Genomic DNA, 70858 nt, shown 5'->3' on the forward strand with positions numbered 1-70858 from the left:
GGAAGGGGAGGGGGGGAGTGGAAGGATTTTAATATTATCTTGTTTGGATTTATAAAAAAAGAGGGGAGGGGAGGGAAAAACATTTTAATATGGATAATTTTACTCTTATTTTATTTAAGGTGTGGGCATAATGGTCACAACATGACAAAATATAGACATAATAGTTACAACATGACAAAATATTGGCATAATGGTCATAATATGACAAAATATTGCCCTTTCCCTCCAAATCCTCCCAATTTTGGAGGGGAGGTTAGGGAGGGGAGGGGAGGGGAAATTTTAAAAAATTTTCCCTCCCCTCCTAAAATTTGTGTGTTGCCAAACAAGGGAAAATGATTAAAACCCCTCCCCTCCCCTCCCCTCCCCTCCCTCCCAAATCCCTCATACCAAACACACCCTAAGTAAAACCTTAATCGGTTGCGTTCTAATTAATCACTCAAGTTACAAGAACCTTAATTTTAGTTTCGCCTAATTTCCCTGCATTTTCTTTTATTTTGCAAATTTTAATTTCTAATAAAAAGATCTCCAAAAATTTTAAATCCTAATCTCAATCCTAACATCTAAATCTTTTTTTCTTTTTGTTACGATATTCAAATTTTGATTCGTCACATTATAAAAGACTAGTCCCTTCAATCCTAACATTTAACTCTTTATTTTGCAAGGGCCAATTTTCAACAACATACAAGAAAATACAACAATAGTTTGATTACAACAATAACAAAGCATAACAACATTAAGAATGTTCATCTTTACGATTTCTCAATAACTAAAATTAATAGTCATTAATACTAAAATCATCTAAAGTTCATTTAAATCTATAGTGATTGTGATATTAAGAATTGAATGAGAAAAAATAGAATTAAAGACAACATACTTATTCATCACTAGTTCACACTAGTTCACCCTCCTATTTGTCTTGTCTATTCTGATTGAAACCAGTCCTCGGTTTAAGCTATGAGCCAAAGGGGATTTCAAACCGAATCATTGGTTTCCGGTCCAATTTTTTGCTTCCTAATAATTTTATTATCAAAAGACTATAAAGCCATTGTCAATTTTTTTATAAAGCCTTTGTCAATGTTTTCCCCCTTTAAAAAGGGTCCTGCAAGCTTGATCCATCACATCTATCCAAAGACACAAGCGGATGGTTCTCCTCTGACTTGACTTCCAGTCCTTCCACTTTGAGATCAGAAATTCAGCTAGGCTCTACTAAAAGTCGTGCAGCAATATAAAAATTCATAATCATAAGGAAACCAGTTCACATGAAACTACTTTTTCTGTTATCAAATTCAATCCAGTGCATTTGCTTCTCCATTGCAGCATGCAACAGGGCAGTTCTGGTAAAACAAGCGAGATAATACCCTTCCCATTGCAAGAATTAAATAGAAAGAAACTTCACTGAACTCGATGAATTCAATTGTATATGAATATGATTCTATATGAGGTTCGCATCTCCTTTGTACAACTGTTCTCTTTTTTATTGTTTTGGGCTTATATATCTTGTCAACTACAAATACACGGAGTGCGGAAAATGTGTCACTCCAGAGGATCTGAGCTTAAGAATTGGAAGTACAGTTTTAGGACGATGCCAACAGGCACACACATTATATGCTGGCAAATTCAATAGTTTTCTTCCCATCATGAGGCTTACTAAAGAAATACTTGAAGTAGTCTGAGTACACAACTCGCTTATACTTTGGCTCTTCTCCCTCCTCCAGAGCTTCTGGTAAAGGACCAATAACGGCATCAGGTGCCGGGTTCACAAAAATTGGGATTGAGATCCTGGTTTTGGCTCTGTTTGCAACAGCTTGGTGCTCAATGCTTTTGTACCTGTCATTGCTCATTATTTGCAGCACATCTCCAATGTTGATTACCAATGCACCATCAACAGGAGGTACAAATATCCAGTTATCACCATCACTGGCTCTTACATAAAGCCCACCTGTCTCATCTTGCAGTAGGACGGTGATCGATGATATATCAGAATGCCGACCTACACCAACTACAGCTTCAGCATCAGGGCAAGGAGGATAGTAATTGAAGTCAAGTATCATAGCCCCCATTAAGGCATGTTCTCTTTCATTGTCCATCTCCTTCACGTTGAGTCCTTTCAAGAGCACGCTTAACAGCCTTCTAATAAGAACTTCAGAGTGTTTCATATATTCCAGGGATTGTTCTCTGCAAGAATGATAATCAATTATGGTTGATTTAGACACCCAGCTATAACTTCTTGGTAAGGAAACCTATGCAATTATAACATTGTCCATTAGCTGTTAAGCCATCTATAAACACAGCAAGCTACATTTGGAATGCTTGTGGATAAATGACCTCAGGAAAGAAAATATATTCAATGCACTGTGTGTTTCCACCATTGTAACACAGACAGTTTAACAGTTTGTGTTCAGTACGCAATATGACGCTTTAAGTTACATGTGTACATTTCATACTTTGTCATGTCGCAATATCCGGGATGTTTATTGCCACTATTGATGCTTCCTAAGTTTCTACTTTTATACCCACTTTTGCAGAAGAACAGTTGGTTCATATGTGAATTCATGTACAAGACTGACTTCCAGCGTGGTGAATATTGTGTTTATTTTTTGTGTTCAAATGATTATCAGCAATAAGTTCTTCCACTAATATTTTCTCACAGTCAGCTTGGTCCAAGAAGACTAAGATGCATCAAATGATTCCTTTTGATGAAACGAAATATTAAATCTTCATTATTTACGTTATTTCTTGTTATAGCAAACACATTATCCTGCACAAAAACAAAACATTAAAGTTCATTCCTCTGTGGCCCCGTTGGACTCCTAGAAATACCATTCCATCCTTACACAGCAAGTGAATCTTATAACAAAGCGCAAAACAGAAAATTCTTAACAAAATAATTTGAGCACTCGTTGAACTCAAAATACCTTGCAAAGTCAAGCCACGTCCCAGATAAATCAGGGAATAAGAAGCATGAAAACCTCAGACCATGCAGCAATGTAATCACCAGTAATTTAAAGAGCCACATTATATTTAACACAATGTTCAACCAAATTAAATTCCCACACGTCACGTTCACTCAAATTATGATGAAGACAAATTCAAAGTTCAAGAAAAACGCACTTTTTGTCTTATTTCTCTCATAGCTCTAAGAATGTCTAACTTTCTCACAATGTATTGCAAGCATTCAGGGTTCGACTTGTATCTGAGCTTCGAAGAGCAGATATCATAATAACTGTCTCTTACTTACTTGCATATGGCAGGCCAGTATGCCTGAATTTTCTCCTCGGAAGCATACACAAGTTGCAGATAATCTTTCCATTCCAAGACTGACTCAGCCTGAGGACTAAAACTGGTAGCTAATCGCACAACTTCACTGGGAGAGTTCTCTTTGATATGCTTCTTCTCTTCCGCCGGCAATTCAAAGAACCTATGAACCGAAGCCTTCAGGTCCTCAATAACCTTCATCGGTATTCCATGATTAACGATTTGAAAGAACCCCCACTTGATAGCAGCATTGGAAATTGATTCTGCGACATCTGGGGCATCCCAGTTCGTGACATCGATGACGGGTATGGATTCCTGAGAGACCACTTTGCGATTGTCGAACCTCTGCTCGAGGGGTTGGATATATCGATCGGGAACAGCTTGTACGCCCAAATCAGAAAGACCCTTTACTCCATGGCCTCGGTTCACAACGAAATCGATTAGATCGGAGGGGATGGACATGGTCGGAAGTTTGATTCAGGAATTTGAAGAAATAACAATAGCTGGTTCAAGAAGAACAGAAGCATAAATAAAAGATCAGGTAAAAGGGAAAACCATTATCGCAGATGGATGAAACAAAGATGCACTGAGGTTTTGCTGCTTCATGCTTCCTGCTTCCAGCTGCGACTTAGGGTGTGTTTGGATTGGCGGTGGAGAAGTAACTTTTTTTTTAATCTGACTTTTCCAAAAGTCAGATTGAGTAAAAGTCAGATTGGGTAATGTGATTTATGTTTGGATTGGGTTTTAGAAAAAAGTCAGTTTGAGAAGCTGAAACTTGTTTGGATGATAAATGTAAAAGTAAGTTTGAATGTAAAATGACTTAAAAGCACATGAATTCTATTAAATAACACATATCTAATATTAGATATTTAATTATTAAAAGTGAAGAAGTAAGGAAAATAAAAATTATTAAAAGTAAAAAAATTTAATTTAGTATTATAAAGAAATTATATATATAATGTGACTATTTGTCATAAATAAAGTAATGAAAATAAAATTATTAAAAATAAGGAAATTTAATTTATTGTTATAAAGAAATTATATATATAATGTGACTATTTTAAAAGAAGTATTGAAAAAAAATTTATTAAAAATAAAAAAAAATTAAGTTATTACTAGAAGGAAATTGAAAAATAATAAAAAACTTAATTAAATATATGTAATGGATAAATATGTAAATTAGAGGTCATACATACGTAGCATTTTTAAACTAAATACATCAAATAACTAGTTGGATGCCATGCTCAATACAATTTGGTCTCTGATTGTGTCACGTACATGATTCATTTGTCTTGATCTAGGTAAATTTGAAGAGGATGTCTCACCAGCTTCATTATGATTGTCTTCGTCAATTGTACCTTCAGATTGAGCTTCTATGAAATCTCTATCAGTTTCAGAATTTCTTCGGAGGAAATTATGTATAGCCATTGTAGCACAAACTACTTGGACTTGAGTTTTATACTTGTAACTTGGCATCTTATCTAAGATGCAAAACTTATTCTTCCACACCCCGAAAGTCCTTTCTATAGTGCACCTCAAACTTGAATGGTAGTAATTGAAGACTTCGTTATAATTTTCAAATCCCGGTTGTCGCCTGAAGTCTGGAAGGTGATAGCGCTCACATCTGTACGGACCAAGATATCCTGGTGGAGTTGGATAGCCAGCATCGACCAAATAATACTTCCCTAATAAATCATGAAATTATGTTGACATTGTGAAATTAATGAAAATATCAAATGAATTTGACATAATTAAAACTGAAGCTACTGAAAATATACCTGGAGGTGGATGAGGGAAATCCAAGGCTGGAGTTGAGACAGCAGTGTTAAACACACGAGCATCATGTGCAGTACCTTCCCATCCCGCTAACACAAAAGTGAAGCACATGTCCCAATCACATACAGCCATGACATTCTGTGTCGGATATCCCTTTCTCCCGATATATTTGTCTTGCTTCGAAAGACTCACCACACATCGTACATGAGTGCCATCAATTGCTCCAATTGCATCATTGAAATATGGCGAATATCGTTTATCGTTTTTTATTTTTGGGTGAGTTACAGAAAACGTAGGATCGAGTGGTTTGATGTATTCCCTGGAAAGACTAAGGCAAGCCTGTAATACTCTATGAAAATGCCTGCTTACAGTTTCTCCTGAATGTTGAAACCTTTCTTGAATCATCCTATTACATTGTCCATGACCAACCATGTTCAAAAACATACCAACAATTTCTTCCACTCCCAGATACTTAGAATTTTTTAAACCATGTTCGACCAGTTTAGAGCATAATCGCATGAACATTTCTTTTTCCATTCGAAACATGTCATAACACCGAATTTCATGATCTCGCAAAATTTCTTGCACCCATAAATTACCTGTTTGCTGACTAGTTCTTCGTGGCTCTTTGCACACATAAGGCATCACATATTGACTCACCAATACAGCTACCTCTTCATATTGTGTTATCTCTTCATCTAGAAGGGAAATCAATTGAGACTGTTCATCTTCCTCCGACTCCTCTTCAGACTGTTCATCTTCCTCCATCCACTCAAACGTAAATTGATTGTTCCAATTTGCCATAGATAATGTCACCTGTGAGTGTGGTTAAATTCAACTGTAAGAATTTTTTTAAACGACAAATAAATATTTTTAGGTATGTGCAAATAAATATTTCTTTCTGTTAAACATGCAAAGACATAAAAATTAGTCTAAAAACATTCATAAGCTGCAATTACCATTATAAATAACACATGTAACTTAAAAACATTCATAGTCAGTTAACAAGTTACATAATTTCATAGTTCCACAAACATTAACTTAAAAACATATAATAACAACTCTGGTCCGAGTTAGACAAAATAAAATCATAACATGCGTCCTAAAATATAGTTCAAGCAGGCGGGGGTTTCAGCCATGATGGTGGATTGTATGCCATATCCTGTAGCCATGCAACCAAGTATTCCGGTTGTCCTTTTAGTGAAACAACCATTTCCCGAACACTCTTGTGCAACAGAAGTCTTAAGCACCGGTTCCGGAAATCAGAGTCACTTGTAATTTCCTCAAGGCAGAGCACTTCGGCCGTAACCTCAGAAATTGATACCTCTTTTATTTTCTTAAGAGTTGCAGCTCTATCCTTAGATGCAGTAGCTATTTCACTAACTGAATCCGCTATTTGTCTTGAGGCCGGAAGTTTTTGCTTTGTTTGCCTGCTAGACCCTTCACCTCTCTTCCTCTTCCCATGGCTTCCTGAACCACTAGGTGTAGTATTTGCTGTTAAGTTTACGCCTGCCATCTCATTCGTAACTCCTACACTAGCACCTCCAAGATCTTCTTTGCTATCCCCCGATCCTTCAAGGAGTTCTGTATCAACTCTATACACATTCTCTTCATCATCCTCTTGTGTCTGAGGTTGGGTTAAAGACGGTGCCAACATATCCTCTCCAGATGCTATCACACCCTTGAATATCGTGTTTAATTCATAAGCAAACTTTAACCCCTGGTACCTAAACTTTTCATATTGGGGATTCTCCTGCAAGAATACAATCAACAAAAATAAAAAGCCTATAACAAGTAATAACACAGTTTATAACTCAAGATCAACAATTATATACCAGTTTTTTCTTCTCCCACCACTCATTTGTTGCCACCACTGTATTGTTTACAGGGTCCCAACCTACACCAGTCTCTTTGTTTAAATCAACCCATGTCCTCCAATCCTTCCTCAAGCTATCGAGCCTATTTTTCAATTGCTTCTTCTCATAAGATTTTCCTGTTTTTGCATTGAATGCAGAGTGAATGTTGTTCCACCCAGTCTTTGAAAATGATGTTCCTTGACGATTTTTCCGGTAGATTTGCTCCATGCATTCTTTAAGTAACACCTCTGTAGTGCTTGTATCCCATGTTGCCTTACTTTTTTCTTTGTTCATAGTTCTATTAAAAAATGTCAATCAAGAATGCAAAAGGGAGTTACAGTGAACCAGAACACTTTTCTTCCAACAATGCAGAAATATTATGTTTATTTTGTAAATAAATATGACAGGAAATATCTAATATATATAATATGTATAAATTATAATATCACAATCATATATATTTAGGTTTGTAAAACATACTTATCAACAATAACCATTATTGATGAATATATACGCCACTTTTTACAAACACCGAGCTTCAGATTTTCAAACTAAAAAACGTATACTTTTCGGAGCTTGTGGCAAATAATTAACAGCAAAGGGGTAGTCAGTTTGCCAAAACCACAAATCATAAAATAGAAACATAGAACTACAAATAAATAGAAACACAGATCTTCAAATTTTCAAACTAAAATGCGCCTACGAGTCTGACATTGTCAAAAATAATTAACAGGAAACACAGATAAAACACAGCCAAAAAACCACATTAATCGATACGTTCAAGTCAGTTCTTCCTACTACACTACTACCAAGTTCGACAGCTAGGCCACACTGATCGAAAGAACATCAGATTAATAGCAACAATATCATATTAACACTCCTATAACAGCCATGCATCCGCCGGCAGCCAAGAACAATCGAAGAGCCAAGAACAATCGAAGACAACCAGATCTGGGACCAAAATTACGTATCTCTTACCAGGCGTACAAAGGAGACTCTGAGCAGTGTGGATCTGGAGCAGATGCGATCCGGCGGCACCTCAAACGGACGGCGACGCTTGCAACCGAACAGGGGAAGAAGATCAACGGCGACGGTATTTGACGGATCTGAACGAACGACCAAGGTCTAGCCACTCCCACACAACAACCGCAACTGATGAGACGGCGGGACACGGCGGAGACACGGCGGGACACGGCGACGCTTGCAACCGAACAGAGGAAGAAGATGAACGGCGACGGTATTTAAAGGATCTGAACGAACGACCAAGGTCTAGCCACTCCCACACAACAACCGCAACTGACGAGACGGCGGGACACGGCGGAGACACGGCGGGAGACGACGACGCTGGAACAACTCAACAAACAGAGGAAAGAACTGATGAGACGCTGGAAGAACTGAACGACCGACCACACTTGAACCCGAACTGTTGAGACGGTGGGAGACGGCGGACGCACGGCGGGAGACGGCGGGCGCACGGCGAGTATATGGCAGCAGACGTCGGGAGGAGTTTTTTTTAAGCTTCAGAGCGTGTTGTGGCTGAGTGCGTGTGTGCGTCTTTTTTTGTCTTTGAGCTGAGTGAGGTCAGAGAAAATACATGCAGAGAGGGTCAGTTAGGTAAAACAATTAAACACACTCCAACGGTTTCCTCACCCCAGCTGCACGTCCGAAAAAAAAGCTCAAAATATGAGCTTCTCTCAGAAGCCCATTTAAACCTCAAAAGTCAGATTGGGCAATCGGGGATCCAAACACTCAAAAATGTCAGCCACCCCACAAGTCCGTTTGGGACGCACGTTTGGGCCCCCAAACGTGATCCCAAACGGGCCCTTAGTGCATTCGACTCTTACCGTTGTAGTTTTTTTATTGAGACAATTAACCTTTTTTTTTTGGGGGGGGGGAATTAAATCTTAGTCCCCACCTTTCTTGATTTGTAATTAAGTCGCTAAAATTTGTTTTGAAAATACATATACACGTCCGCAAAGTTTGATAGTGGTTCATCCCAAATTGGCGAATCTGTCAGCAATCTGAAGCGAATAATGACTTCTAAAGATGCAAGTGAGCAAAATGACTGTTGTTGAAATGCAAAGTGTCTATTTGGGATAGCGATAGAAATCTTCTATAAGTAAGTTTCATATAAATTGAGACAAAACTTTTCTTACATGTTTGCCTCATACTCTATAAATTACTATTAAAAAACTACTTATAAACTATTTCAAATGGATACAAATAATTTTGCTCCGTAGAGCCTTTTCCAAAAAAAAAATCCTTCATTCTTAACACTTTCGAATTTGGAACCTTTATTTTTTAACGTTTAAAACTATACTTGGGGAAAAAAAACATACACTATTCTTTATTCAAAGAGTTTCTTTAATCATGAGAAATGACTTATAGGTCTATTTGATACGAGGGAAATTGATAGAGAGAAGGGAAAGAAAAATTTTAATGAATTTAATTTAAAAATTTGAAGAAGTAGGATTTAAAAGCTGTTCATTAATTTTTCTTACCTTTTTTTCTTACAATTTTTTCATTAACATTTTATAACCTCACTTTTAAAATAAGATAAGAATTTGCAAAAATAGAAATTAACCACAAAGCTCTATTTGAAGAAAAGAAAAAATATTATAATCCAAAATTGCTCCCAAAATATCATCAATTGCGTATCTTAAATTAGACTGTCCAAAAATCAACTTTGTGAAAGGTTAATAATTGATTTTAAATAAATAGAAAATATTAATACCGAGTCAAGAAATAGGAACCGCAAAATATTCATTTTCTTACTTTGAAATCCAAATTTTTATGAAGATTCTTGAGATTAAGGCCTCGTTTGGTAGAGTGGTAGAAATTTCTCATAAACTCGTTTCACGTAAGTCGAGATAAAATTTTTTTTATATATTTACCTCGTATTTCGTAAATTGCTATTAAAAGAAATATCCATGTTTAGTGTTATAAACATCATTATTTTAATAGAAGGATATTTATGCCCAGTAGAAACAAAAGCTTTAATGAGAGGTTGGTTTCTTTTTTTTTTGTGCTGAGAGTTATATGGAAAATACAAAATATTTTTGCTTAAAAAAGAGCCTTTGTTTTCAACAGTTTCAAATTCAGGACTTTTTAATTTCTGAATATTAAAGCATTTTAATTTAGTTTTTTAATTCCAACGTTTTAGAAATGGACTCATTCAACTACCATTAATCACATTCGCTTGATCTCAAGAATCTTTATTTACCTACCTTAGCCAATGTCCTTAGCATGTTGAGTAAGCTGCGCGCTCTGAGATTTCGAACTTTTCTCTTTCTATTGACATACCATACTCTGTTTTTTTTTTTTTTACTAGAAAAGATTCGTTTAATCTTAAAAGTTATTCCTCTAGCCCTTCATGTATTACTTAATTGTTAAATTGATTTGGGTCACAAATATAAGACTTATTTATAGTATTTATCAGTTTTTTTTAAAATTATCTTTATTGATACTCTTTTAGTCATGATCAAGTAAAAAAAAAAGAGAAGATATTAAGAAAGATGATTATGATATTTTAAGAAAAAACATATTATATTTCTTATAATTAAATTAATTAAATAGATCTCACACTAAAGATCAAAGGAGTATTACATAGTATCATGTTGTTCAATGAAACCGGATCTTTCACAACTTCGGCCCACAGTTGTTCAATGGAAGGGGCAAAAGGAAGAAAATAACTCGGAGATAGCGTGACTAACAAGAGTTGGACCAAGTGGTAAGCAGTTTGGTATCACTTAAGCGAGATCTAGAGTTCGAGCCTCAGTGTATGTAAAAGTTCCTTTTGGGAGACTCACCCACCACAGCCAGGTATGCGACGTGGGTCGGATCCAGATGTAGTAGGAGCAAAGCTCCAATGAACTGGGTAAGCAACAAAAAAAAAACTGGGAGCTAGCGTGTATAAATTCTTTGACCTCTCATCTAACTTGACCCAATGTATTTCACACACCTTCATTGGATCCGTGGCCTTTAACTCCAAAAACAGGAAAACTCAGAAAAACAAACAATTAGAATTGCAAGAGTATTTTCAAAACAAGATCATTAATAAATCATTGCTAATTTCTCCAAAACAACATAAATTAAAAAGCATGAAATCACTCCCAAAATTTGTCCTATAAATTGAAACAAAGGGAGAGGACTATTTCAGATTTCACTAGAGTTCAGGCTCAATTTTAGCTCAAAAATTTCACGTAAAAATTATAGATATTCATAAGCTTTTTTTATAAATCAATATCTCCACAAAAGTGTGTAAAAAAAAAAAAAGGCTGCAATGTCGCCCTTAAACATAAAAAAAATTGACAGTCACTGTTAGTTTTTTTTAATAGTTAATGTGCGAATTTTTGCTCCTTTTTTAATACTTCTGAGATGGTATTGATTCTAAAAAATTTTAATACTCACAGCTCCTATATTTCAATATTGTTTTGTTTGCCCAAAAGAAATTCAATATTGCTGATCTCCTACCAAAAATTTGTTTTGGACTTTAGATGTTGAAATACTTTATAGCTTAGTGTTTTTCACCTCCATTCCATAAGTGTTAAAGCGAAATTTTATTTAAAGAGAAATTTTCTGTTTTTATACATAATGAACTTTTTACAAAATTTTAGATCATATATGGAATATGGATGTGATTCTTGAAAAAAAACAAAAAAAAAAACAATTCCACTAGTGGTGACATGGATGAGGCCCTTATTTGGTTTGAGTGGAGGGAAAATATATGGATTTACACTTACACATACATATGCTCCCTTCACTTTGTTTGGTTAGAAATTTTAAATTTATAACAAAAGAGTATATAATTTTAGAAGTGTCCATTATTTAGTACTACTCACACTTAACAAATGAAGGATATTTTGAGAATAATGTCACTAATTAATCAGTATTTCTTTACAACATTTTATATTGGGAAACTTGAAACCACTAAAAAAAAATCCTGTAACAAATATCTTGTAAATGGAAATTTATGTATTATTATCTAATATGTAAATATTGTTTTATCTGGCCAGAAGACTTCAATATTATTGGGCTTAAAAAAAAAAGGTTGGACTTTAGATATATAATTACCACTCTGTTTCTTATTATAAGTCACTTGTATCCCAAAAGTTTGTTAAAATATAAGTCACTTGTAGTATAATTAATGATCTTTTTCTAATTTTAACCCTATTAATTTAATAAAAAATTAATTAATCCCCTCTCTATCTCTCTCAACTTTTCGTTCCCTATACAATCTATCCCCCCTCTCTCAACTTTTAATAAGGGTAAATATGAAAAAAAATTAGTTAATTTAATGTATTTCTTGGTTTGCGGGTTTGGGATACAAGTGACTTGTAATAAGAAACAGAGTGGTACTATGTAGAGTAGTGTTTTTTTTTTTTTTTGTCATTCATTAAGAATGAACATGAAATTTATATTGGAAGAGACGCTCATATTTACTACTTGATAATGACTTGAACAAAATTGCGTCTAATAAGATAATACATGTTTTTGAAAAAGAAAACACAATTTTATGCAAGAGATATTAATTTTTTTTCACGCAATCCAAATATCATCCTTGGCTTGAAATGAGCCTGGGATTTTGAAATCACCTTTGTATTTATCTCATATTGTCCTATCCACCATTTTATTAAAAAAAATTGCAAATAGCCCCCTCTTTTTTTCCTAATCTTCAACTGATTATCCTCGTGCCCAGTAATCATAGAGCACGTGCCAACAAAAAGACAAGCGAATCCATCGCAGAATCATCACCTCATTCTCCACATTCTTCGTATCCGCAGATTTTAAATTTTTCCACCGCGTGATGCAGCGACTAGAATATATGATTAGATTTTGAATTCTAGTTAATTTTTACTTTTTATAGGAGCATGATTTTTGTATTCATTCAAATGAGATTTGAATTAGATATGTGAAATTTAGAAAAAACATATGAAAATTTAAATTTATTTATTTAAACCCCCAATTGACATACAATTTAATTATGATACTTTCTATTTAATTCAATATATTCAAATATTAATTAGGATATTATTCAAATTCAAAATTAATTATTATTTTTTTATTTGAGCCTCCAATTGAAATTTTATTTAATAATGATATTCTTTGTTTAATTCAATATACCCAAATTTTAATCAAAGTATTATTCAAATCTCATTAATTAAATATATTCAGATATCATAATATCATAAGTCATAACCAACCTGCTTTTAAACGAACTGGATATTACAAGTTTTTAAGAATATAATTAATGATTGATGATTGATTGATTGATTTTAAGTTTATAAAAAAAAGTATAAAACTTTAGAAGTGCCCATTATTTAGTACTAATCACACTTAACTAGATACCCAAAAAAGGGTACCAATCACACTTAACTAATGAAGGATATTGAGAATAATATCACTAATTAATCATTATGTTCTTTATAACATCTTATATCGGGAAACATGAAACAACTACAAAAAAACATATCCTATAATGAATACTCCTCCGATCCTTAATATAAGACCCTTTTGACTATTTTGATTAAATTAATGATGTTAGTTAAGTTAGGTAATAAATATAGATATCCCAAAATACCCTCGGTTTACACTTCTAAAAAGAAACTGACGTCTGAAAAAAATTCAAGTCTGGTTAACTCGCCTCCTCTGGTACCAACGTCGTCCAAGTTCTCCTAGCTCACGCACCGTTCGAGTTGTCGGTCTCACTCATCAACTGCTTGGTTTGTCCATATCGTTTCTCTTGATTTCGTATTTTCCGTCGATTTCAGTTTTGCTTGCGGTCAATGTTGTCTCTGGATTTTGGATTTCGGTCAGATTTCGGTTTTGCTTGCTTCGTTCGTCTCTGGATTTTGAATTTCTGTCAGATTTCGGTTTTGCTTGCTTCCTTTGTCTCTGGATTTTGGATTTCCGTCAGATTTCGGTTTTGCTTGCTTCGTTCGTCAATGTTGTTTCTCTGGATTTTAGATTTTTATCGATTTCAGTTTTGCTTGCTTAATCGTTGATGTTGTTTTTCTGGATTTTAGATGTTTATCGATTTCAGTTTTGCTTGCTTAATCGTTGATGTTGTTTCTTTGGATTAGTGTCCACATTTCTGATTAGTGTGAAACGAAACTTGGTATTAACTTGGTATGAAATCGATTTTAGTTTTGCTTGCTTAGTTCATCAGTGTTGCTTCTCTGGATTTTAGATTTTGCTTGCTGTAAGTGGCCACTGTTGAGAATCAATCTGACTCAATGCCGTTGAACTTGGACTTGAACAGTGATGAAATTGGCGCAGATGATGGTATTAATATGCTTTCAGGACTTCAGAGCTTATTGTTATCCTAATGAAAGATTAAGAACATTCTAGGAATCTGATAAATTACTAATTTGATTTCTAATCGTTTGGTTATTACTCTTGGACCTGAATAATTTTTTTCCTTATCACATTCAGGTGAGTTTCTCTTGGACCTGAATAAACTGCCTAGTGACTTTCAGGGAGTGGACGAAGTTTATTTGGGAGAAATTTTGGACAATGAATATGATGTTGAACAACAAATAGAAGAGGAACACATTTATGCATCTGAAACTAATGGTACCTGAGTATACCTTTATGTTGACATTACATTGGCATACTTGGAGCATTTTTTTTCTTGTATTTCCTGCGTATACAATTATTTCCTGGACATATACTTTTCTCTGATATAGTGATATGGTTCAACCAAAAGTTTGAATTCTGAGTATATAATTCTGAGGCAGGGACTCCTTGTGCTAATCAAAAGTTTTAGTTCCATATATAATTCTGAGTATATGTATCTAGAGGTTGCTATAATTCTGAGTATATGTATCTAGAAGCAAATCAATAGGCACACAATACTCTGTATGTATTGCCCCTTTGATTTAGATACTAAGTTACATTGAAACACAGGCTCTGTTCTGCCTTTAAGTGGTAATCATGAGGTTAGTTGTAAAAACTTGGTTGAGCCCACTTTAATGATCATAATCTTTACTTAGAACTTCAAAAATTTGGCGCTATTATATTAGTACCGGTACTACCAGTCTTGAACCTAATGATGCTTATTTTGTGACCCGAATCATTCTAATTTGAAGAAACCCACGCCACCGTAATATTGTGTGCCTGGATTGATATATACAGAGTATTGTGTGCCTATTGATTTGCTTCCAGAATTTTATGACCTATGACTACTCTGGATTTGAAACCTCTTTAAATAACTAAAGTAGAAGTGAGCTTTATATTTTTCTCCTTTTCATTTTGCTTCATATCAGACTTGGTTCGTTTGACTTCAACTGTGATTTTTTTTTATTCAATTTAGGTGACCAACGTAAGTTTTTGAGTAATGAAGACCGTAAAGCCATCTCCCATCTCCTATTACAGCATAGTAAAGGTGGGAGACTAATTAAAGGGGCTAGGAAAAAGATTGCGTCAATGTATTCTGTATCCAATAGTGTCATTAAACGCATTTGGTGAAAGACAAAGGTTGGGGATGAAGTGTGTCATAATAGAACACAAAATTGTGGTCACAAGAAGGTTGAACTTGACCTTGATCAGTTTCTTCGAGTTCCTTTGGCTAGGAGGACTACCTTGCGAGATTTATCATTTGCCTTGAATATAAACAAGACCTCACTAATTAGGCTTAAAAAGGAGGGAGCTATTGAGCATCATGCTAATGCCATTAAGCCATTTTTGAAGGGAGAGAATATGATTACTCGATTATGGTTTTGCTTAAGCATGATAGAAAGTGGTTCAATGCTAGGAGATCTAACTTTTAAAAGCATGCACAATATGGTTCATGTTGATGAGAAATGGTTTTATATGACTAAAAACACTGTAAACTATTACATGCTACCGGGAGAAGAAGAGCCATTGCGTACTGTGAAGAACAAACAATTTATTGGAAAGATCATGTTCTTGGTTGCTGTTGCTTGTCCTAGGTCTGATTCTGAAGGTAATGAAATTTTCTCTGGGAAAATTGGAGTCTTTCCTTTAGTGAGACAAGAGCCGACAAAGAGGAACAGTGTTAATAGACGTGCAGGTTCCCTTGTAACAAAACCCATAGCTTCAATTACCAAAGAAGTTAGTAGACGGTTTCTTATTAAGCATGTTATTCCTGCTATAAAAGAAAAGTGGCCAAGAGATTCGATAGGGGAACCGATATATATGCAGTAGGACAACGCAAGATGTCACATCGATCCAGATGACAGTGAATTCTGTCGAGTTGCCACAGAAGATGGGTTTACTATCTGCTTGATAAACTAACCTCCAAATTCTCCTGACTTGAATATTCTAGATCTTGGTTTCTTTAATGGCATACAATCTTTACAGTACAAGGAAGCACCAAAGACAGTTGATGATTTAATTGCGGCGGTGGTTAAATCATTTGAATCATTTTCAGTTGTTAAGTCTAACAAAATATTCTTAACACTTCAATGTTGCATGGTAGAAATCATGAAGGTCAGAGGATCTAATAAATATGATCTTCCATATATAAGAAAAGAAGTCATGGAAAAGGAAGGTCCACTGCCCAATCAAATCAAGTGCGATCCAAAGCTAGTACAAGACGTGATGGAGTACTTGAGGTAATTTTTCCTTTCTCTGAGTTCTTTTTTTTTTTTCCTGGTTCTTTTGGTTAATATGTGTCTGAGAGCTATTCTGAAAAATATGCTATGTATATTCACTGTGTATAATCTGTATATATTTACAAGGATTTATAGGACTAATCGGAACTATACAGGGAAATAATCAACTAATAAACAGTAATTAATCCTATAGTTGACTAACTCTAACGACTACAAATCATTCATTAAGGCTGGAATAATGTTTTCTTAAATCCCATGATTTCCGGGATTCCCACACTCCCCCTTAAGTTGGATTATAGATATCGATCATATCCAACTTGCGCACAAAATTTTCAAACACTTCCTTATGTAGGCCCTTAGTAAAGATGTCTACTGTTTGCCTTCCAGTGGGCACATGTATTAGCTTTACCAGTCCTCTGTCCAGCTTTTCTCTAATGAAGTGTTTATCAACTTCAACATGTTTTGTTCTGTCATGTTGGATAGGAATATGAGAAAGGTTGATTGCTGCCATACTGTCAGTGTATAAGTTCATTGGAAATTTCAGATCAATTCTTAGTTCCTCCATGACTCTCTTGACCTAAATTAGTTCACATATCCCATGAGCAACAGCTCTATATTTTGATTCTGCACTACTTCTTGAAACCACATTCTGTTTCTTGCTTCTCCTAGTGACAAGATTTCCCCATACATATGTACAGTGGCCAGATGTAGATCTTCTGTCTTCGTGATCTCCTGCGTAATCTGCATCAATAAAGATTTCTATATCTGTCTTTTCAGACCTTTTGTACAATATGCCTTTTCCTGGAGTGCCTTTTAGATACTTCAGGATTTTGTATACAGCTTTGAGATGTTTCTCCTTCAGTGCTTGAGAGTGTTGACTGGCTACACTTACTGCAAATACAATGTCAGGTCTTGTGTGCGAGAGATAAATTAGTTTTCCAACCAGTCTTTGATACTGGCCCTTGTCCACATCTTTTCCTAAATTTGCCTCCTCCTCTTCTTCTTCTTCTTCGTCGCTTTCTTCCTCTTTTTCCTTGTTATCATCCCTCTTCTTTTTCTTTCGTTTTGCTGTTACTTCCATTGGTGTGGAGCTAGGTTTGCAACCTAACATCCCTGTTTCTTTAAGGAGATCTACTACATATTTTCTCTGGGAGATGTAGATTCCTCTCTTGGATCTTGCTACTTCCATTCCGAGAAAGTACTTCATTTCTCCAAGGTCTTTCACCTGAAATTCTGTTGCCATTGCTATCTTAATCAGGTCCATTTCTTCAAGGTCATCTCCAGTGAGTATTATGTCGTTTACATAGACACTTAGGATGGTTTTATTGACTCCTTGGTGCTTGAAGAAGAGTGTGTGATCACTTTGTCCTTGACTGTATCCTTCTGTCTTGAGGACTCGTGTGAGACGCTCAAACCAAGCACGAGGCAATTGTTTCAGCCCATAGAGAGATTTCTTTAATTTGCACACCATTTTAGGCTTCTTGGTTGGGAAACCAGGAGGTGGCACCATGTATACTTCTTCTTTCAGGTCTCCATTAAGAAATGCATTTTTTACATCAAGTTGATAGATAGGCTAGTCTAGATTTGCTGCAAGAGACATTAGGATCCTTACAGTGTTGAGCTTAGCTACTGGGGCAAACGTCTCTGTATAATCTGTGCTGTAGATTTGAGAGAAACCTTTTGCTACAAGTCTCGCTTTGTATTTGTCTATGGTTCCATCAGCTTTATACTTTACTGTGAACACCCATTTACATCCTACTGCCTTCTTTCCTTTCGGTAGAGCTACTTCCTCCCATATGCCATTTCTTTTTAGTGCATCCATTTCTTCTAAAACTACCTTCTTCCAGTTTGAAGATTTGAGAGCCTCCTCAATACAGTTTGGAACCTTTATATCGTCCAGGTTAATAGTGAAGGCCAAGTACCAGGGAGATAGAGCTTTGTATGAGATGTGATTCTCAATAGGATGTTGTGTGCAGCTTCATGGTTTCTTTCTCAGTGCAATTGGGAGGTCTAAGTCAGGTTCAACTTCACCTGTGTTTCCTGTCTCATCATTAGAGTTAACAGCATTAGTTCCCTCAGTTTCAGGATCAATCATCAGCTCAGGTTCATGAGGTACACTGAGAATTGTTGGCCTGGGTACATTTCTGTTTTTTCTTTTGTAAACTTTGTTGAAGTTTTTCTGTTTCTGTTTGTTCGTTTCATTTTTGTTCTCCCCCTCAGTAGGATGTTTGTTAGTGTCAAGGGTGAAAGGGGGGTCATATTCTGTGTAAGGAAGATCATCTAAAGCAGAATTTGTTTGGGTGTAAGAAAGATCATCTAAGGCAGAATCTGTTTGGGAGGTCTTCAATTCTTCCCAATTCTCCCCCTGAATTGAAGGCTGGGAATAAAAGGACTCAGATTCATTGAAGGTAACATCACAGCTAACATATAGGCGTTTAGTAATGGGGTTATAGGATTTGTATCCCTTGTGAGAAGCTGAATACCCAAGGAAGATGCATTTAACAGCTCGAGGGTCAAGTTTGCCTTGGTGATGAAGGTGGACAAAGACAGTGCAACCAAAGATTTTTAGGGGTAGGTTGTTTTCTAGGTAAGGGACATGATGAGTTTTGTGAAGTACTTCAAGAGGAGTTTGAAACGATAGTAGTTTGCTGGGCATTCTGTTTATTAGGAAGGTTGCAGTGAGAATAGCATCACCCCAATAAAATTTAGGAACATTATTAGTGAATAGGAGGGCACGAGCAATTTCAAGAATATGTCGGTTCTTTCGTTCAGCTATTCCATTTTGTTGGGGGGTGTGAGGACATGAACTTTTGTGGATAATCCCCTTTGTTTGGAAGAACTGAGTGAATTTGTGGTTAATGTATTCAGTACCATTATCGGTGTGAAAGATTTTGATGGAGGTGTTAAATTGGGTTTTGATCATTTGGTAAAATGCTGTGAAAACAAAATAAGCATCAGTCTTTTCTTTAGTCTTTTCTTTAAGCAAATATGTCCAACATACTCGGGTGTGGTCATCAATAAAAGTCATATGCGATTAGTAATGCGGCTAGGGCCCCACAAATCACTATGAATAGTAGTAAAAGGTGCAGAGGGTTGATAAGTATTTCGAGGAAAATTAACACGATGATGCTTAGCAAGTTCACAAATATCACAATGAAGTTCAGAAACATTTTTATTAGGAAAACTAAATGGAAATAGTTTGAAGAGATATTGAAAACTAGGGTGACCGAGACGTTTATGCCAAAGATAGATATCATTGTCTCTTGGGAGGGAGGTTTTATTACAGACACTGGTGTTGGAAATTGAGGTGTTATCAAAGTAGTATAGGCCATCAAATTCTTTAGCACTCCCAATCATCCTCCCTGTTGATAAATCCTGGAATAAGCAGTAAGAGTCATAAAAATCAGCATGGCATTTTTCATCTTGTGTAATTTTGTGCACAGATATCAGGTTGCATTTTAATTTAGGTACATGAAGAACAGAGTGAAGTATAAGGTTTTTAGAGATACGAATGTCTCCAATGCCAGCAATAGTAGATAAGGATGCATTAGCAATTTTTACCCGGAGAGAGCATCACATGGAGTATAAGAAAGAAATAAATTTTGATCATCATTCATATGATCAGAGGCACCAGAATCAATTATCCAACACCTACCCTTGCATTTGCTTTGAATGGTATTCAAAGCATGTAGGAAATTACCTCTAACCACGGTAGCTGTTGGTTGAGTTTTTGAGGGTTGATTAGGTGATGGAAGAGAACTGAGGAGGTCGATCAATTTTGAGATTTGATCATTGGCGTTGTGTTGGTCTGTTCCCTTTTCGGTGCCAGCAAGATATCCACGCCCTCTGCCACGCCTTGGTTTCCAGTCAGCTGGTTTTCCATGTAAGTCCCAGCATGTATCTTTAGTGTGTCCAGTTTTCTTACAATGGTCACACGGGGGCTTGGGCTTCTGATTTTTGCCTTCTATGTTACGGGAAACCAAAGCAAAGGAATCTGGAGCCGATGGGGAAGATACCGGGGGTCCCAACGCTGGCATCATAACTCATCGACGAGCATCTTCTCGTTGGACCTCTGCGAAGGCCTCTCGGACTGTGGGTAACGGTACGCGGCTAAGGAAGTGACTGCGAACAGCATCAAGATCAAGGTTGACGCCGGTAAGAAATTCAAGAAGTCATTTTTTCTCAACGTTTTTCTGGTAGAGAGCGGCGTCAGTTGCACAATGCTAGGAGTCGGTGCTGTAAAGGTCTAGTTCCTGCCAGAGAGCCGACATTGTTAGATAATAATCATTGAGGGGTCCGTTACCTTGCTTAAGCTGCCATAGCTTGGTCTTTAGTTCGAAGATTTGGGACCCGTTTTCACCATCAGAGTATGCCTCCCGAACTGCTGTCCAGATATCGAACGCGGTGGGCAAGAACATGAAGCTTCGTTTAATTGCTGGTACTATGGTGTTGATGAGCCACGAGGAGACCATCGAGTTCTCCATCTTCCAGAGGAGTAGTGCATTAGCGTCGGTGGGTGAGGGGCAGCGAACATCACCGGTGAGGTAGCCTATCTTGCCACGTCCTTCAACGGCGAGCTTTATGGATTGTGCCCATTCATGGTAATTATCACCGGTGAGTTTCTCTGGTATTATTAGAACCGAATTTCCTTCGAAATGTGGTGGACGTAAGGTTGTGGAGCTCTCAGGCTCCAAAGTCGACTTGGTCGACTCGTCTGTCTCAAGCGATTGAGACATGATGATCGCGCAGAAGCTAAGCGGTGCTGAACACCCATGAAAGCTCTGATACCATGAGAGCTATTCTGAAAAATATGCTATGTATATTCATTGTGTATAATCTGTATATATTTACAAGGATTTATAGGACTAACCGGAACTATACAGGGAAATAATCAACTAATAAACAATAATTAATCCTATAGTTGACTAACTCTAACGTCTACAAATCATTCATTAAGGCTGGAATAATGTTTTCTTAAATCCCATGATTTCCGGGATTCCCACAGTGTCTATGGTACTTAACTTTTGTGCATTGGATAATTTATAGCTGTGGCAACATTGGATGACTCGATGTGGCAGATTAGTCTTTGGCTTCGTTCACTAACTGATGCAAACCTACCACCTTGCTGAGATTGAAGAAATGAGGCTTCATTTTATCTGTTTTTGAAGACTTGAAGATTTATTCTTCATTGCTTGATATAGCAACATGTTATAAATTGATTAGTAAATGCAAAAGATAAATAAAGCTCAGGATTGCTAAGGCATTTGTTGATGTTTTTCCACTACTATTTCAACTTTTGATACCACCATGGAAAGCTAGGATAAGCTTCATATGTATAGGAACACTATTTTAGCATTTGATCGAATGAAATCCACCATATTATAGTCATCTTTGTTTTTGGGATTTACAAATTCACACAGCCTACATAATTATCTTTTATATGTTTGATGCTAGTTTATAAATTTTTTTAAATGAAATTTTTATAGACTCAAAATGATTTTTTTTAACCATAATGAGATGCTAGTTTGTAGATTTAAAATGAATGGTAAATGTGTAGAATTAATTTTTTTTGGGGTTAGTAAGAGGGTGTAACTTAATTCAATGTTTTGTTTCTGTTTCTTTATTTGTTTTTAATTTTCCTGTTTATAAGAAAAAAGAACTAATTTTTTTTCTTCGGGCAGGAACTTTTCTGTTTGATTGGGTAAAATATAAATAGAAGATTATATTTTCTGGGCACAAAGAAAATAGATAGTATGATTATTACTATGCTATTCCTTGGAGGTAAAAAAATCCAATTACCTTGAATGGGGTATTTGTATGAAAATATTTTTTTAAATGTTTAAATTATTTTATTAAAAATATAAAAAGATAGAATTGATATATGTGTGGAATCAATAAGTAATAAGTATTCATTCACTTTATAAAATTTATAGGTGTATTATTAATGAATAATGAGTATTATTGTGGTATTTAATTATCTAATAGGGGTAATTTAGGAAAGAATAAAAAATATGAGAAAGGGGTCCTATATTTAGGACCAAGATCAACCTTCTAATTGGGTTTTATATTAAGGACCGGAGGAGTATCTCACAAATAGAAACTTAGAGATTATTATTTCATACTTTAATATTGTCTTATTTGACCAAAAGATTTCAATATTGTTGGACTTTAGATATAGAATTACTCTGTCGTTTTTAATTTTTTTTTTCAATTCATAAAGCATGAACACAAAATTTTATTTAAGACATTTTTTTTTCACGCAATCCAAATATCATCCTTGGCGTTTTTGCCAGAAAATATCATCCTTATCTTGGAATGATGAATTTAGTATTTTGAAATCATCTTTGTATTGATCTCATGTTGCCTTATTCATAATTTTTTTTAAAAAAAAAGGTTAGTACAACTTTTGGTTTTTTAAATTTATTCTTATTTTGGTTTTGATTTCTCAAATTTTAAACAATGTATTTTGGTTTCTCAATTTTTTTTATTTAAAATATTGATTCGTATAATTCAATAAAAATTTTAACTATTTTATTCTTAAAAAATTAAAATCAAAATAAAGACAACCTTAAGAAAAAAAAGATTATACTAACAAAAAAATTTGCAAATTCCCACCTCTTTTGTTCTAATTTCCAACCGTTTATCCTCGTGCCCAATAATAATATAGCACGTGCCAACAAAATGACAAGTGAATCCATCACGGAATCATCCCCTCACCTTCCACATTCTCCGCATCCACAGATTTTAGATTTCAAAAGTATGCTGGCCCACTCTTACGTGTCCATTTCTTAAGGACTAAGATAAAATATCCAGCTGGGAAATTTCACCTTGCGTGCTCCCTCACATTACCCCACTAAAGTCAACGGTTACTGTTCGACTGACAATTCTGACTCTGAAATTTGATTGGTCACACGCTGGGACTATAATATTTCCGCCTCACACGATCCCATCCAACGCGCCAACGTTGACCACTGCCACGCGATTGATTGTACTGTCGCTACTATATAACAAGGGGAAATCAGAAAACTAAATCCACTCTGCGTATTGAATTGAAATCGAATCAAAACGAAAGGGAGATAGAGCGAGGAGAGAAATGGCGGCAATAACCGGTGGTATTCAGGACGTTCCAGGCAGCCAGAACAGCCTTGAGATCGAAAGTCTTGCTCGCTTTGCTGTTGAAGGCTACAACAAAAAGGAGGTTCGTTATTAATCTAATTATTATTGTTACTCCTCCTCCTCCTCCTCTTCCCGATTGGGTTTTCCCTTACTGAAATTCGAGGAGGAAACTGAAATAGGGAGTTATTTTAGAACTGGGTTGGCCGTTGATTATCTGTCTCGGCGTGGATTTGATGGTGTTAAGTTCTTGTTTGAATCAAATTTCTGAATCCAGATTACTCTTGTATTATCCAATTTGTCTGATTGAAGATATTTATATTGTTGGTTCATATTTCTAGTAGCACAATTGGGATTCTCCGTTCTACATTTCACAATTGGAATAAAAGATCACGTAGGTGGAATATTCTCCCTTTATGTTGTTAGTCTTATTCTATTGCAGAATGCTCTTCTGGAGTTTCAAAAGGTGATAAGTGCAAAAGAGCAGGTGGTTGCTGGCACCATGTACTACATCACGCTGGTGGCAAGCGATGGTGGGAAGAAAAAGGTTTATGAAGCCAAAATTTGGGTTAAGCCATGGCTGAACTTTAAGGAAGTTCAGGAGTTTAAGCTCGTTGGTGATGCCCCTGCTGAGTCTTCTAGCTAGGTATTTGACTGCACTGCACACTGTGCTTTGGTTGGATTTAAAGCTTGAAATGTTTGCTATTATTCATGTTTGTATTCTGAGGGAACCATTTCTTGTTGTTTTCAATATTTGTAACCCTCTGATAACTAGCGTTTGAAGAAATTTTTAAAGAACGAAAGGCTATGGAATTTGCTATTTTTTTTAATTAATGGAACTGTTATTCTAATGGAACAAACCAAAATCATGCCTTTCACTATAAAAAGTCGTGAAAGCAGAACTCTGTCCTCATACAGAAGACTTGGATGTTCATGACATCGAGAAGAATAACCTTGTCATTTATTATGCCTTTGCTCCATTAAGAACAAGGGAGTAGGATTAGATCGCTAACATACACCTATCTGTTGCATCTTTATGGAACTTGCATAACATATTTAAAATAGGCAAACTATTTTGCTGTTCTTGCTGTGCTAAAGTAGGCATAAGCCTAGAACTCGATCTTGGCATGGCCTTAAGATTGCGAAAAAGGAACAGCTTACGGGATAAATTAGTGTCTACGCCTAAAGATTAATCCTTTTGATGAAGATAAATTGGACAATATGTTTTACACCTCCTTCAAATTGAAAGCCTCATTACATGCTCTTAATCACCCATACCTTTGAATGTTTTTCTGCTGTTCAATAACATGACCTGTATGATTTTGCTTTAAGCAATATTAGCTCTAATGTCCTTATGTCATGATTTTTGCATTTCATTGCTTTCCTTTGTTTGATTTTCCTATGTCAAGCACTGCTCTGGCCCTTAAGATAGGATTTAATTGGAAAGTTGATATTGGTCCTATATGTGAAACCTATTTCACATATTTATTAATTTTTTTTTCTGAATTAACCCTGTTAATATTTCCTTAACAATAATTAAGGAGGAGAGGGAGGGGGTAATTAAGGAAGATACTTAGGGTACTGATTTAACTAATATCCTTAATTTATTAAAATTAATTAATTAGGTCTTACATCAAGGATCAAATAAGTATAATAATTTTGGTTTTACCATCTTAATTTTACTCATTGCACAAAGAATTTCTGGTTGTAATGGACCTCTCTTTTACATCTGAATTTGGGGTTTGATGTGCCTTCAATGCATCTTGTTTAGTGGGGTTGATTAAAGATGTGCTTTGATTTTTCCCTTTTCAGGTTAATGAAGACTCTGCGTGGCTAACTTGGCTTGAAGGTGGAGTTACCAGGATGTCAAAAGCGTGTAATGTATGGAATAAAAGTGGCTAGTTAGTTGCCTTTGGAATTTATATTCAAGTCCTTAATTATTATGAAATATGTATGCTTTTGTAATCCTTCTATAAATTCAAGTTAAGAGAGATATGGTGTATTATGCGTGAATAGTTTTAATTGATGCTCCGTATATTAGGGGCCACTTCTGTACGTACCATCCATACTATATCACCAGTGGGTTTTTTTTTGTTTTTTTGGGAAAATCCATATCCATATTCCATGTATAATCTAAAATCTTGGAAGAAGTCATATTATGTATGAGTCACAAACAGTATTTCTCAATCTCTTAGTAGATCTTTGGACCCACTGCCTTAACATTTAAAGGATCTAAATTTAACAAAATTTATAATAAAAAGCTTTAAGAACTCGTGATTTCTAATGAATGAATATAATAGACAATACTGTCATTAAACAAGAGGGAAAAAGCACAGCTCAATTTTTTATAGTTAGAAATTTGGAAAAATTTCAGTTAAGAACTGTAGAAGAGAATTTATGTCAGTCAACCCCCAAAACATTCTAAAATATAGGACTAAAGGACCAAATTGAAATTAAAATTTAGAGTCAAATTACAATAATATCTCTCCTTTTTATTTTATTAAAAAATAAATATTAATGGACGTCACTGTTCTGGCCACTAGAGGTTGGAGGTCTAATCACTGGCACTCAGGTGGCCGCTGCCGGAGGTTGGAACTCCTGTGGCCGTTACTGTAATTCCGGTGGCCGGATTTTTTATTTTTTGGTTTAAAACAAGGTAGTCAAGGAAGGATTTGAACCCATAATCCCTTGGCACACCAAAAATGTTGCAACCACCAAGCCAAGAAAACCATTCAATTATGTGATGCAAATAAAAATATATATATAACAAAATAAACACAACTATCCAAATATAAGTAAACAAATGAAATTCGACGATTTATAAGTAGAATTCAGCAATTTACAATAAAAATTAGATAATTTACAAATAACATAATGAAATTCATAACCCCAAATACAAGTACTTAAGTACAAATGAGCAAGTGAAATTTGAAGATTTACAATACAAGTTTATGGATTTACAACCCAAATTTGGCAAACACAAAAGAATTCACAACCTAACATGTAAGTGTTTGAGTGCAAGTAAAGAAATGAAATTCGATGATTTACAAGTAAAATTCAGCAATTTGCAACAAAAATTAGACAATTTACAAATAACATAATGGAATTATAATCCCAAATGCAAGCGTTTAAGTGCAAATGAACAAATAAAATTATCGAATTTCACTTGTAAATTATCGAATTTCACTTGCAAATCTATAAACTTTTGTTGTAAATATTCAAATTTCACTTGTATTTTGAGATTTTTCTTGTCTGTATGAAATATGCTGGAAGTTTCTTATAAATAGGATCAGAAGAGTATATTTAAAAATCAAATAGTTTAGTAAAAAATGTTATTTTTAATTAAAAAAATAAAAAAAGTGGATGCTTTTTTAAATTAAATATAATAAAAGAAAATAAATAAATATCTTATTTAAAATTATTATTAAATAATAAAAATTTATTATAAAATTTGGCTATAGTAAGATGATTTTGCTAAATAATAAAATAGTCATAAATAAAATTAAAAAATTACATTAAAGGCAAAACATGCATTTATGTACCTAGTATAAAGGAGGATATATGAGAAATATAAGTTTTCTTTTTATTTTCTCTCCATATGTGGAGAGAAAAGTTGGAGAGAAAATTACATGAGCCCCATAGCCTATTTTCTCTCCTATTTTTCTTTCCTCCCGCTTTTCTCTCCTCGTTCAGGAAAAACTCATTTATCTCTTCATTTTCCCCTCTAATTTTCTTTCCTCCATCATTTTCTCTCTATCCAAATAAGAGGTTAGTTCTAAATATAAGAGCTAGTTGACTAATTTAAGTAAATTAAGAAAATAAATTAAATTATTTATTTGTAACAAATAAGTATTATCTTTTCTAAAATATCCTTACTTATCAAGTATATTGGTTAGAATTACCATTATTAGAAGATTTTCTTGAAAAGAAATACATAAATATGAGAGATAAAGTGAATTGGGATCTTATATTTAAAATATAAATTAACAGTAAAGCTCTATTTGGAGAAATTAGATAAGTCAAACGATGCTTTATATTAAATAGTAGAGGTGGTATCTTACAATTTTTCTTTATCAAAATTTTATAACCTTACTTCTCCAGAAATTAGATAAGAATTTGCAAAAATAGAAATTAACAGTAAAGCTCTATTTGGAGAAAAAGAAAAATATTATAATCCAAAATTGTTTCCAAAATATCATCAATTGCGTATCTTAAATTAGACCGTCTGAAAATCAACTTTGTGAAAGTTTTAATAATTGATTTTAAATAAATAGAAAATATTAATACCACAAAATATTCATATTCTTACTTTGAAATCCAAATTTTTATGAAGATTCTTGAGATTAAGTAATTTAATTATCATCTAAATTTCAGATGCTATAAAAGATATATCATTCATCCTCATGCCCAATGATAATAAATCATGTGCTAACAAAATGGCGAGCGAATCCATGACAGAATCACACCCTCATTTTCCACATTCTTCGTATCGTATCCCAGATTTTAGATTCAAACGCATACTGGCCCACTCTTACGGGTCCATTTCTTAAGACTATGTTTGGTTAGAGGGTTTGTGAGGTGAGGGGAGGGAAAGTGATAAGTGTGTTTGGTTGGGAAAAATATATGGGAGGGGAGGGAAGAAATTTGTCTTTTAGTGCTCCCCTCCCCTCCCCATACTCTCCTCCAAATTTAGGGTTTTTTTGGAAGGGAAAGAAATATTATGTCTAACATTAACCAAATTACTCATACTAACTTTTCAATATTCTAAGGTTGTCTATCTTATTAAAAATCTTTTTTTCACTTCTTTCTCTTTTTAGCCACTAATAATATTTGATAATTATAATATTATAATATATACATATCATATATATTAATTTTTACATATCATAACATGTGTGTATTATAATTATATATCATAGCGTGTGTATTATAATCTCAAATAGCATGCATATATATTAATATATACATATCATAACGTACGTGTTATAATTATATAATATATACATATATATATTAATACATATATTTATAAAATTAATGAGATAGAATATTAAATTTTTTATCATATTTTTTAATTTTTTTTAGTTTTATTATTTTTTTATCACATGTAAGTGAGGTAATTGGTATTTTTTTAAATTGATAAATTAAAAAATAATAATTTTGATATAAATATTGTAATAAAAAAATAAATCAGTCTAAATATAGAGATATGGGCATATTTGTCAATTTATAATTACCTTTCCTCCCCTCTTCTTGAACCAAACAAGAAATCTTCTCTCTCCTCTCCTCCCCTCCAACCAAACAAAACCATGACCTTCCTTCCCCTCCTCTTCCTTTCCTTTAATTAACCTCCCCTCCCCTCCGTTCCGTTAAACCAAACAAAGCCTAAGGCTCAAGATAAATGTCATTCGGGGAAATTTCACTTTGTGTGCTCCCTCACATTACCCAACTAAAATCTTGGCTGACTTTTCGTGATTATGAAATTTGATTGGTGACACGTTGGCAACGTAATAGACATTTAACGTTTGCCCCTGGAGAAAATCATGTGCTTAATACTACCTCCAATCCTAATTATAACGACTAGTTGGCTAATTTGAAAAGATTAAAAAAGTAAGTTAAATTAGTTATTTGTAATAAATATGTATTGTTTTTTCAAAAATATCCTTGCTAATCAAGGGTGTTGATTAGAATTATTATTAAAGTATTACTTAAGAAAAAATGTATAAATATTAGAGACAAGATAGATTGAGGTCTTATATTTAAGACCAAAATAAAAAGCAAACGAGATTTTATATTAAGGAACGGAGGTAGTATAAGACCTATTTAACTAATTTGATTAGATTAAGCAAGTTAGGTAAGTTAGTTGATTATAAGAAATATGATATGTTTTTCCTAAAATACTATAATCATTTTTCTTAATAACTCATCTTCCTCTTCTACTTGATTATGATTAAGTAAGTATCCATAGGGTTAATTTAGAAAAAACTGATAAATATAAAAAATAAGTTTTATATTTAGAACTAAAATTAACTCAATAATTAGATCCTATGTTAATTACAATGGTATGAGATACGAGATCAGAACACTTGAAAACATTTGTACTGGAAAGAGCATGGAGAGGATGATAACCTGGCAGTTGAGGAGTTATTTCTCCTCCCTTCACACGATCCTATCCAACGTGCCAAAGGTGAGCACTTCGAAGCGATCAATTCTATCCTCTCGAAGAAAACAGAATCAGAATGGACTCAGCGTATTGAAACTGAATCGAAACGAAAGAGAAATTTACGATGCTTCTGTCGTTAAAGCACTCAATTAAACTAGATCCTAATTAATTTGTAGTTTAGGATCAATCTAGGTTATTACTTTCAAAGAGCAATTTATAGGTTTCTTTAGGTGAAAATTCAGGTGATAAAAAAAATACAATAAGTTGGACCTAAACTAAAATGCAAAATTCTAATTCTAAATGCAAAATGCAAATGTCCTAAAGTCTATATGAAAATTAAATCAAACTAAATGAATGCAATGCAATTTTTGGGGGCTTTTTTTTTTTTTTGGTTTGAAGATAGAAATAATGAATAAAGAAAATTAATCAGAAAGCAAAGAGAATTAGCAAATAAAATTTCAGAGATTTCTCTTCAGGTATGGTAGAGGGGACAACTTAGGATTCGCATGAATTCAACCTTCATAACCTTAATCAGTTAATTAGACCAAAAGGAGATGATAAGAGAGTGGAATTAATAAACTTAACTACCTACTTGAAATAAAGGAAACCCTTAACTTCAAAAACCCTTAAACCATTAGAGAACTCATAACAGTATAATGTTGGTTAATTAAGCCTATTAAAACCAATGAAGATAATTCAATTTAATTTTAGAAATTATGTTTCAAATTATCCAATTAAACAATCAGATAATCAACCAACTTAATTAAACAATTAAGAGGTGAAAGAACCCAAATTTTGCAATTCAAACCACATTGATAATTAAACTCATAATGAAAACTCAATTATAAATTCAATTAACAATGCAAAGGTTCCAAACGTATATTCCAACAAGTATCTTGGCACAAATAAGATCCAAATATCAATTTAATCCAAGAATAAAATTGACAATCTAGAACTAAATTGTCTCAACAAAATTACAACTTGAACTCATTTAAAACTAAACAATTTCAAGTCCTTGAATTAGAAAGATAAATGGAATATCACTCTCTTGTGGTCTTCAAGTGCTAGTCCAAGGCTCTAGTCTCCTTCATGCTCCTCTCAAGTTGCCTCCCTATAAGCTTAAGTTTCCATGGTATTATCTCCTCCTCCAAGATTATTAGATGCCATAGCCATGAATTACTTGAAGGTGATGGTGAGGAATTGTGCGTGTATGAATGGAGATAGAGGTGATTGAATTTGGTGGGTGAATGACGTGAGGTATATGGTGAATATGGGATAATGTTGAAAGGAGAGAATTGACGTTCAATGAATGGTATCCGTGCGTGAATCAATGGAGAATAAAAAGGTGTATCCTTAGGCGTTGAATTATGCGTTTCTATGGAGATGGAAAAGTGTCCCTCTAGGCGTGAATATCTCCTCCAAAAATAAGGAAAATAGTATAATGAGGGAAAAAGAAATTTTTATGGATCCAAAGCTCTAGCCCATTAGTAATTAATTGACCCACTTGATATTAGCCATTGGATTGTGCTTAGAGTCCAAGAAACAATCTTGCACCATTGGATTTCCTATGTGCCCCTTTCTTGACCTACAAGAATTTAAGTGTATCCATTAATGTAGATTATATCCAAATATAATCAAAAATTAAATATTAGATATGCACAAAAATTAGGCAAGAAAGTACAAAACTTTCTAAAAATAGTCTTTCCAAAAATATGAGACTTGTTTTCAAAGAAATAGGAAAAATTAATTCCAAGTCAAAAATAGGAAAGCACAAAATATCTATATTTTTAATCCAAAATCTCAATTTTTATGCAAAATCCAAAAATCAACCAATTAATTCAATAATGCATAAAAAGTTCATTTAAACTCAAAATTATCATTTAAATCCTGAATTAATGTGGGATAAAATATATAAAAATTAGGCTTTATCAGAAATCAAATGATGGGGGGTGGTATTCATGACGTTCCAGACAGTCGGACCAGCCTTGAGATCGATTTGAAGTTTGAGATGTTTTCTATTATTCATGTTTGTCTTCTTGGGGGAACCAATTCTGCTTGTTATTAGTATTTGGAACTTGCCAAAAGAACTCTGTTTGGTTGCGAAAGTGTATGTTCACGTTTTAACATTCTGATAACAAGTGTTTGAAGAAAGTTTTAAACGGAGGCGTATGGTATTAAGTTGAAGAGTAGGGTTAGATCACTAAGCTAGAGCCATGCTGTGTTGCACGCTTATGGAACATGCACAACATGTTGAAGTTTTAGCGTGAATTAAAAAATGTCTCACAGACCAATAAGAATTGGGGTGGTAAAGCAAGGATCAAACCCTCGTTGAAAGAAATATCCATGTTTAGTGCCCTAAATATCATTATCTTTAATAGAAGGATACTTATACCTAGTAGAAACAAAAGCCTTAATGAGAGGTTTTTTTTTTCCTTTTGTGCTGAGAGTTATATGGAAAATACAAAATATTTTTGCTTAAAAGAGCCTTTGTTTTCGGCAGTTTCAAATTCAGGACTTTTTAATTTCTGAATATTAAAGCATTTTAATTTAGTTTTTTAATTCCAACGTTTTAGAAATGGACTCATTCAACTACCATTAATCCCATTCGCTTGATTTATCTACCTATCTTAGCCAATGTCCTTTTTTTGAGTAGGATGGTATCGCTGCCTCAGGGTATCCCAGCACAACCGGCCAGACTAATCCCAAGTGCACTTGCAGGTATCGAGCCCATGACATGGTAGGGAAGGCGCCTTGCGTTCCCGTTTGCGACCAGTCGGACCCGACCCTTGCAGGCATCTTAGCCAATGTCCTTAGCTATGTTTGAGTACGTTGCGCTCTTGTCGAACTTTTCTCTTTCCGTTGACATACTGTACACTTTTTTAAAATTGATCTGGGTCACAAATATAAGATTTATTTATCATATTTATCATGTTTTTAAATTATCTCTATTGATATTCCTTCAATCATAATCAAGTAAAAGATGAAGGGAATATATTAAGAAAGACTATCATGGTATTTTAAAAAAAACATATTATATTTCTTATAATTAACCAATTAATCTAAGTTGTTTAGTTTTAATTAATTAAATAAATCTTATGTTAAAGATGGAAGGAATATTACATGTTGTTCGATGAACCGGATCTGTCACAACTTCGGCCCACAACTTCGGAAAATATATGGACCTACATATACATATGCTCCCTTCACTTTGTTTGGTTAGAAATTTTAAATTTATAAAAAAAGAGTATAAAATTTTAGAAGTGCCCATTATTTAGTACTACTAACATTTAACAAATGAAGGATATTTTGAGAATAATGTCACTAATTAATCAGTATTTCTTTATATTGGGAAACTTGAAACCACTAAAAAAAATCCTGTAAGAAATATCTTGTAAATGGAAATTTATGTATTATCATCTAATATGTTAATATTGTTTTATCTGGCCAGAAGACTTCAATATTGTTGGGCTAAAAAAAATTGTTGGACTTCAGATACAGAATTACTATGTAGAATTGTGTGTTTGTGTTTTTTTTTTTTTGTCATTCATTAAGAATGAACATGAAATTTTTATTGGGAGAGACGCTCATATTTATTACTTGAATCTCTGTTGGAAGAAGTATTTAGATTTAGTACCTGACAGTGTCTCGAATAGGATTGTCTCTCCAACACCAGGATACCTATACTTTAGTAAAAAAATATTTATTACTTAATAGTTACTCGAACAAAATTACGTCTAATAAGATAATACATGCTTTTTAAAAAAGAAAACACAAAATTTTATTCAAGAGATATTGATTTTTTCCACGCAATCCAAATATCATCCTTGGCTTGAAATGAGCCTGGATTTTGAAATCAACTTTGCATTTATCTCATATTGTCCTATCCACCGTTTTATTAAAAAAAATTGCGAATAGCCCCCTGTTTTTTTCCTAATCTTCAACTGATTATCCTCGTGCCCAGTAATCATAAAGCACGTGCCAACAAAAAGACAAGCGAATCCATCACAGAATCATCCCCTCATTCTCCATATTCTTCGTATCCACAGATTTTGGATAATTCACCGATTAAAATATTTGATTAGATTTTAAATTCTAATTAATGTGAGTATATTTTTGTACTCATTCAAATGAGATTTGAATTAGATATGTGAAATTTAGAGAAAACATATGAAAATTTAAATTTATTTATTTATTCATTTACACCCGCAATTGACATACAATTTAATTATGATACTTTCTATTTAATTCAATATATTCAAATATCAATTAAGATATTATTCAAATTCAAAATTAATTATTAGTTTCTTCATTTAAGCATCCAATTGAAATTTTATTTAATAATGATATTTCTCATTTAATTCAATATACCCACATTCTAATCAAAGTATTATTCAAATCTCATTAATTAAATATATTCATATCTCATAATATCATAACCAACCCGTTTTTAAATGAACGGGTATTACAAGTTTTTAAGGATATAATTGATTGATGATTGATTGATTGATTTTAAGTTTATTAAAAAAGTATAAAACTTTAGAAGTGCCCATTATTTAGTACTAGTCACACTTAACTAGCTGCCCAAAAAGGTACTAATCACACTTAACTAATGAAGGATATTGAGAATAATATCACTAATTAATCATTTGTTCTTTATAACATCTTATATCGGGAAACATGAAACAACTACAAAAACCATATCCTATAATGAATATCTCACAAATAGAAACTTAGATATTATTATTTCATATTTTAATATTGTCTTATTTGGCCAGAAGATTTCAATATTGTTGGACTTTAGATATAGAATTACTCTGTCGAATAGTGTTTTTAATTTTTTTTTTCAATTCATTAAGCATGAACACAAAATTTTATTTAAGAGATTTTTTTTTTCACGCAATCCAAATATCATCCTTGGCGTTTTTGCCAGAAATATCATCCTTGTCTTGGAATGATGAACTTACCATTTTGAAATCATCTTTGTATTGATCTCATGTTGTCTTATTCATAATTTTTAAAAAAAAAAAGGTTAGTACAACTTTTGGTTTCTTAAATTTATTCTTATTTTAGTTTTGGTTTCTCAAATTTTAAATCATACATTTTGGTTTTTCAATCTTCTTTTCATTTACAATATTGATTTGTATATTTCAATAAAAATTTTAACTATTCCTGAAAAATTAAAATTAAAATGAGGAGAACCTTATGAAAAAAAAAGAGAGGAGATTATACTAACAAGAAAAAATTTGCAAATTTCCACCTCTTTTGTTCTAATTTCCAACCGTTTATCCTCGTGCCCGATAATAATAAAGCACGTGCCAACAAAATGACAAGCGAATCCATCACGGAATCATCCCCTCACTTTCCACATTCTCCGTATCCACAGATTTTACATTTCAAAAGTATTCTGGCCCACTCTTACGTGTCCATTTCTTAAGGCTTAAGATAAAATATCCAGCTGGGAAATTTCATCTTGCGTGCTCCCTCACATTACCCCACTAAAGTCAACGGTGACTTTTGGACTGACAATTGTGATTCTGAAATTTGATTGGGACACGCTGGCAACTTAACGGACTATAAATATTTCCGCCTCACTCGATCCCATCCAACGCGCCAAAGTTAACCATTGCGAAGCGATCGATTGTACTCTCGCTACTCCATAAAAAGGGGAAATCAGAAAACTGAATCCGCTCTGCCCATTGAATCGAAATCGAATCAAAACAAAAGGGAGATAGAGCGAGGAGAGAAATGGCGGGAATACCCGGTGGTATTCAGGACGTTCCAGGCAGCCAGAACAGCCTTGAGATCGAAAGTCTTGCTCGCTTTGCTGTTGAAGACTACAACAAAAAGGAGGTTCGTTATTAATCTCATTATTATTGTTACTCCTCCTCCTCCCCCTCTTCCCGATTGGGTTTTCCCTTACTGAAATTCGAGGAGGAAACTGAAATATGAAGTTATTTTGGAACTGGGTTGGCCGCCGATGATCTGTTTCGGCGTGGATTTGATGGTGTTAAGTTCTTGTTTGAATCAAATTTCTGAATCCAGATTACTCTTGTATTATCCAATTTGTCTGATTGAAGATATTTATATTGTTGGTTCATATTTCTAGTAGCACAATTGGGATTCTCCGTTCTACATTTCACAATTGAAATAAAAGATCACGTAGGTGGAATATTCTCCATTTATATTGTTAGTCTTATTCTATTGCAGAATGCTCTTCTGGAGTTTCAAAAGGTGATAAGTGCAAAAGAGCAGGTGGTTGCTGGCACAATGTACTACATCACGCTGGTGGCAAGCGATGGTGGGAAGAAAAAGGTTTATGAAACCAAAATTTGGGTTAAGCCATGGCTGAACTTTAAGGAAGTTCAGGAGTTTAAGCCCGTTGGTGATGCCCCTGCTGAGTCTTCTGCCTAGGTATTTGACTGCACTGCACACTGTGCTTTGGTTGGATTTAAAGCTTGAAATGTTTGCTATTATTCATGTTTGTCTTCTGAGGGAACCATTTCTGGTTTTTATCAATATTTATGAAGTAGCCAAAAGAACTTTTAAGTTTAGCTGGAAAAGTGTTCAATTTTTAACCCTCTGATAACTAGCGTTTGAAGAAAGTTTTAAAGAACGAAAGGCTGTGGAATTTGCTATTTTTTTTAATTAATGGAACTGTTATTCTAATGGAACAAAGCAAAATTATGCCTTTTACTATAACAAGTCGTGAAAGCAGAACTCTGTCCTCATACAGAAGACTTGGATGTTCATGAGATCGAGAAGAATAACCTTGTCAATTATTATGCCTTTGCTCCATTAAGAACAAGGGAGTAGGATTAGATCGCTAACATAGACCTATCTGTTGCATCTTTATGGAACGTGCATAGCTATTTAAAATAGGCAAACTATTTTGCTGTTCTTGCTGTGCTAAAGTAGGCATAAGCCCAGAACTCGATCCTGGCATGGCCTTAAGACTGCAAAAAAGGAACAGCTTACGGGATAAATTAGTGTCTACGCCTAACGATTAATCCTTTTGATGACGATAAATTGGACAATATGTTTTACACCTACTTCAAATTGAAAGCCTCATCACATGCTCTTAATCGCCCATTCCTTTGAATTTTTTCTGCTGTTCAATAACATGACCTGTATGATTTTGCTTTAAGCAATATTAGCTCTAATGTCCTTATGTCATGATTTTTGCATTTCATTGCTTTCCTTTGTTTGATTTTCCTATGTCAAGCACTCCTCTAGTCCTTAAGATAGGATTTAATTAGAAAGTTGATATTGATCTTATATGTAAAACTTATTTCACATATTTATTAGTTTTTTTCCTCTAAATTAACCCTATTGATATTTCCTTAACAATAATCAAGGAGGAGAGGGAGGGAGATAATTAAGGAAGATACTTAGGGTGTTTTAGAAAAAACATATTATATTAAAGGAGTGTTTGGATGGAAACCAAACCATGGTTTCAAAAATGCTTTTACGGTTTACGAAGTAAATATGTAGAAGAGTTTGCCTCTTTTTGCGGAAAAGTGCTTCTCTGAGGGTTGCCAAACATCCCCTTAACTGATTAACTAATTTAAGTACTCTTCCGGTCCTAAATATAAGACTCTTTCCGTAATGTAATTTACACTACGAAAGGGGTCTTATATTTAGGACTGGAAGAGTAATATCATTAATCTACTCAAATTAGTTAATTAGGTCTTATATTAAGAACCAAAGAAATATAATAATTTTGGTTTTACCATCTTAATTTTACTCATTGCACAAAGAATTTCTGGTTGTAATGGACCTCTCTTTTAAATTTGGGGTTTGATGTGCCTTCAATGCATCTTGTTTAGTGGGGTTGATTAAAGATGTGCTTTGATTTTTCCCTTTTCAGGTTAATGAAGACTCTGCGTGGCTAACTTGGCATGAAGGTGGAGTTACCAGGATGTCAAAGCGTGTAATGTATGGAATAAAAGTGGCTAGTTAGTTGCCTTTGGAATTTATATTCAAGTCCTTACTTATTATGAAATATGTATGCTTTTGTAATCCTTATATAAATTCAAGTAAGAGAGATATGGTGGGTGTATTATGCGTAAATAGTTGTAATTGATGCTCCGTATATTAGGGGCCACTTCTGTACGTACCATCCATACTATATCACCAGTGGTTTTTTTTTTTTTTTTTGGGAAAATCCATATCCATATTCCATGTATAATCTAAAATCTTGGAAGAAGTCATATTATGTATGAGTCACAAACAGTATTTCCCAATGTCTTTGTAGATCTTTGGACCCACTGCCTTAACATTTAAAGGATATAAATTTAACAAAATTTATAATAAAAAGCTTAAAGAACTCGTGATTTCTCAAAGCTGAAGGATTTAATATTTATAATGAATAGAATAGACAATACTGTCATTAAACAAAGAGGAAAAAAGAACAGCTCAATTTTTTTAGAGTTAGAAATTTTGACGTTCTTATTATGACTTTTGAGAAATTCAAGGTGTGATTTTCTAATCTCACCAGTTGAGAAGTAATGTGGTAAGAAATTTAGAATTTGTTAATGAAAAGTCTGGATTTTTTTTTTAATGGAAATTATGGAGCAAGAACTGTGAAACAATATAACTATAATATATATTCTTGGAGTTTGTGGAAGTATTCGTTTGTAACTTCCTAGTGCTAAAACGATGCAACGTGGTAAGAAACCTAAAATTTGATGGTAATAGATCACCGGGAAAAAAAAAAAATTTATAGTGATAATCTTACTAGAGTTTGAAGTTTAAGATTCTAGGAAGCATAAGAAATTACGAACTTACATTCTGACCCCCAAAAAAAAAGTCCTGTTCATCCGTGTTTTTGTCCACTGATGGCTAAAATTAAGGGTACCTGGTCCTTGAAAATAATTTGAATTGTTAAGGTCCTTTATAAATTTTATGAAGTTTGGATCATGGAATGTAATTTCCTGTGTTTGTCTGAGAGACAATTTAATTATCAAGTCATTTGCTACCATGAAAGTATTTGGCTCTCTTATTTCTCTATTTGATTTAATATTTAAAGACCTACACATTCAACTTGCCTTTAAACAAGCCACACCTTGTACAATCCAAAATTTCACTGTTTTTAAAGACCTAGACCCAATTTACAGGACTGCATTTTATGAACAGACTTGCTGCTAAACTTGAATAAACACTAACAACAACAATTCCACAATAGTAATAGTGATGTACTATCATAATCTGCTGCATATAGAATTCACTAACTCATCAAATATTCAAACATTATCCTTCATGGTTGCTCTCCTGAACTTCCAGCCGGCTTATATCTCTCATATGCCAGCCTTGCTAGCTTACCAGCTCTGTCATGTGCATAACTGAACATTTTGTGAGTAGCCTTCTTCACCATTTCAATTGCCAGAATGCAGTAAAGGAAAATGGCCAGTGTGATTAGGTAAAGAATGAGCAAGGACAAAGCATTAGGTGACATAGAAACTGAGAGAGTTATGTAAGTTATCATCATCGAAACAAGAGCAACCGGCAGCAAAACTCTGACATAGGACCCTTTTCCGTAGAAGAATATGAGTAAGACCGCGGCAAAAAACCCGGCTGTGTTGAAAGACATGAATAGATAGTAAGTGATATCTGGACAGGAATGAGATGGGTTGGTTCTGTGGAAGATGCACTTAGGATGGTTCTTCATGTCTTCCTTCCAGATTGTTTGAGGAGGTGAAAGGCCAGCTTGGTAAGTGACTGTGGCTATTAAACTGGCCACAACTAGTACCATTTGGTCTAAACTCTCAAATATGCCCTTCTTAGATTTCTCTTCTGTTTGCCGGGAAGTCAGTGTTGTTGTGTCTGCATTATTGCCGTTCTGTGTTGTGGCTTCAGGTGTCTCGAACTTAGTTTCTGATAAAAGGACCTCTAGAGTGTTATTGTCTTTGTTAGTTTTGCCTTTGAATCCCAACAACTCTAGGACCTGCCGAAGTATTTCAAAAAAAAAAAATCAGGACACTGTCAATTAGAAGATGATTATCACTAAAATCACTATGTAGTCTATGTCAATAAACTTCTCAATTACCAAATACTTCCTTTAATCCTAAATATAAGAGCTATTTAAGAGGGTTTGTTTGGTTCTAAATATAAGACTTCAGTTCAATTTGTCTTTCAAATTTATAATTTTTTTCTCTAAACCACCCCTATCATTGCACATATTAAAAGAATTTCTATTAATGAGATATTTTTCAAAGCAAATGATTAAAGAGAGTTTTCCTAACACACGTTTTTTTTACAAATAACTAACTTAACAAATTTCATTAATCTTTATGAATTAGTTATCCAAATCTTATATTTGTGACCAAAGGAACTATTTGATTATCAAAATCTCTAGCTAGGTGTACCTCCTTAATGACTTGCTATCAATAATAACCGTGTACATTTGTGTCTGTTTGTATATAACTATTTATTAAGCTGGTGCATTGACTATTAGCTGTTGACTTTAAGTTCACCAGTCAGTCAATCTATAAAAACCGAACAATTGCTTTACGCAAATATTAGTGAGTTGTTCTTTTTGATGTTATTATGATGAAGAACATCGGCAATAAAAAGGAAGAAAAATAAAATCATGAAGGTAAATTCAATTCCATATATCTGATTCAGGCCAAAAAAAAAATCATCATATTTGTATTATCGAGAAGCTATTTCCATAAGATAGTCCTGTATGTGCTCACATAATCTTAGATTCAGAATTCTTCAATTGAAATCTCTAATTAAACTCATCTAAATTATTCAGCTATAATTTTACTGCATATGAAACAGGATGATGCGGAGCTTGAAAAGAAAAATAGCAATTTTATCATATAATCTTACTTGGAGTTGTTCCGTAGCCATAGCAATCTCCAGGGCTGTTCTTCCATCTTTGTCCCTTGAGCTCATAATCTCATCATCTTCCCCACAAAGCTTCACCAAAACCCTAACTGCTTCAAACTGGTGATTCTTCACAGCAAGGTGAAGAGAAGTCTCACCTTGAGCAGTGACTTGTTTGGCTGCATCAGGACAGAAAGAGACCAACTCTTGAATCACACCAACCCTTCCTCTTATGGCTGCATGATGAAGTGGGTTCATCCCAAACTTGTCCTTGAGGAGGCACAGGTTAGGCCCAAGCTTCAATGATAATAGCTCTCTCACTACCTCGGTGCTTCCTTTGGCTGCGGCTATGTGCAAAGGAGTGAAGCCATCTTTGTTCAGTTCCTCTGCAAAAGAAGGCTTTAGACTCAGAAGTTCTCTTACATAGTTGGCTCTCTCTGCAAGTGTAGCAATATGCAATGGAGTTTCTGCAATCTGAGATAAAGCAACTCTGTCCAATATCAGGGGATCGCCTGCTAGTAATTCATTAAGCGCGCCTGTGTCTCCCAGTTGAGCAGACTTCACCAATCTTGGATCCATCAGGATAAAACATAGGAAAAAAAAAAACTATATCTTTTAAAGAATGAGTTCTCTATATATATAATCTCTGGTATCAAGGATGTTCTCGAGCTTTGTCAGAAGTTAAAAGTAGTATTTTTGAATTATCTAACAAGATTTTTTTTTTTTTTATGGAGACTATGCATTTGAGATTTTGTTTCTAGAGCTTTCGGAGAAATCAATACGAAACAGATTGAGAGAGAAAGAAAAATATCGAGGGGGTTAGCCCATCTAGATGTCATGTTCAGATTCAGATTAGATCACCGGAAAAATAATTGACTTGCTGGTTGTAGTCAATTCTGCCATTATGCAACAAACGGGCCAAACTTCCAGCAAAAACTGACTTTTTGGTATTTGTTTGTTCTACAAGCACATATTAAAACCACCCTTCAACTACTGTCATCTCCCAGTCTGTAGTTCAAAACATAACTCAGAAAAAAAAATCGATATATATAACCAGAACAATTTACTAGTCTCGAATTACTACTGTTGAGTCGTTGTATATATATGTTCTCTCAAAAATGCTTGCAGTTTTTATTCCATACTTTGCGAGGGATCTAGGCTTATTGTGTATGATAAGGTTAAATAAGAACCTAAGAAAGGGTGGCAGTTTCATTAGATAAGTCATTTCATTTGTATATTTTATATTCGAAAGATTACTATATGAAACTTTGAATAAATTAAGATATTAAAAGACTAATTTAATTAAATAATACGATGAAAAATATTAGCTTACTTGTGTCACAGTTGGAAAAAAATTTTCGGGTTCAAAACTTGCTACTACATTTTGTATGATGATGATTTTATCTTTTTCTTCAACTCTCCAACATGGCTAAAATGTTAAACAACTTTTTTTTTTTTTAATGATAAACAATCAAAACCATTAATGGATGGCTAAACACAGTTTATTAATTATTAATGTAACATAAAATTTAAAGAAAAAGAACTTCAACTTCGGAGGGTTACCTTTGCACTTTTTGTAAGTTTTTATCATATAGCTTGAAGAAGTTTTTGGTACCAACATCCATCAATAGAGTTGATGTGCGGTTTTGAAAACCTTGATATTTCTTCATTCAAATATAACTTTTAAGTTTGATTCCGTAAGAATACTTAACTATAAAATTGTCTGTTTAACAATAAGAAACCTTCCATATTTTCCATAAATCTGGCGGTTTACAAGATACACAAGTTTCAAACAGGAGTGAACCACAGGCAAAGTTACACAAGAATGTATGCATGAGTTTGAAGACCCTTTTAGAGCATTTGGTTTTTGCTATCATCACATGACAGACAACAAAAAGTTGTACTTTTCAAAACTTAGACTGATTATTACAAGAAAATGTACATCAAAACTCAAAGCTATACTAAATTATATGTTGAAACTATGGAAGCATTCACAATCAGTGAAAAAAGACGATCATGGTATTGGACCGTTTGAAGTGTCCTTGTTGTTATTTGTATCTTGTGTTGTCTGTATGTTTGTGCACCTTGGATGGTGAGAGTTCAAGGATTGAGCAACTCAACGAATTCGGTTAACATTTGAGAATGGCTCAGATCTTGCTTTTGGAGCAGGCTTGGTTGCTTCTGGAGCTCCAAATACATTCCAGAATCTCAATGTTTCATCTGCTGCTGCTGATGCCACTGTACAACCATCTGGGCTCTGCAGTAAGTTGAAAAACTTAACATAATCAGAGAAAGTTTTATAATAATAATCTTGCAAGATTGAATAGGATAAAAGTTTTGTGCTTCAAGAAAACCACTATCTGCAAACCCACCTGAGCTAAATAAAGAACTCTAGAGGTATGACCATTGAGCTCAGCCAATTTGACCATTGATGGGTATTTCCAAAGTGTCAGCTGATTCTGAGTAAATCCATGAGAGCTGAGTAACTCCTTCTCATTCTTGTTCCACAACAGGGCACAAACCTGAGACCCAGTGTCAACTGAGTTCAAGCAAGCACCAGTGTGGGTATTCCAGAACTTAATGCATCTATCTCCACTTCCCCCACCAGTAGCGAGCAAGTTTCCTTGGAAAGGGCACCAAGCAAGAGCTTTTACTGCAGATGTGTGTTCTTCTAGTCTGTGAAGCCATTGTGTAGCTGAGTTAGAAGAGGCCATAGCTCTGTCCCATATGAAAAGCAGATTGTCATTTCCTCCGCTGGCTAATTGTTGACCTGAGGCTGACCATTTCAGCCCACAAACCTCTTGTTCATGTCCTCTGTAGGTTTCGACAATGTGCGATCTAATTCTTACATCGTTGTTCACAATTCTACCATCCATTCCTCCTGTAGTGAGTATGTGATTGTTCCATGCCAGAGACCCCACTCGCTGCCTATGACCACCTCTCAGAGTTCTCAACTGCAGAAGCCAACAAGTGATAACAAGAAAGAAATTTAGGCTAAGCACAGATATAACATACGAATATGTTAAACAAGTGAGATTCTTATTAAGACAAAAACCTGTCGATTTGAAGCGGTGTCCCAAAGTTGCACTTCGGAATTGTTCAAGCCCACAGCGATATGCCTTCCATCTGGAGCCCAGCTAATGCTGGTGATAGGCCCGTTTTCATCATCGACAGTGACAAGTTCGGAAGTAGATCCGGTACTAGCGTCCCATAAGTACACTGTGTTTCCAAGTGCTATTGCTAGAACATTGCTGCTTCCCCATTCAAGTAAATTTAGGTAATAATCATCCACAAGGTCTGGAGCATCCAATGTCCTCTCGGAACTCTGCATAACCAATAAATATGTCAGAACAGAAACGTGGAATGTGGTTCAGAAAACTCAGACCATCAAATCCACACAACTTGAATAGTATTGAAATACATCCTTTCTCAGGCCCCAAGAACTAGCCCCTTTAACTAGTGAAACGCAAAATTGAGTCTAATAAGTTGCTAGTGTTTCAAAACGAATTGAACTTTTCTGAGGGAGTTTATTCAAGACATACGAGCTCAATTGAAATCTATTGTAGAATAATTAGATCTTAGGAATGTACCTGAGGAATAAACCGTCTGGGCTTAGCGGATTTATCATGAAGAGTTGTGGTGGACTCGCGTGGGATTAATTCAACTGGTTCAGGCGGCTTGTTCTTGAAAGCTAAAATTCGCGTCCGGTTCATGTTCATGGCTTCTGCAAGCTGCTTCTTGTAGGCTGAGGGTGAGGTCGCGCAGGGATTTTCCTTACCTTTTGCCCCTTCTGTGAGCATGTAGTGTGCGTAATCGAAGTCCATGGCTGAACGATTTGGTATAAATCTATCCAACTGGTGATATTTACATTAACAAGAAAGCAAAATAAAAAAGCCATTAGAGACTAGATTTTAACGACAGAGACCCCAGTTTCTTCAAAATCAAACCCTTGATTTAGCGATCGAAAGAGAAACCAAAACAGTTGGTTGAAATTTGGAATCGCAGAAAAAGCAAATGATTCACGGAAAATAACATGCAAAGAAACCCCCAAAATGCGGGAAAGAAGGTTTCTTACATTTTCTCGGGAACTCTTTCTCTGAATAAACTGTTCCTGAAGAGGGCAACGAGATTGTGTTTTCAAATTTGCGGAAGAACTCAAAGACCCTGCATCCATTATTCAAAACACAAAACGAAGCGCAACAAAAACAAAACAGAATATACAATAGAAAAAAGAAATAATAAGCAGAAGAAAAGAGAGATCACAAAGATCACGAATCTAGAAGGAGTCCCTGCAAAAACGACGGTTAGAGGAGAAATAACAATAGAAAACGAGAAAAATCGCGAGAGCTAATCAAGTGCTGAGAGCGCTGCAGTGAAGAGGGCTGAGAGAAGAATGAATGTGAGAGATGAGAAGGATCCAGTGGGATTATATAGTGAGTGCTTCTGCGTTTCGAGGAAAAAAAAAACATGACTACTTCCGCAGGCTAGGAAGCGTGATAACGGCTATGTTTCAAGAAAGTAGCCGTTACCATTTGCAATGACCTAAATGTCTTTTTTTTTTCCCCCTTTCTTTCTTTCTTTCTTTTCTCCCCTAACATCCTCTGCCCCCCAGATTTTGAGATTTCTCCCCAAAAAAAAAAAAAAAATTCTAGCTGGAACTTCGGAAAACAATATTATTTTTTCTATTAATTTTTTGAGTTATTTATTTTTTTTATCTCAAGAAAATATCTTTTTTTTATAATTTTTTAGTTACAATTTATATCTTCCTCTCCCAGTTTTTGAGATTTTTTTTTAATAAAAACTCGAGTTGGAACTTTGGAGTTCGGATGGAGATCTCGAAGGCAATATTATTTTTTATACTATTTTTTGTTTGTTGAAGTTAATTCTGTGTTGCTCAAAGTGTTAGACAATAATATAAAAAAGCTGTTTCTTCCAAGGAAGTGAGAAATGGAGAGAATGTATGAGAGCTATTAGCCTATCACATTCAAACGTTCACCCATATTTATTGTAGAAAGGTGGTGGATGCTAAAAAGACCTTGTCTTAAACTTTTAACTATTAATTCTCATCCTCAGGAATTACTATTTCCGATCTTAATTATAAGACCTCGTTTATAAACTATAAATGAAGTTTTATAATTGAGACTAAGGTTAGTAATTAAATTTGATTTTAAATATAAGACTTTAATCCATTTTTATCACCCATATTTATTATTGTTTTTTTAAACTATCTTTATTGATTTTACATGTTAAAAGAGTTTAGTCTCAATACAAATGATTTAAAAAGACATTTTAAAGAAACCGATATACATTTTTTACAAATAACTATATTAAAAATTGAAATGGGTAGTAGTTTGTAATCTTCTTTTATTAATAGATCTGTTTTTCATTTAAAAAAAATCCTTAAATATATTATGTCAAGAGCTTTGTCAATAGCTAGTAGTTGAAACTAAGTTATTTAGTTTTATTTATGAGAGGAAACCCACACACACCACTGTCTCTAAGTTGATGCCGTCTCAAAAACATTCTGGGGCCGAAGACAAAATATTTGGAGCGTTAAATGTGTTACTACATCTTATCCCTAATATAGATAACTAATTCCACACTGTTAAAGAAATTAATTAAAATTTATAATAAATAAATATTGTCTTTTTAAAATATTTTTATTAATCATGTACATATGTGTATTAGAATTATTTTTTGATACAAACTTCTTAACATATGTAGTCACCATATAGATTATTTTGGGGGGCCATTGGATAAATACTTGAGACCAAATGAATTAAAGTTTTATAATTATAATCAAATTGAATCCCCAACTAGTTCTTTTTTTTTTAATGAGTCTCAACTAGTTCTTATATTAAAGAGAGATGTAGTATAATCGTTATGAATTCTTATATCAATTTTTTAGCTTTTTTAAGTTGCAAAATTATGATTGACATGGGTATTTTAGGAAATGCCCATATATTATAAATAACTAGCATGACTAATTTTTTAATATATTATAAATAACTAACATAACTAATTTTTTAAATATTGACAGGTTAATTATACAGTTCTTAATTAATAACCGAGCTAGTACTATTTATTTCATTCATCCTGCCTAGATTATTTTTTAAGGATTGATTCTATATCTTCATTATCCACACTTTTGTACCTTTTTTAAAATAAATCTCTTATCATTTATTAATACATTGTTTTATTAATTTAAATGATGGGTAGATAACTAGAGCCAACAAAACGAGACAAGTCTATCAAGGGCAAACTTGTTTAAGTAGGTTTTTTTTTTTTGGGTTGAGAAATCATTATCAGATCTCAAAGAAATATTAGTATTACAATTATTAAAAATTATCAATAACAAATGAAACTTAGAACTTATTGTCATTTTCTAGTTCGGAAAGTGTACCCTGTCATTCACCAGTTTCATGACATTAGCAATCATATTCTTTCCTTGATACCACATAGTAGATCCCTCCTTTTTTTGTATTTGACAGTTATAGCCATTTTGACAATTATACTTAATTAAAATTGTTTACATCCTTTATAAATTACATAAACATTGTGTAGGATTATCAAGATATTTATGCAACTATGAATCTTTTTTCTATGGACAAATCTAAACTAGAGGATTGTTTGGAAGATCCAATAATTCAGCGTGATAATTAAAAAAAAAAAACATGATCACTCATGTGAGGACATAATCAACATTGATTTCCAATTTTTTTAAGGACGATTACTAATATTTAGTATGTAATCACTACAATAGCCAGTGAATCACTTTTTAGCACTGGTTCACACACTCTAAGAGAAAAGAGAAGTTTCCTTCTTCTGATTGATGCTTAGGCTCTTATTGATGCTTGTGGCTTGTTGAATGATTTTACTATGTAAGGGTAATTTATATTTATTTTGTTACACGCATATTACCATTAATACATAATAATTATGGTGAGACACTGTGAGTCTATGATTTTGATTTAGTGTTTGTTATAGATTTGGGATGGTGAGACACCAAGTCTATGATTTTGATTTACTGTTTGTTATAGATTTGGGGTTGTTTAGATAGAAATCAAATCATAATTTTAAAAGTATTTTATAGTATACGAAATAAATATGTGAAGGAGTTTGTATCGTTTCACGGAAAAGTGCTTTTGCAAAGTACTTTTATACAATCTCAAACACCCCTTTGTTTACTTTTGGATATTTTGATAATAGCTAGCTCAGCACTTTCATTTACTAATATTTATGTTTATGATTTGAATTATAAATCTTATAAAATTTATTGCATCGTTTTTATTTATTTAAAAAGACGTAAAAATATTGAAAATTTTTAAGAAGGTCTAAAGCCTATGGGCTTGACTCCAACTTTGAGGATGCTTTTATGCGTAGTTTGGTAGCATGGAATTGAAAAGAGGGAAGGGGAATTGGAAGGGAAACTCAGCCTTGTGATTGTTTGGCGCATTAGAAGTGGGTTCTTGATGGAACTCATTTCCATCAAGATCGATGGAAGTCAATTCCATCACTCACGAGTCACGACTCACCCCATGGAACTGGGTTCCAATTCCATGTGGCTCTTTCCCCTCTTCAACTTCTTGCTCTTCAATGCTAACATTTGTTATCAAACCATTTATACAAATTTAAAAATTTTGGAGGTATTTATTATTAATATACCTTTTTGATTGGATCATATTTAAATATTACTAAGTTCAATTGATGGTAATCCTCTTAGCTGGATTTTTTACACTCACACAAACTCAAACTAGGGATATCATACTTAAAGGGTCAAAGCCTCTTTCACTAGAGACTTTTATATAATTTAAAGTTTGAGAATTCTATTTTTAATTTTACTGTTCTTTTTTTGTTAAGCCCAAGGTATATATTTATCGTTAGTAACAGTAACTAATTCTCTCACACTATAGACTTTTTAAATGGGTTTTAGTATTGGCCACAAGATCAACTCAAGTAAATGTTTAAAGAACCCATCTAAGCATCAACAGTGTTAGGTTCATGGCTTTTAATTTCACCGCTATGTAAATATGAAGAACAGAACTTATTTTTTATTGAGAAATTTAAGAAATAATCACAATAACGTTCCATGTTCAAGTGAGGCTACATATTAGACCTTTTTCCTTTTTGGCTCCAAAAGACTACATACTATTTAGTGAACTTGGAAATAACGCGTCACATAAACCCATGTAGCACATGGCCTTCCCAATTAGGAGCCGAAAATTGAGCGTAGCTGATTTTTTGTATTTTTCCTTTTGAACATCTGAGCTCATCAATTCTTCTGTTTCTATTTATGCAATCAATTACTTTTTAAGGTAAAAAACCTGTGGGCAAAGATAATACTACGTCCGGTTCTTAATTTTTATTTTAATTATAAATATAAGACTACAATCCACTTTGTCTCTTATAGTTATACATTGTTTTCTAAGATAATTCTTCTAATAATAGTAGTTCTAACCAATACACCATATTAGCAAGGATATTTTAGAAAAGATAATACCTATTTATTACAAATAACTAACTTAACTTATTTCTTTAATTTTCTTAAATTAGTTAATTGACTCTTATAATTAGAATCGGAGGTAGTATTTCAGTTGTCTGTTTGCGAATATTATTTTGCAGAAGAAAATCCTTTTTTCAAAGAAAAGTCAACCTTTAAGATAAGGATGAAAGTTGGGTACTTGTGTTATTCCTTCGTGAGTATTCTTCGTGGACACGCACATGCTTATTATATGCATAAATTTATACCCAAAAAACTTTGATTTTTTTACTAAGATAATTTCATAAGATAAAAAGTGGGCTATCTTTTCTTTTGAATAAATTAAAAAAAATCAATATATGAGGGATTATATACAAAATTTAAAAGCATATTTGGCTTTTGGTAGTTAACCAAACTAATTAGAGGTCACATTCAATGATTATTGTCCATGTGATTAGACTTGGAGCTTCATTTGCAAATTATTGCGTAGTGATACATTAATCAAATACCATATTGATTTCTACTTACCAGGGAAAAAAAAATTTATGCTTAGCTACTGTAAGGAAAAAAAATTGATTTTTGGGGAAAAAGAGCATGCTCCAATTACTAACTTTCATGGGTAAATTAATGTGTTGAACTAAATTAATTAAAATTTACATTGTGCTGATTTATACTAACCAGAAAAAGACTATGCTTAGTTCTTTAAAAAAAAAAAAAACTTGATTGTGAGAAAAAGGAGAGCATGGACTTGGACACTTGGTTAAGCGTCATATATGATCCGATGCAAAATATAGATAGGCAATTCTTTGTTTCTTTTCTATATAGATAACATTATATATTCAATAAATTGAAAGCTAATTTAGAAATTCAGAAAGCATATAAATAAAAGGAAAAAATAATTTAGAGGTCCTTGTAGTTTATTTCAGTATTGAATCAAGTCCCTAAATTTATTTTTCTTTTTATTGGATCTTTTAACTTTTTATTGTTAGAGCTGTTAGTTCTTGTTTAAAAGTGTGTTTGGATTAGCAATACAATGAGTAATTTTTTTTTATTCTGACTTTTACAATTGGATTGTCTTTTGTTAAAAAGTTAGTTTATAAAAATAAAAATTGTTTGAGTTATTATCGAAAAAGTAAGTTTAATTGTAAAATAACTAAAAAAACATAAATTTTATTAAACAATACATATATTTTTATGCTTACTAAAATATATATTATATTTATTGTCAAAATATATATACTATTATATATATTGTATTTATATAATATGAAAATTTTAAGAGAAATATGAAAAAACAATAATAGAAAATGAGAAAATCTTCCAGCAGCCAGCCACGCACGATTAATGCCTCCTAAGTCCTAATGGTCTCCCTTATCAACATTTTTTTGGAGTAAAAATTATGCAATATTAACATTATCAATTTCAATTAAAAAGTTGCCAGCTAAAATACTACTAATGGCCCGGTGAATAGAGAAAAAAGAGAGACAATAGAAGGGCAACTCCTGTAAATTAATTTTCATGATGCATTGAATGTTGATAAAAATATCTCGCTATACTGTGCCACGCTCAAAAGCTGGAAAATTTGGCTTCATCTTTAACCAAGCTTTTGGAACAAAAGTCCTTTATTAGCAAAACCATCCCAAACTTGTAATTAGCATCTAAAGCAGCTTTTGGAGTGAAATAAGTATTGACACCTTTGAGAAATTCTGTCAAAAGGCACGGCCCGCTCAATAATAAAAAATCATGTCTAAAAGCATCTTCTTCTCTTCTAGTTTGCATGTTCTTTCACAGTACTAGGCTCTCCTCTCTCTTTTTGCTTATTCCTCCTCTTCTCCCCCATTCTCTCAACCTATAAATGGCTCACAATTTCTTCTCATCTCACCATAACACCTCCCTGCGGTCATGTCTCGTTCTCTATCCAATTTGAGGCTATTTGAAACTTCTTTTAATGAATGAGAATTATTTTGCAGTTTTGATAGATGCAGCCTCAAGAAATGTGTGGGAGGTCCTTTAACCAAACCAAGTATTATTGTCATAGGAAAGCACAAAATAGGACCCAAAATCTTAGCCATGCCATGTAGATGCTTCACATAATGTTTAAGCACAAAAGTAAAGATGCATTGGTTCTGGGCAACTTTGTGATGCTTCTGAAAATGAAGGTATTGATGTTTAAATGGCCAAAAGTTGTCTGCAACAAAGAAAAGCATCAATTCTATTTTTGTTCAAGCCCCTGTTTTAGTAATAGAAAAACAGAGAGATCAAGGAGCAACCACCAACTTCTCCAAAGGTAAACTAGACTAAATTCTCAACAAGGTTTGAGTCATTGCCAAGTCAAACACGGTAACCTTGTCCGCTTCCTTGGTTGATGTGTCAAAATGGACTGCCAATCCCTTCTCATCTATGAATTAATCTCCAGGTACAGTTTCACGATTGCATTGGACAAAGCCTTGAAGGGATTGCAGCTTGACTACCTATTTCTCTATTCGGTATACTTTCTCATTTGATCTATCGTTCAAGAATGCTAGGGAAAATGTTGATGAATGAGCAAAAAGAGAGAGGAGAGCTTGGTCCTGAGGTTGCAGGGGAAGGAGACAATACTAACCGGAAGAGAAGATGATGTTTTTAGATGTGGCAATCAAGTGGTTAGTGCTTTTTAACGGAAATTCTTAATAGTTATAATACTTACTCCTTACTCATTCCAGTTCAAAATATAAGATAAACTTTATCTATTTATGTTTATCAAGAAATTAGTTAAAATCAGTTTAAACAATAAATATATAAAGCATGTATTTTTTCCCTCAAATATGTTCTTATTAATGAAGAGAATAAGTAAAAGATGTAATAAATGAATCAAAGAGGAAAAAAAACATATGAGGGATAAAATTGGAAAAAAAAACTCATTAAAGATTTAGACAAAACTGAATGTTATTTTCTTAAAAAAAAATTAAATGACCCAATAAAAAAGGAAAAAAAAATTCAAGGATTTGATTCAAAACTAAAGTAAATTATAAGGACTTCCAAATTAATTTTTCCTAAATAAAAATATGTTAAAATGATATCATATAACATAATAAATAAAAGCCTGTTATCAAATAGAAATTTAAAAAGCATGTTTTATTATTACAATTAAATAAAAACAGTTTATTTTATTAGAATTTAAAAAGAGAAAAAATATTTATTAAAAAGAAAAAAATAAAAAATAGTGGGCGGAGTGAAAGGAAAAATGATAACAACAAACAATAAAAAAGGTAAAAACAACACTTTTTATCCCTAGTCAATGTCTAAATTTACTTATAAAGTACTTGCAGGTATAAATTTACTTCACACCAAAACCTTTTGTTTTTTAGCACAAAAATGCATATAAATTTTTTAAAATGGTGCAAAATATGATGACCCTTAAATAAATTGACATTGTTTAACAAAAATGTTAAGAAAGAAAATTGTGTAAAAATATACGAAAAATTTTAAAATGATACAACAATGTCACGTCCATTAAATCAACTAACATTAACTGTTTAACAAATAATTCTAATAGGCTTACATGTGTTGCATAATATTTTTGCTTCTAGTGACTCTATCTATTATTATGGGGTCTTTCATAAGACACAGTGGCTGCATCTCTTTACTACCGGAGCTATCCCTCACCCAGCCACCTCATCCATCGTCACTTTATTTGGTTTCTTTGTTTGTTGTGCATGGTTTTGCTTTAGAACTACCAAGTTACCAATTAAGGACAGTGCCATTATAAATTAGCCAAACACTAGAAGGAAATGAATGGGAGAATGACAGAGGAAGTTGAAAATTTCTTGTCTATCATCACAAAAATTGACGTGTCCAAATCATTTGACAAAATTTATCGATGGTGAAGCAACCAAAGAAAATGAGAGGGTTGTGTAGCTAACGTGTCTTGCAGAGAACCCCACATTCACAGACCGGGCAGCAGGGAGCGAAAACGTTATGCAACATATGCGTGTGTTCTTTGCTAAATGGTCAACATAAAATGATTCAACAATCATGGTATTTTTATACCATTTTGAAAATTTCATATTTATCTTGCATCATTTTCTTGACTAACTTGTTTGTTAAATAGTTAATGTTTAATTTAATAGTCATGATATTTTTACAATATTTTAAAAAATTTATGTATATTTTTGTATCTAAACTAAAAAATTTTATGGTATTAAGTCACCGTAACAAAAATACTTTATAGGTATACTTGCACATTAATTCTTAATTTTATATAAGTTTACATTTTGGCTTTTTAATTTTATAAACGATTTTTCAATCATTTAATTTATTATTGTTCATCGCATCCTAATCTCGATTGATAATCGACAATGGATAGCTTTCAGATATTTCGAAACTCCTATGAAAAGAAGAAAGGTTGATGTCTAGAATTATATAAATTATAGAAATGAAATAATTTTCTCCAGATAAAAAAGAGTAAAACATATTAATACACTCATCTTTTTTTTTTTGGCTAGGCACATGCATGCTCTTATTAAAAGTAATCCTATTAGAAGACTGTTGAGTACTAAATGTAAGCACATCTTATATTAGAGATTCGAATTTTGATTCGTATACTCATTTTATTTTTAAAACCTACGAAAACCTTTATGAAACTCAACAGTTTTTTTGCTGGAGAAAATCAGCTGTTGTGAGTCTGTGTGCATATATTGGCCAACGAACAGTTATCAATGTCGTACTCCTCCGATCCTTATTATAAGACCCAATTTGACTTTTTATTTGGTCCTAATTATAAGACCCAATCCATTTTCTCTCTTATATTTATACATTTTTTTCCAAGATAATCCTTCTAATAATGATAGTTTTAGTCAACATACTTAATTAGCAAGGATATTTTAGGAATAACAACACTTATTTATTATAAATAACCAACTTAACTTACTTCCTTAATCTCCTCAAATAAATCAATTGGGTCTTATAATTAGGACCGGAGGAGTAAATATTTAATCTTTCATTTCTATCCGCCTAATGATTCATTAACTTTGACCAAAAAAAAAAATCATTCATTAACATTTTTTTGGTATAAATCATTAATTGACTTTTATATAAATTCACTGCATATAAGAAATGGAAGTGTAATAAACAAAAATTATTTATAATGGGAAAAATGGGAAAAAGAAGGGGAAGGTATTAAGACCAGAAATGTATATCTTCCGTTAATAAGGCAGTCTGGTGTTTTTTCTCGCAGATCTCCCTTTTCTTCAAAACCCTAATTCTACCAAATTCAGTTTGAGCCTCGAAAGACCTATCTCTCTCTTTACCATATTCCCCTTCCCCACCTTCTAAACGATTTTACCATTCAACAGCGATCTCTGTTTCAATTGTCAACTCTATTTTCTCTCAAACTTCAGGTTGGTTGTTTGCCGTTTCTTCATTCTCTGCGTCGTTATTTTCATTTCCTTGTATTCCGCCTCATGATCTTATGAGAATTAGCCGCTGTATTGATGGTTGGAGGATAGAATTGTGCTTTAGGGTTCGTTTTGTGTGATTGTTTGAATTTAGCGATTTAGATTCTGCATTGCCGTTTGTCGATTTTGCGGCGCGGGAATTGGGACTTTTGGCTCTTTTGCAATGGTTTTCTTGCTTGGACGAAGTGTAATGGATCCTAGAGAGTCTTTGTGGTTTTTATGTTCTTTTAGTTCTTCTTGGATGGTTGCATCTTTTTAATCTTAAGAATATCAATTAAATGCGGATTTTTGGGTTGTCTTATCTAGCAATTATTTGCAATCTCTTCGTTTTTTCTATAAAGCTGTAACTTTCGGGGCATAAACATCCATGTTATGGGCAACTTGTGTCATGGCTGCTTGCGGAATTTTGAAAATTAAGTCAGGAGGGCCGACAATTGTGACATTCTAGAAAATAGTTGGGGCAGAACATTCAGTTTGAGTTTGAGTTGCACTATATTACTCTCTGTATCTATGTCCATCTGCTGTTTGTTTTTCATAATATGACTTTTTTCTTTTTGTCGCTAATTAGAGGTTAGTATTCAACAATGCATTTACCTTGAGGTTGAATACATGACAAAATTCAGCTCGTCATTTTTTTTATTTTTCACCAGTGCACTTCTGCCTGTCTCTTACAGAGAAACTACTTATATTCAACGTGGTCAGGATTGTAGAGTATTGCATGTCTTTAGTCAATTTTTTCCCCCCTGATTTTAATAGTGTGCGGTGATAATGTGTCATACATTATGCCTGAATGCCCATGGGCCATGGAGCCTAAGAAGAAAAATCTGTGCTATGTATATCTCTTTAAATAAAGGGTGAGGTCGATGTTGAACTTGATTGATATGAAAAGGGTTCTTCATTATTTAGAATATACAAGACTTTCTACATGTAAGGTCTGAATTAATTATGTAATTTTTGGCATCCCTGATGCTTATTCAGTACATATGCTTACAATTGATCAATATTTTGCATTTAAAAGTTTTTACGTTGAGATACTCCTTTTTGTTTAAAGTACATTCATTCTCTAGGTTGCTTATATTATAGCGGCAACATTGGCTTCTGTTTTAACGCCTGACAATCAGAGATATGGAGAAATATTGAATGTGCCACAATCGGTTGAACAAACAATAGACCTTGTTTATTTGATTGTTGGACCTCGTGTTTCTTATGCTTAGAATATGGTCATACAAGTGCGAGCTAGGTCATCTTGAATTGAATGAAATGCAATGCCGCTTTGTTTATTTTCGGTTGAGGGGGCTGATGCATACGAAATTTTGAATGGCTGTTGAGGCAAAATGTGTTTTTTGGGAGGTGAAAGCTACTGCCTCTTTGTATGATATGAAGGGGAGCAGTAGATAGGTAAATTATTCTTTGAGAAGAATGGGCATTAAATAAGTTTCTTTTTGTTGTGTGGGCTACTACTTGTATTGCTGTTTGACTTTGTTCAACTGGAAAAATACCACTCTATCTTTCCATCTCCACCAATAACTTTGGGGACTATCTTGAAACTTCAGCTGTTGCATATCTAGCTCTCAACAAAGTACTCTGGGTCTAATTTGGTAACTTGATGTATGATAAGTCATAATGTGAATTTCTATTCCGAAAGAGCAACATAATAAACAATTAAGTTGTAGCTGACTATATGGAACAATGGACAAGCATGATCTATGTGGTTTTCTTTATATGTTACTTGTATGTCAACAGCTTTTTTAAGTAATGTTCATGCTATTGTGTTAACTTTTATCTTCCTTGGATTGTCCTGTTCATGTTTATGTCCTTGCTCTTAATTTAATTTCAGATGCTTTAAACCAGGGTGTTGCTGTCACATTTTGCTCTCTTTTTATACCATACTTTGTACACGATTGTTCTTTTTCATCTTGTAAGCGAACGCTTGATTGGTAATAGAGATCTGTCCACATAGGTTGGTGATGTCAACCAAATATACATTGTGAAGGAGATAGTTTTGTTTTCTTTTATGGCTGTATTTGCTTGTGATACAATTTAACCCTACCAAATCTAGGGTCCAGTTTCAAAGGGGGGAAGTGCTAATTTATATATCTCATTGTTGTAGGGTCTTATTTGCATTTTAAGGACATGTCTCCTGGATCTCGATCTAAGTCCAAAAAGGGGAGCAAGGAAGCCCAGAAGGCATCTGCTAAATCTCCAGGACCTAATAATGCAGGTACTGGTTTGCCTGCCAGTGCATACAACCCATTATCAGGAACATTCCATACTCTTGAAATTTCACCAGCATCTTCTACCTCTCCTGTTCATTCTAATGGTCGGTTCCGGAACATAGATGAGACAGATGATCATCCTGGGGGTTCAGTGTTAGCTGGTGCTGAGTATGATTCTGTTTCTAATAATGGTAGTTGGTCTGGTGAGTCAGAGGATCATAAAGAGAAAGGTTCTAATCTACCTGTCAGATTAGAAGCAGTACCAGGAGCTGATAATGACAAGCGAGAGAAAATTCGCCAGAAGAATGAGAGAAAACATCAACGGCAGAAGGAAAGGCGAGCTCAAGAATTGCATGAGCGTTGCAGTGGCTATCTAATGTCAAGAAAACTTGAGGTGCTTGCTCAACAGCTTGTGGCAATGGGATTTTCTCATGAACGGGCAACAATGGCACTGATATTGAATGAAGGGAGGGTTGAGGAATCAGTTAACTGGCTGTTTGAGGGCGGTGAAGAAGCAGATAATCAAAAGGATAAACAAATAGGTGGGAGCAGTCTGAAAATTGACATATCTGAAGAGCTTGCTCGGATTGCAGACATGGAAACCAGGTATTGTTGCTCAAAACAAGAGGTTGAAAGAGCAGTTGTTGCATGTGAAGGTGATCTTGATAAAGCTGCAGAGTCCTTGAGAGACTTGAAGCAGGATCCACCATCTGCTCCTCAAAAGCCAGAGGAAACTGGGGATCCACCTACTCTTAATAATGGTAAGCAGTTAGGAGTTGCTAGTCAGAGTGCTAGGCCCCAAACAAAGCCCAGTCTTAACCCCACTCAACTAAAGAAAGATGAAAGGGATTTTAACTATACGAAGTCACCAGTTATGGTTGGAGGATCTTTGGAATCCAGTAATAAAAATATTCAACCTCTAAAGAGAATTCAATCAAAGACAGAGTGGGCAAAACCCCAGCAACCTATTATTGCAGCTGATAAGAGGTGGCCAAGTGCTGGGTCTAATCTTTCCGTGTCATATTCTTCAGCATCACCTTTGCAGGTGTCCCCCACACCTGCTAAGACTGAAGGTCGTTATATGGCTGTTGGAGGTGATTTGAAAAATCTTCAACCTGGAGCAGCTAGGGAACCAGTAGTTGTGATGCAGCGGCCTCAAACTGCAAATGCAAAGCACGTTCCAGCCACAAGTATGAGTTCATCTCCTCCTGGAATAGCCGCCAGTTGGTATCCAACCAATAGTGCGGAAGTAATGAGGTCAAATGGCTTCTTACCCCGCCCTCCCAGCACTAGAAGTCTCAGCCCAAATTATCTCAGTTCAAATCAGATGTATCACCAACTCCAGTATCAACCCCAGCATCAATTTGTCACTGCAAGCAGCCATTCAGTAGATCCCCAAGTAACCAGCCGAGGGAACAGCTTATGTTATAGAGCAAGTACATCTCCAACATTAGCCGCTGCTTCTCTAGGTCTCTTTTCTGGATCAGGATCGGCTGCCACATCAGGGGCGTCATCTCCGGTGGACTGGAGCACTGGTGGATCAATGCACTTTGATTACACCAGCATAGACTGGTCCTTGGATAGAGGGGTATCATCACCGAGGTCAAATGCATTATGGCTTGGTCTTTCACCTTTTACAAAGAATGGTCATAGTCATATTTACGATTCAAATACCTCTGGGATGGTCACTCAGCCGTCAATGAGATCAGTAGCCTCAAATGGTAGCTTAGTCCCCATGCCTGGATTGCAAGATGGTGGGGTAGCTTCTGCAGAATCCTCCAGTGCTGGGTCTCGGGAGTGGAGTTCGCCATTTGAAGGCAAAGATCTTTTTAGTTTACCCAGACAGTTTGTTTCTTCTCCTTCTCTGTAGAATGAGAGTAGCGAGAAGTCGACTAAATAAAAAATGAAAGGAAGACATTTGAAATGTGTGTGGATTTGATGTTGGTTCTTATGCTAAAAAAAGTCGTTTGTTGGTGATAAACCATCAGCCGAGAACCCTTTTTCTTGCATTCGCACAGAATACGGTTGCCTATAGCAAGCGACTTGCAGTAACGTCAAGTTGTAACAAAGCAAAGAGAACTCATTCAAAAAATGATAAAACCGGTAAATCTGGTTCTCATGAGAAGGCTTAACCTTAAGGGTCTGAGGACGGAAATATTATATAATCTCAAGGCTTCAGAATACTTGAGTTATACCTAAAAAGACGAAGTACGATTTTTTCCCCTCCTTAACAATCGCCTTGTTGAATATGTTAAATGTATTATATTGGGTTCTCAAAGTTGCGTCAATAACATTCATCATAAAACGGGGCAGCAAAAAAGATAAGCACCTTATCAGGAGGTGACAATATTCTCTATCCTTAGAATTCTTATATTGTTTCATTTAAGAATGGGGACAATTAATTTTCACCTTATAATTTTGACCTACTTGTAACTTAATCCTTGATTTTTAACTCAATTCAGTTCCTATAATTGTAATCATTTAAAACATTGATTCCTAAAAATATATGGATTATATGTTAAACAATAGGAAGTGAGTCATAAAAAGTTAAAATTCAGAAACCGGACTATTAACCAAGTCACAATTATAAGCACCATTTTTCCACTTGAGATTGGAAGGGTCCTTGAGCATATCGGACCCAGACAAGTTTATAGAATTTACTTCTCACTTTCTTCGCGGGCCATGGTATTGATGCATAATAGTGCCAGCCTTTTGTCTCTTCCAACTTCCAAGTGTTTGCATTTGGGATCCGGATCATCTGCTGCTGCTGTAGAAAAAGGCCAGCGTACTTGTGTACTTTTCTCATGAAATTAAGAAATTAATAATTACAGCAGCACCGAAGCAAAGCAGCAGAGGATCCAGATCCTTGCATTTTGGCACGAGCCGTATCGTTTTCAAGTCGCAGCAATTAAAGCAGAAAAGGCAGCAGAGCTAAGTTTCACATCATTACATCCTTACAAATATGCAGATACTGTATAACCATGAAGAGCCTATGGAAATGGGGGAAAAAAAAACGAACTAAGCAGTCTGAGAAGAATAGGATGGAGGGGTAGGACTTGAGGTAGGTTCTCTGTACCACTGGTTAGCCTCTCTAGTGAGAAAGTAGGCATCTGCAATTTAAAAAGCTTAGGTGAGAGATCCCCAAAAGATCAAATCTATTATTTGAGGAAACAACTAATTTGTAAAACTTCAAAAAGTGCAAGAGTTTAGCTCCACGTTTATTTTGTTAACCAGGAGTTTTATTAGTGTTTGAAGATTTATGTCCGATGCTAAGTTCACTATTTTCCATGAATAAAGGGCTAAGCTAGTGGTAATGACTAAAGCTTTCTCGTATTTCATTGTCAGCTTCAAAAGTGATAAATGAGATGAGGGAATCATACTTGTACAAAAATAAGTGCCTCTGGAATGACTGATTATCATAATTTTGCAGTATGCCAGACGCAAATCAGAGAAAGTACTTTCGCGTACTACTCTATAATTTGATAAGCTACCGCCGGAGCTCATTAATTTCATGAGCCGCCATAACATATATGTTCTATCCCTTTCTTTCAAAATCTAGCATCACTGCCCAGTATATTTGTACACATTTTTTAAAAATTAGCAGATCTCTCGCTTTTCTTGATAAAATTTTTTGCCGCCACTTATAGGTGAATTAGGTGATGTTTCCAGCTGATTTTAGTTTAATTATGGGATACGCTTTTGGAGTCTGGGCCCTTCAATTTATCACGATAAAGAACGAGAAACAGGGCCCCCTCCCAAAAAAAAAGAAAAAAAAAATCCTTATCTGATGGGGCATACCTGACAAGAAAACATCTTTGTATGTATCATCGTCATAGACAAATTGTGGAGGATCTGGCGAACCAATGCCAACAATAGTGCTTCCACTGCATGATTAGAAAAGGGATAAGAATAGAGGTTTCAACTTTTGAAGCAAGAACGAGAGGTAATTAATGGTTCCATTATAAGTTGAACCTCAGATGACAAAGAGAAAGCATGAAGAAGAGATATGAAACATGTACTGACAAAGGAGATGCAGAGACCATTGAAATCGATATAGAAGGAAGAAAGTATATCTAGAAATAAGTGCAATGCTCCATTTTTATGGATTTAATATTAATAGTTCTAAACATTCCATTCTAGAACTGTGGTTTGTCTCTCAGATCATCATCAGGAGAGCTGGTACGTTATTTATTTAAACAATAGCTTTTGTCTCACGTTAACTTGGAAACAAGGAAAGGTTTGCAATGTTTAATGATTCTTCCAAAACCTTTTACTCCTTCGGTCCTTAATATAAGACCTATTTAGCTAATTTGATTAGATTAAGGAAGCTAGGTATGTAGTTAATTATAAGAAATATGACACGTTTTTCCTAAAATACCATAATCATCTTTCTTAATACCCCCTTTCCTCTTCTACTTGATTATAGTTGAGGGAGTATCCATAAGAGTAATTTAGAGAAAATTGATAAATATGAGAAATTGGTGTTATATTTAGGCACAAAACTATCTCAACAATCGGGTCCTATATTAAAGATCGGAGGAGTATTATTTTCAAGCCTTGCAACGTAAATCTAGCTTAATGCACAAGGATAAACTCCATCCAACCAGCTGAAAGCAAGGAAATGGGGGTTAAAAGATTCTTCCTTCAATTTCATGAACAGCATTGGCAAAATCAAGGAGGAATATACTCAAATTTGTTTGATGATTGTTTCTGTGCTTTCATATGTAATATATATATATATATATATATATATCAAAAAATAAATTATCATGATGTTAGACTAGAAGAATAAATGAGTCAGATCAACCGCCAAATGCCTTATGCCCTTATCTAGTTTCTAGCCATCTGCCCAGAATTCATCCAATTGTAATCTCTGCTTATCTTACGACTGGAATCTAGAGGAGAAATTTAATAAATTTTGACAGATGCTAAAGTATATTTCATGATCAAACGTTTTCTTCAACACGACTTGGTGATTGAAAATTGAAAACAGCTTCATTACTGTATATCAAGTTCAATCGTGCTGACGTTTGAAGAATGCTCAGCCTCACATTGCCCAGACACACAAGCGCACATAGATTGTATATGTGTGTGCATGCATGATGATCTCTATCACATGATTCACATATATTTAACTTTTAACAAAAGCCAGAAAATTAAGGTTTCCATTTTTATACCTTCCGGACATTAAAACAGCATCATATTCTCCACGACCAGCTGCAATAATTCGCTGCTTCAGTCTTTTAAGAGACGGGAGAACTTCAAATGCTGGGGGTTCTGCAAGAGCAAGGAAAATAATCAAGGAAAAAGTAATGGAAACGAACAAGCGAAAGCACTCAAAGACAACAGCAGATTTTAAGCCTTAACTTATGCTGTGATGCTTCTAAATGTAACTCAGGAACAAACGTAAAGAACTTCCAAAATGTCAACTATAGAAATGAATAATTTGCACTTACAGTGGTACAACCTAAAACAACCCCTAATCAGCGGGCATAACTCAATATTAATGTCAAGTCACAATCCCAATTAATCAAATTGGACTCCGGGTGCCTCCACAATTACACCTCTCAGTAAAGTAATGCTCAATAGGGTCAAATAAAAATGTAAAGCTAAAATGAAAAGAGCAAAGAAGGAAAAAGAAACAGGATTAAAACTTAAAAACACTTAGCAAGAAACATACCCAGATCGTTGATACAAACATCTTGCGATATTCCATTCCTTGATATCTTTTCCAGCAGTGCCAAAGGATCAACATTACTAGCCCGGTCCAATTTTAGACGCTGTCCCATCGAAATTTGTTTAAATTGATCAATATATATCTATGTGATATTAAAACCCATAGCAAGCCACACTATTTGCAAGCTGTGAATAGTGTGACTTGTTATATGAGGCTTCATTCAGTGCACAAGGTCCACAATCTAATTATAGCAAAAACCAAGAGCGAATTATGGTTTGTCTACTACACCCAGAAATCCTGTACCTTGTAAACTTCTGCTGTTGAACATGCCTCTTGTGGTTTTATGAGAACCATCGGCATATCCAAAGGTATTGGAGGAGGAATATCTTGAACAACCTGTGCATATGAAAGAAAAGTCTTAAATGAAATCACATGGAGGCATATGGCATAAAGCATTGCAGAGCCTTCAGTAAACACAAGTTTATGCACAGAGTTTTCAAAGTCTCAAAGATCAATTGTCCTGAGATTTGTGATAATAATATTTTGTCGCTAGACAAGGAGATAATTGAGAGCTCAAACTCTCCATGGCCAAGCCTCTTCTCAAAAATTTTTCCGGGAAAGGAAATTGGACAGACCTCACCTCGACCAGTGCAATAGGCTGCTCCCTGAGAGAAAAAGAAAGGGACATCTGATCCAATCTCACTTGACCATTCTTGAAGTTCTTTCTCTGTAGCAAGACAACCACTGAATTGATTTGCTGCCCACAATGCAGTTGCAGCATTGCTACTTCCACCACCTAGCCCTGCCCCACTAGGCACTCGTTTATCAAGATGAATCTGCCAAGAACATGAATATAGGCAGGACAAATTAGGAGGCGGTTTCGTTATTGGAATGGATGAAAATGGAGCAGTGGAAAAGAAATTTAAGGGAAAAAAAAAAGTGACTAAAATGGAAAGGAAGATAGTTCAACAATGGTTAAAAGGTAAGATGGATAATTTAGTTCAAATGATAATTCTTGGGGTCAGGAGTCCTGATTCATGAGCTTTTCCACGAGTGTCTAGATTCCCACATTCGTCATATTGGGCTTTCACGAGAATGAACCAAGATATATGTGCAGCCAACATATTAAAACAAAATGGAGACATCATTCCCATTCTTTAAGTCTTGACCCAAGCAACAAAATGGACCCTAAATATTCTACCATGCACAATGTATGTTAATAAGCACACACACGCATGCTTGTACTGAAAATAAGATAAACAACACGAATTAGATGGGATATCTAGGTCATACCCAAAAAAACTTTTCACTGCCAGTCTTCTTCCTGTAAAGATTAAGCGCCTTAATAATCTGTGGAAAGAGAATAACATAGCACTCACTCTCGGTAGAATATGAACAAGCAATAAAAAGAGGAATAATTTTGAAACCAAAGCATTAGCTTTTGTTATCTTACCAAATTACTATCATCAATGGGCACCCCAGACACATTGGTGGACAAACGGTCCTTTGTTGTTGATGGTGACAAAGAGAACTTGATTGTATCACCAAGACTTATAACCTGAAAATTCGAAAGGAATCTGATATGGTCAAGACTAAATGAAGTCATCTCCCATATATATGACAAAATCTTTCAGAGAAAACATTGAATCATATAATAGAATATGATTACGATTATAATTAACTTACATGGAATAGAGACGCCAAATCATGATATCCATCTACCCTCTTGCTGGTAATCCTCAAGAAAACATTTATCTGTAGTAGACGGTTAACCAGCATCAATATATTGAAACAAATGAGAACTTTGGAGTGCCTCCTAGCAAAAGAACGAAAAATACCTTGCAAGGAGAGAACAAAGTAAGCCTTGAAAGGGGAGCATTCTTGTCCACTTCATCAGCCAGACTGTTCACCCTTTCATCAGGATCATACACAATCTAATTCCGCCAACATTAAAGAAACAAAAACAAGAACAAATAAATACAAATACAAACCATCCCTTTCATTAAATGCCACACCGGAACTTAATCCAAAGCATAGCAACCAAAAGGGATAAGAGATAAACCTCTACTCGTCTCCTGGAGGGCGTTAGAATCAGAAACCATAGCTTTAAGTTTAAATCTAACGAGCGGGGCTCTTTGAAATTGAATCTTTGAGGCAAAATTGCACGACCCATATCCGAATTGACGTTGATGGTTTCTTCTGAACGAATTTTGAGAAGTAGAGGAGAGTAGTTACTGCAAAGAAACTGAGAGCAAGCCATGGATAGCCAAGAAATGAGAGAATACCGAGGTCAACCAATGTGCTGCTCTATTGCTTTCAGATGTGCCGATTTGGACTGAGAGAATGAATCTTTGGCTAATTTTCCAACTCTTCCATGTTTAATTTTTATGGAATGTTCACTCCCCTCCTTGGTCATATTCATTTATTCGTGCTCTTCGTGTTTCCCTCTGCCTAAATTATATTAAAATAGTGCTAAGGTCAATAAAATTAATATTTGTAACAATACAAAAAAAATGAATGAAATAAAATTTCTGCATGGAAATTCAATGGCGGCTCAATTATTGTCTGCTATATGTGTTTAGTCAAATTTTGACTAAATGAGCTAAATTCATTCGAGTAAAATGTTGGATCATATAATTGGGTCAGTATTCTAATTGGGCTATAGTAGGCCCAGATAAAGCTTTGATATGTCCAATAATCCAAATGATTCTTTAGAAGTAATGATTTGTTGGATTTCTGCCTCTGAAAAAATATTCATGGTTTGATATTATATATATATATATATATATATATATATATAAGGTTCCTGTTTTTTTTGGCCTTGTATAAGGTTCCTGTTTTAGTGATGATAAAATAAAATATACAATGCGTATTATTGATAAAAACACACTAATGTATGATTTTATTACCCAAAAAAAATAATTTATGATTTTATTTAATTTTTTTAATTTAAATAATTTTTAATTCAACATTTTTTTTCACATTTTATCCTATTAAATGTTTTTCCGTGCAATGTACATTTTTCGGGGGTATGATAGATATATTCTGATAAATATTTCGTATATATTTTCTAGTTTTATTGTCACTAACTTTCTCATCACTGGGACATTAATGAAGAGATGGTCAAGACAAGCGAAGTAGACACATAAAAAAATTAAAATAAAATTGTCGTCAGTGATATAATAGTCAGCTGAAATTTTCGTACACACATTCATATAATTGTTTCAAACAAGTTTCATCAATGACTGATGTGGAAATTTAAAAAATTAGTTAATTTATTTATAAAAATGTCGTTGACTATATTTTTACTTCGCGAATTTAGACATTAAAATAATTATATTTTTGCAGTAGTGAATTAGCTAGAGTTAGGCGTGGAAACAGACTAAGCCTCACCCTTAACAGGCCTGGCTTGTGGTGAGGCCTGTTGGCCTGAGGCCTGTGAAAGACCTTTTAATCGGCTTGAATCTGACTTGTGACCTATTAAGAGGTCTGTTTTTTTAACAAATTTTAAAACATATAAATCAATTCAAAATTACAATAATTCAACCTAATTGATCTAAAATACAAACAAAAAAATATGAAATTATCAAATTAATACAATTTGTAAAACATATCCCCTTATGCCCAAAAAAAAATCTAATATGAAAAATTATTAGAAAACATAATTTCACTCCGATATAAAAATATCACTCCATCCCATCTCTAGTATAAAATTAGTTGATGACTAGATCTAGTTTAAAATATGAAACATCCTTAATCCTTTTTATATTTTAAATTTATCATTTATTCAAACTAATTTACTAACAAAACGATATTTGATCCTTTTGTTACACATGGTTGTTTTAAAAAAAATGTTACAATTATTCTAATTTAAAATTTAAATTAATTAAGTAACTATTATAATAAGAATTAGATTGAGCACACATATATACGGTCTAAAACATAATAGGTCAATTCTCTATATATATATACATATTCTATATAAGATTAATATGAAAAGCATGGATCAAATAAATGAATGATGCTTTTTTTAATGCACTTATGTTTTCTTTCTCTGTTCAAATATGTGTCATTATACATACATCAATTATTTTTATTATAGAGAATAGAAATAAAATGAAGCATGCAATAGGCTCTAGATAATACGTTTATGTGGATAGAGTTTTCTCAATTAACCAATCAGAATAGCAGATTCCCTTCTATCAATTTACAATTTTAACCTAAAAAAAAAGATAACAGGCCCAAGCCGCTTGACAGGCCTAACAGGCTTACTATCAGGCCTGAGCCTGGCCTTATAAAGTAAACAAGTCTTTTTACAGGCCTGAGCCTGGTCTAATATCTAAATAGGTTAGGCCAAGCCATTTACAGGTCAGACCACAAACCCCTGACAGGCCGCCTGGCTTATTTCCACTCCTAGCTAGAGTGGAGGATGAAGCAGAGACAGAAGGAAGTTTGGAAAGCTTCAATTTGGATGCACCCGCGGGCTGATGAAGAATAAACGAATAAGATGAATTGATTTAGTATTGATATTAAATAGAAATAGAAGATTTTGGCATATAACTTATTGATGTATAGATTACAAAGAAACAAAGCATTTAAAAATAAAAATAAATAAATTTGTTCACAGATTTATTTCTCCGTTGAAGAAGAAGACAAACATACCTCATGGTCTAGTGACGAAACCAAATGGCCTGACAAAAAAGCTGACCCAATGAGTTTGGCCCCTTTTAATGGCTCTAGCTATATTGAATGGAGTTATTCCTGTTTTGAAAGCTGCAACGATATTAGAGAACTCATTTCCAATTTTCTTGGTAGGGTTTCAAGACTTGTACGGTAAAATAAACTTACTTGGACAAGCTTTTTAGCCTCTCCATGTAATACAAATAAAAACAAGACATAAGAAAATAAACCTCTCAAAACAATGTACTAGACACCTACTTGTAATGCTGATAAAAATGCGTGAATTATCTCACCATTATGCCATTTCAAAGTTGCTTTATTTATGGGGAAAATTGGGGATGAATCCCTCATTAAAAATTTAATTAGCAAATGGGACTTAAGGACTCTGTACAACTTAACTTCTATTGTGTGCAATTTAACTTCCTTTGTGTGTAATTTAATTTCTCTTTGTGCAAATAAAATCTCTTATGTGCAACTTATCTTCCTTACGTGCAAATTAATCTCTTATATTCAATAATGTTTCGTGTAAACCATCTTCTTTTTGTACAACTTACCTTTCTTTATGTGTAACTAATCTTCTCTTGTGCAATCAATCATCTTAGGGACTATTTGCATTTAAATTTGTAATGAGGAATTTATCCTCAATTTCTCCTTTTTTATGTGACCTGTAATTTTTTTCCAAGAAAATAGCCCTTAATTTCAAAAATTAATCCTTAACTCATTTTAAGGATTTTATGCCTCAATGACCTTCTTTACTATCTCAAATGATTATCCTAAAATTTTCAAATTAAATATAAATCTCTAAGTATTTTTCCATAATTTTCTGAAAAAATGAACCATTTTTCTCTTGGAATTATCTTTTAAAATTATTTAAGCCAGTTTTAGAGATAACTCTTCCAAAATATCTCCAAACTTTGAAAATCAATATTCCATAATTTTTCTTAATTTTTTTTGGCCATTAAATAATTTTAATAATTTTTTTTTCTCCTGCTCATCTTAAGTTAGAAAATTCGGTATGTTACATGAGATGAGGTGCATTTATCGTTACACCAACAGCAGGGGCTTTTACAACGCCTTTCTTCCATATCCTTTTTGGACAATGCCATTAAAGGCTTCTTTACCGAAGCAGACGACGAAGAAGTAGAAGGAGGAAGGTTTTGTGTAGAAGAGGCTTTCGCTGCCGAGTAAGATGATGTTTGACCCCCAAAATTAGTGGAAGGGAATTGAGTCTGGGAAGACCGAAGAGTCCAGGGCAGTCGCGAACCCGCAGCTATATCCTTGCATACGAGCCATCTGCACCATTCTAGCCAGACCGTTGGCCGAAAAGCAGTTACACATGCTTGGAGATCAGTACGCAACCCTCCTAAGAAACAATGCATCGAAACTTCCTCAGGAATGTACACGCCGGTGAGCAAATCATGAAAAGTCTCAATATATCATCACCAGAAGAAGTTGCCTGTTGCAACTGTTTAAGCTGGACCATCGGATTAATGTGCTTGATTTCTGTGAAATGAGCTTCCATTTGATCAAAATAATCGTCCCAAGATACTTATTCTTCTTGGCTTTTTTCATAAAATTGAGCTACCATTTCAATGCTTTCCTTCCAAATGGATGCTCAGTAAACGAATACGACGTTCCATAGGTGACCATCGATAGCAAAAAATTGACGGCACCTGTATGACCAGCCTCAGAGATCTGATTTGTCAAAGCGAGGAAACTCTATGCAACTCTGTTTAGTCGGTGGCGCATAGGATTGGGAAACATGATGGAGGGTTCCAAACTAGACGTGCTTGTTAAGATTGAAACTACTCGATGAACTACCAGCTTGATCTTCCTGACCGTGATGAATCAAAGGTGTAAGAGACCCATTCAAATCTTGCAAACACGCTTCAATCTTGCTCATGGAACTCTTCAAACCGGCAATATCTGCAGTATTCTGCTCTAAACGTCTCGACCACAGCAGCATTCAACTCTAATCGCTGCTCCAATTCATGATAACGTTCGCTTGATCGAATCTCTAGAGCCATTTGCCAAAGACGCAACTCTGATACCAAATTGGTACAGGCCGGTCGTCGAGAGAGAGGGGGGGGGGGAGAGAGAGAAAAGGAAACTGATATCCATACTTTATTCAACAAGTCCCAGTATACACGAACGGCTGTATTTATACAGTGAGCTGTATCTTAACTGATTAGTAACTAAAACATGTGTTATAACCAACTATTACACTCTAACAGATCACTAATGAAAGCAACAATATAATGCCACGTATCATATAGCACTATAAATATCAACGCCCTTATATATTTCGTCACATCAAATGCTCTGTTCCTGCCACAACAAATGCCCATGTGTCCATCATTTGTTAATAAATTTTATTTCTTGAATGAATTAAGCAGCGCCTACGTCAATATAATTTTGAACAAGTTACACCTCACAAGTAATATGAGAAGCTTTTGGATTGACGAGAATGAACAGGTACAAAATGGACATGGAAGTGACTTTTTCCTTTTATGTTTTTTTCCCCTTTTTGATACTGGAACGTACCATTCATTTATTTTTATGACTTGAGAAGAGAACATGATAGTTATGGGAATATTGTAAAGAGTTGGATATAAACATTGAAGCAGACCAAATTTACAATCCACCTACCAAGAAATCAATCAACAAACTAGATTTAAAAAAAAAATTAAAAACAAAGAAACATTCAGGAACTTTAAGATGTTCTTTTGCCACTGGAGAATTAGAACTTTGACAAACACCCAAATTTTGGTTGGCTCTATCATAATTCTCTAAGAAGAATAGAGATTCCATCTGCGTATGTTTCATCATAAGGACAAGAACCACACCCTTAACTACCCCTCATTTTTGGGGCCCTTTCTCAAGTTTTTTCTTTTTCAGTGTCCTTGTATCATGATGTTCTACATAAAATGAATGAAATTTTGATATTTTATGGGCAAAAAATAGATCAGTTTTCAATTTTGTATTCTATTTGAATGGTTTAATGTTTCATCAGATGGTTCATATTCTCAGCTTGTTGCAAATATAATAATCTTCACGATCTTTCCAGACCATTTACTTGCACGAAAATATGGAGGGAATAGATTGCTTAAATTTCATCTGAACAACCAAAAGAATGAACAAGACATGAAGGATTAGTTAAGTAATAAATTGAAGTTGTGAGAAAAGTGAAAGAAATTTAGAAAGCATTAGGTAGGACTTCATCAAAAACACGAAAAATTTGGCTAGCTCAATCATGATTCTCCAAGAAGAATGCAGATACCATTTGCATATGTTCACAAGAATTTCAAGTCATCATTTTCCATATCATTCGTGAAGAACAATATTGACAGGCAGGCTACACTTATCCTAAAGTATTGCTGATCAAATGACAATCCTCTCTAACCCGCCCTATTATTCTGGTCATCATTAGCAGAATGGAAAATATCGTGATAGTGGATTTCTCCTTCCTTGGTTCTGTCTCCTTGGGCTATCACAGTTTTTGCTCTTACTAAATGCGATGATAACGATCGAATAATACTAGAATAGAAACAAAGTGAGACTGCCAATATATATATATATATATATATATTAACGATCACTGGTGCAGTACACAAATGAAAACATATCAGTACGTCATTGAGCAGTACAGCAGAAAATGCACAAGACGAAAGAAGGGGAAAAGCAATAGGAGGGAGGAAATCCAGAGAATCTGGCCAGAGGGAATAACAACCAAAATCATGCACACCCCCTCCCAACGGCTTTTGTCGTATTATATGGGAGCGTCCTCTCCTAATTCCCGA

General features: G+C 34.2%; 8 protein-coding genes and 1 pseudogene across 10 annotated transcripts; 3 read left to right on the top strand and 6 right to left on the bottom strand.

The window, feature by feature from the left end:
* Positions 1-1382: 1382 nt before the first annotated feature.
* Positions 1383-3872, bottom strand: LOC114735182 (feruloyl CoA ortho-hydroxylase 1-like). The gene is made up of 2 exons (XM_028922857.1): positions 3239-3872; positions 1383-2175 (listed from the first exon to the last, which is right to left on the bottom strand). Exons 1-2 carry the CDS (start codon positions 3715-3717, stop codon positions 1602-1604), a joined length of 1053 nt encoding a protein of 350 aa, XP_028778690.1. The 5' UTR covers positions 3718-3872; the 3' UTR covers positions 1383-1601.
* A 610-nt stretch (positions 3873-4482) lies between these two features.
* On the bottom strand, positions 4483-5835 carry LOC114735191 (uncharacterized). Its single transcript, XM_028922866.1, has 2 exons — positions 5034-5835; positions 4483-4940 (listed from the first exon to the last, which is right to left on the bottom strand). Exons 1-2 carry the CDS (start codon positions 5833-5835, stop codon positions 4483-4485), a joined length of 1260 nt encoding a protein of 419 aa, XP_028778699.1.
* A 310-nt stretch (positions 5836-6145) lies between these two features.
* LOC114735192 (L10-interacting MYB domain-containing protein-like) lies at positions 6146-7258 on the bottom strand. The gene is made up of 2 exons (XM_028922867.1): positions 6867-7258; positions 6146-6784 (listed from the first exon to the last, which is right to left on the bottom strand). The coding sequence occupies exons 1-2, from the start codon at positions 7179-7181 to the stop codon at positions 6146-6148; spliced, it is 954 nt and encodes a 317-aa protein (XP_028778700.1). The 5' UTR covers positions 7182-7258.
* Positions 7259-13528: 6270 nt separating this feature from the next.
* On the top strand, positions 13529-15537 carry LOC114735183 (uncharacterized). Its single transcript, XM_028922859.1, has 4 exons — positions 13529-13609; positions 14077-14171; positions 14322-14462; positions 15202-15537. Exons 2-4 carry the CDS (start codon positions 14123-14125, stop codon positions 15354-15356), a joined length of 345 nt encoding a protein of 114 aa, XP_028778692.1. The 5' UTR covers positions 13529-13609; positions 14077-14122; the 3' UTR covers positions 15357-15537.
* Positions 15538-23475: 7938 nt separating this feature from the next.
* Positions 23476-37963, top strand: LOC114735184 (multicystatin). The gene is made up of 5 exons (XM_028922860.1): positions 23476-23663; positions 24021-24195; positions 35476-35591; positions 35949-36152; positions 37609-37963. Exons 1-4 carry the CDS (start codon positions 23559-23561, stop codon positions 36150-36152), a joined length of 600 nt encoding a protein of 199 aa, XP_028778693.1. The 5' UTR covers positions 23476-23558; the 3' UTR covers positions 37609-37963.
* Positions 37964-38729: 766 nt separating this feature from the next.
* LOC114735195 (protein ACCELERATED CELL DEATH 6-like) lies at positions 38730-41252 on the bottom strand. The gene is made up of 2 exons (XM_028922871.1): positions 40575-41252; positions 38730-39684 (listed from the first exon to the last, which is right to left on the bottom strand). Exons 1-2 carry the CDS (start codon positions 41148-41150, stop codon positions 38998-39000), a joined length of 1263 nt encoding a protein of 420 aa, XP_028778704.1. The 5' UTR covers positions 41151-41252; the 3' UTR covers positions 38730-38997.
* Positions 41253-42286: 1034 nt separating this feature from the next.
* Positions 42287-44952, bottom strand: LOC114735193 (cell division cycle 20.1, cofactor of APC complex). Of its 2 annotated transcripts, XM_028922870.1 has the most exons (5): positions 44647-44952; positions 44162-44425; positions 43627-43896; positions 42944-43525; positions 42287-42828 (listed from the first exon to the last, which is right to left on the bottom strand). In XM_028922870.1, the coding sequence occupies exons 1-5, from the start codon at positions 44743-44745 to the stop codon at positions 42688-42690; spliced, it is 1356 nt and encodes a 451-aa protein (XP_028778703.1). In that variant the 5' UTR covers positions 44746-44952; the 3' UTR covers positions 42287-42687. The 2 variants fall into 2 exon arrangements, with proteins under 2 accessions (XP_028778703.1, XP_028778702.1); XM_028922869.1 differs by lacking the exon at positions 44647-44952 and having other exon boundaries at positions 44162-44432.
* Positions 44953-54261: 9309 nt separating this feature from the next.
* LOC114735180 (uncharacterized) lies at positions 54262-58683 on the top strand. Of its 2 annotated transcripts, none has more exons than XM_028922855.1 (2): positions 54262-54428; positions 56596-58683. In XM_028922855.1, exon 2 carries the CDS (start codon positions 56619-56621, stop codon positions 58569-58571), a length of 1953 nt encoding a protein of 650 aa, XP_028778688.1. In that variant the 5' UTR covers positions 54262-54428; positions 56596-56618; the 3' UTR covers positions 58572-58683. The 2 variants fall into 2 exon arrangements, with proteins under 2 accessions (XP_028778688.1, XP_028778689.1); XM_028922856.1 differs by lacking the exon at positions 54262-54428 and adding an exon at positions 55602-55883.
* Positions 58684-59237: 554 nt separating this feature from the next.
* Positions 59238-64780, bottom strand: LOC114735194 (4-diphosphocytidyl-2-C-methyl-D-erythritol kinase, chloroplastic-like; annotated as a pseudogene).
* Between the last annotated feature and the right edge of the window lie 6078 nt (positions 64781-70858).

This window comes from Neltuma alba, unplaced genomic scaffold (genome assembly GCF_004799145.2).
Source record: "Neltuma alba isolate B1F8T4 unplaced genomic scaffold, ASM479914v2 tig00013180_pilon, whole genome shotgun sequence".
NCBI lineage: Eukaryota > Viridiplantae > Streptophyta > Magnoliopsida > Fabales > Fabaceae > Neltuma > Neltuma alba.

Excerpts from the sequence above, each read along its gene's own strand:
- LOC114735182 (XM_028922857.1), bottom strand. The coding sequence starts at position 3,717 with ATGTCCATCCCCTCCGATCTAATCGATTTCGTTGTGAACCGAGGCCAT. Across the intron at positions 2,176-3,238 it reads TACTGGCCTGCCATATGCAA|AGAACAATCCCTGGAATATA; the intron begins GTAAGTAAGAGA and ends TCATTCTTGCAG.
- LOC114735191 (XM_028922866.1), bottom strand. The coding sequence starts at position 5,835 with ATGGCAAATTGGAACAATCAATTTACGTTTGAGTGGATGGAGGAAGAT. Across the intron at positions 4,941-5,033 it reads TTTCCCTCATCCACCTCCAG|GGAAGTATTATTTGGTCGAT; the intron begins GTATATTTTCAG and ends ATGATTTATTAG.
- LOC114735192 (XM_028922867.1), bottom strand. The coding sequence starts at position 7,181 with ATGAACAAAGAAAAAAGTAAGGCAACATGGGATACAAGCACTACAGAG. Across the intron at positions 6,785-6,866 it reads GGTGGGAGAAGAAAAAACTG|GAGAATCCCCAATATGAAAA; the intron begins GTATATAATTGT and ends GTATTCTTGCAG.
- LOC114735183 (XM_028922859.1), top strand. The coding sequence starts at position 14,123 with ATGCCGTTGAACTTGGACTTGAACAGTGATGAAATTGGCGCAGATGAT. Across the intron at positions 14,172-14,321 it reads TGAAATTGGCGCAGATGATG|GTGAGTTTCTCTTGGACCTG; the intron begins GTATTAATATGC and ends TATCACATTCAG. Across the intron at positions 14,463-15,201 it reads TTATGCATCTGAAACTAATG|GTGACCAACGTAAGTTTTTG; the intron begins GTACCTGAGTAT and ends TATTCAATTTAG.
- LOC114735184 (XM_028922860.1), top strand. The coding sequence starts at position 23,559 with ATGGCGGCAATAACCGGTGGTATTCAGGACGTTCCAGGCAGCCAGAAC. Across the intron at positions 23,664-24,020 it reads AAGGCTACAACAAAAAGGAG|AATGCTCTTCTGGAGTTTCA; the intron begins GTTCGTTATTAA and ends ATTCTATTGCAG. Across the intron at positions 24,196-35,475 it reads TCAGGAGTTTAAGCTCGTTG|CGAGGAGAGAAATGGCGGGA; the intron begins GTGATGCCCCTG and ends AGGGAGATAGAG.
- LOC114735195 (XM_028922871.1), bottom strand. The coding sequence starts at position 41,150 with ATGGATCCAAGATTGGTGAAGTCTGCTCAACTGGGAGACACAGGCGCG. Across the intron at positions 39,685-40,574 it reads TGGCTACGGAACAACTCCAA|GTCCTAGAGTTGTTGGGATT; the intron begins GTAAGATTATAT and ends ATACTTCGGCAG.
- LOC114735193 (XM_028922870.1), bottom strand. The coding sequence starts at position 44,745 with ATGGATGCAGGGTCTTTGAGTTCTTCCGCAAATTTGAAAACACAATCT. Across the intron at positions 43,897-44,161 it reads CCAGACGGTTTATTCCTCAG|AGTTCCGAGAGGACATTGGA; the intron begins GTACATTCCTAA and ends TTGGTTATGCAG. Across the intron at positions 43,526-43,626 it reads ACACCGCTTCAAATCGACAG|TTGAGAACTCTGAGAGGTGG; the intron begins GTTTTTGTCTTA and ends TGGCTTCTGCAG.
- LOC114735180 (XM_028922855.1), top strand. The coding sequence starts at position 56,619 with ATGTCTCCTGGATCTCGATCTAAGTCCAAAAAGGGGAGCAAGGAAGCC.